At 45.7% G+C, this 71,906-nt stretch overlaps 1 protein-coding gene across 3 annotated transcripts; it reads left to right on the top strand.

Moving 5' to 3' along the window:
• The first annotated feature begins 8,177 nt into the window (after positions 1-8,177).
• On the top strand, positions 8,178-46,151 carry OLFM4 (olfactomedin 4). Of its 3 annotated transcripts, none has more exons than XM_035101288.2 (6): positions 8,178-8,208; positions 22,878-23,074; positions 31,051-31,203; positions 35,551-35,763; positions 36,905-37,058; positions 43,681-46,151. In XM_035101288.2, the coding sequence occupies exons 1-6, from the start codon at positions 8,193-8,195 to the stop codon at positions 44,481-44,483; spliced, it is 1,536 nt and encodes a 511-aa protein (XP_034957179.1). In that variant the 5' UTR covers positions 8,178-8,192; the 3' UTR covers positions 44,484-46,151. The 3 variants fall into 3 exon arrangements, with proteins under 3 accessions (XP_034957179.1, XP_034957181.1, XP_034957180.1); XM_035101290.2 differs by lacking the exon at positions 8,178-8,208 and adding an exon at positions 20,818-20,947; XM_035101289.2 differs by lacking the exon at positions 8,178-8,208 and adding an exon at positions 21,090-21,742.
• The last annotated feature ends 25,755 nt before the right edge of the window (positions 46,152-71,906 follow it).

Genomic DNA, 71,906 nt, shown 5'->3' on the forward strand with positions numbered 1-71,906 from the left:
TTTAGGGCTTTAAAGGTCAGCACCAACACTTTGAATTGTGCTCGGAAACATGTGACGGCAACATAAGAGACAGATTTCCCCACCCTGCTGCAGATGAGCAGAGTGACATCACATCTCAGCAGTGGAGACTTTTAAAATAGCCCCATATGAAAAAGCAGATTAAATGATGTCGAGATTTCAGATTTCATGTATGGGGTCCCTGTGTGTGATCCTGTTTATGCATCTCTTATGTCTGTCTCCTGGCAGAGGAGCAAGATGCAGTCAGGGGGGCTGAATGTTTTAAATCTGGTCATGGGAGAAGAAGAATGCAGAGCAAATCCCTCCTTTCTCATATTGTACAGTTTCAAGGCGCAACTTAAAAAGGAAACTTTCCCTTTCCTTGCTTCCATTCATTTTCTTCTGTGCCACCCCTGGGATTCCAGTAAAATTAACCTCATTCAAGGCATGTTTGCTCATAATTAGAATCTTGTTCAGCCTTATTAGCTGCTAAAATGAATCATAATTGTAAAATAGTGGGTAGATGACACAGTGATTCTTCAAAAGCAGCTCTTTATTTGGAAGCTGGAACAGAACTGAACTCCACTGCCGAGCCGGCCTGCTTTTATAGAGGCTGGCTCAAACAATGTATCAAACATAATTCAAAGTTCCCTCCTAAAATTCCCTCCTAAAACAACTGACGAGGACCTGACTGAAAACTATATACACCAATACAAAACAAGAATCCCAATTTTCAGCTCTGTTGCAGAGTGCACCAGAGAGGAAAACAGATTTGCAGTTGTGTCAAGCGCTGCTCAGAGTAGCAGAAAAAGCAAAAAAATGGCTAGTGTTCAACTTCCATTTTGCTTCCTGGTTGCTGTAGCAGCTGCAGCAATGACCTCCGAATAGCTGCAGCTAAATCTAATCAGTGATGAGATAATTCAGGATCTGCTGCAGCTCTGTGGCCTGCCTGGAGCATAATATGGGGACAAAGGGCAACAGCCTCAGGGAGACATTAATTTCTAGTGGGTAAGATGTTGAGGAAAGCACAATGTTTGCACAAACCCTGAGTGGAAAGTATTGTAGTGCTTCCAAATGAGAGTCTAAAGGAATAATACTCTAAGGTGCATCAACGTTTGGAGGCTCTCAGAGCTTGTGAGAAACATGAAGGGTTGTGTTAAGAGGAACTAGCATGAGGCTGCACAAGATCTGCACACTCAAATGCAGGGCTCCTTCCAGTGTAACATGATGCCATGCGCTGTGAATGGAGAGAGGTTCCAGAGACAGTGCTGTTGGGGTAGACCTGCATCTGGAGGAGGCCTCAATCCCAGGCAGGTGTGCCGGGTTCTGCCTGTGGGGGGCTGGTACACACATGTGATGTCACACGCGCTGTGAAAGGAGGCCAGACATGCCCTGTTGGGCCCCTCAAAAGGCCCTGTTGGGCCTTCTCTCAGGGTGTGGGCTATGGAATCTTAAGGGGGCATGGCTCCCTCATTTAAAATTTGGGGAGACCTCAGCCCCCACAACTCTGCATGGATGGTGCCCCTGATCCCAGGCACAACCCTACTTAAGTTTTAGCCCTCCATCTGGAAGCCTCCCTGCATCTGTAATCAATAGAAGTTGCGGCCCATTTTAATTCCCATAATTGTTGTCTTGTCCAGCTTGTGTACACCTATTGTTTCCTGTGCCCACTAGGTTGAGGGGTGCCAATGGCTTTTCTTTCCTAGAAGAAAAGCACCGAGGAGGAAGGAGTGCTCTGAGTGGTCTGCAACAATCTGCTCCAAAGACTACTAAGCCGTCCTGGGAAAGACTGGAGTGTGTCTTCCTGTTTCCAGGGCACTGCAACCTGCCATCAAGGATGATATGTCAAAAGAAAAGGCACCTTCACACAGTGGTGTAGCAACCTGCAGGGGCGGCTAGGGAAAGCCACCCCCACCCATGGGAGTGGGGTGAGGTGGGGCAGGGCAAGCTGCTGGAACCTTGTCCCTCTCAGCGCCCTCAGCTGAGTGGAACGTGGAGGGTGTGCAAAAGCAGCACAGGGCTGGGGCCCAAGTTGTTGTGTTCCTGCGGGGCACACTCCAGCTGGAGGGCGGCTGAGGGGGAGATGACGGGCGGACGCTGCTTTTTCAGACAGCATGGGGCGTGTCGCCATGGCTCAGGCATGCTGCAGGTCCCATGGGGATCGCAGGGCCAGCATGTGCCAGTTTCACCCTCCTTGGTCGCCCTCTAGCGGCTGGGGGTGACGTAACAGCTTGGTGCGCTGCAAGGCCAGCCCCAGGCTGCACTGCTTTGGGGAGTGGCGTACCGGACTCTGGGGCGCCTGCACTTACGCGTCACCTTGGGCTCTGGCGTGGCTCCTCCAAGGTAAGTGCAGTCCTTGGTTCAACAGCACTTTTGAACTACCTGCTGTATTATAAAAGGCATACTAACCAAAGCAAGGAGAGAAGGAAGGCAAGTCCCTCTGTGGGTTGTCTCCTATCCTAAGAACTTTTTAAAAAGAGGTATTTCCAGGTAGGGAACCATCAGTAACCATCCAGAGTTTCAAACATTAATATCACAGTGGAATTGTTGCTCCTCAAATGAAACACTTTTACCTCATATGTGATCATACCAGCATTGCACAAAAGTTTGCCATTTTTTCTCAAGTCCTGGAAGTTAGGACACCACAGAAACAACTTAGAATGGCATCCAACTCACAATTTATCTGGTATGCCTTCCCCAGTGAACTAAATTGTTCTGCAAATATCCTGGGATATTTCTTTTTATATTTCTAGACCTTCATAAACTGGCAGTTCTCAGAGATTCCTTGTCAGGAGTCCTGACAGTTAAACTGATTTGAGCATGGTTTGCATTTTGTAATGTAGACTTCTTCTTATTTTACCTGCACCTGTACAGACTACCTTATCAGTTAGCAGTTTACTGCTAAATTTGCAGACAGAGGCATGGCTTAGTGGCACAGCACATGTTTTTTATGCCAGGGCCTCTGGGTTCCATCGTTGGTATGGCCAGTCAGGTTAGAAGCAAGGTACTTTAGCCTGCAGTCCTGAAGAGCCACTGCCAACCAAAGCAGACAGCACTCAGCTAGATGTAAAGATGTCAGAATTTATATTTCCTGACTCAGAAACAGGAATCTCAGGAGCCTGTTACACTCATCTGAAAAACAAAGCTTGCATTATGACCCTGAATGCTTTTTCAGCTCAGAAACTCAGAGTCTGGCCTAGAATGTGGTCCAGAATCCTTTGCAACATAGATGGATCAATGTAGAAAGACTTCCCTATGTAGAGAATGCTTGAACTCCACTAGCCTAGAATATTTCCATGTGTATCAGCCATGATGAAGATATTGAACAATGGAATTGGCACTGAAGTCTGTGGAACCGTATGGGATCCTGGCAACATACACAGCCACTGCGCTTTAGAAATTTCACTGGTGAAATTCTTTCATGTTACATCTTTGGTTACAGGAGCTAATTTTAGGTTCTGATTCCCATTAACTGGCAATCTTATGCTTGGTACCAGAAAATTAGTGTTTATTTGCCAAAAAAGAAGAAAACAACATTTTCAGTAGCCCTTAACCCATAATTATTGTCAAGATGGTACAATGCTGCTTGCAAATTGTGCTCCTAAACTCTTTTTAAAATGATATATTCAAAGCTCTTTTTTAAAAAAAATGCTCCTTTGGGGGGGAAATGGTTGGACTGAACTCTAAATTCAACATATGAGAGCGAAAGAATTCCATGCACAGCTTCTCCTCCCTCTTCCTTCTGCTGCTCTTTATGCTTCACCCTCCAATGTCCCCTCATCCTTCTGCCAGAGCTGCCCAACATTCTCCATTCCCTCTGCAAGTGGCAGTTCTTAATTTTGTGCATAGCCCAGTTGCCTCAGTTACAAGAAGATAACTTAGACTGTGCTACTTAGATTTTACCACTGGACTTTGTTGATTGTGTCTGGTCAATTCAGGGGAACCTTGGTTGTGACTCTCCATTCTTCCCTGTGCAAGGGGGGACAGATCCACCAAGAAGCAGGTGTCCCTGGCAACCAGGGGGCTTGCTTTGTCTTCCTCCCCCAGGCTCAGAATCCCCATGGCTTGCCCCACCTTGGGTGAAAGATTCCTGCAGTGCAGGGAGTTGGACTAGATCAGGGCTGGAACTGACTGTGCACTCCTCCCTTGTTCTGTAATGGCAATGGTGCCCCCCTGAGAGGTGCTGGAACAGAGTTCTGGTTTTTAAAAAAGCCCTGGACTAGGGTCCGTTCCAACTTTACAGTTCTATGATTCTATAATTCTAAGACCTGGATAAAAGGCAGGAGATTTCAAGGTAGAGGCAGTGTGTGTCTCTTGTGTGTGTGCTTGTGTCTCTTGGGGTGTGTGTGCTTGTGTGTGTCTCTTGGCACAACCCCACAAACACCTCCTATACCAGGAACTCATGTGCCAGAAGAACCGAAGCAGCCAGACCTTGGAGACCATGAGAGAACCAAGGTCAGGACTCCCTTAAACCACAGGAAGCTTCAAGCAAGGAGAAAGCGCAGAGCTAAGAACCTTGAATAGGTAGCTCTCTAGAAGCCAGGTCTGCTAGTAACTTTGCCTGGTTTAACTCAGAGCTCTCTAAGATCACACTCCTTACCTGAATTCCTACTTTCTCACCTGACCCTGTCTATGAATTCCACCTGGGACAGAATACCCTAGGACTGACCCATAAGGGAGGAGATGTAGGGCCATGGGTAGAATGCAGACTGGCACATCTACGTGCCAGCTGAATGAACTCACAGGGAGGTCTTGGGCAAATACTTTTTTCTCTGCCTCGTTTCCTCATATGTCAAAGGCAATGATAGTAACCCATCTCAAGTGGCTTGGGGCAATGCCACTGTTAGAGCAATGCTAACCCCATAATAATAATAATAATAATAATAATAATAATAATAATAATAATATATTATTATTATTATTATTTGTATCCCGCCCATCCAGCTGCGTTTCCCCAGCCACTCTGGGCAGCTTCCAACAAAGATTAAAATACATTAAAATGTCACACATTTAAAAACTTCCCTAAACAGGGCTGCCTTCAGATGTTTTCTAAATGTCAGGTAGTTGTTTATCTCTTTGACATCTGATGGGAGGGCATTCCACAGGGCGGGCGCCACTACCGAGAAGGCCCTCTGCCTGGTTCCCTGTAACTTTGCTTCTCACAGTGAGGGAACTGCCAGAAGGCCCTCGGCATTGGACCTCAGTGTCCAGGAAGAACGATGGGGGTAGAGATGCTCCTTCAGGCATACTGGGCCGAGGCCATTTAGGGCTTTAAAGGTCAACACCAGCACTTTGAATTGTGCTCGGAAACGTACTCTTATATGGTCTCAGCAGCCGCTCCCAGTCACCAGTCTAGCTGCTGCATTCTGGATTAGTTGTAGTTTCTGAGTCACCTTCAAAGGTAGCCCCACGTAGAGCGCATTGCAGTAGTCCAAGCGGGAGATAACTAGAACATGCAACACTCTGGCTAGACAGTCCGCAGGCAGGTAGGATCTCAGCCTGCGTACCAGATGGAGCTGATAGACAGCTGCCCTGGACACAGAACTGACCTGCCCCTCCATAGACAGCTGTGAGTCCAAAATGACTCCCAGGCTGCACACCTGGTCCTTCAGGGGCACAGTTACCCCATTCAGGACCAGGGAGTCCCCCACACCTGCCCGTCCCCTGTCCCCCACAAACAGTACTTCGGTATTGTCAGGATTCAACCTCAATCCATTAGCCGCCATCCATCCTCCAACTGTCTCCAAGCACTCACACAGGGCCTTCACCGCCTTCACTGGTTCCGATTTAAAAGAGAGGTAGAGCTGGGTATCATCTGCATATTGTGAACACCCAGCCCAAACCCCCTGATGATCTCTCCCAGCAGCTTCATGTAGATGTTAAAAAGCATGGGGGCGAGGACAGAACTCTGAGGCACCCCACAAGTGAGGGCCCAGGGGTCTGAACACTCATCCCCCATCACCACTTTCTGGACATGGCCCACTATATAACAGTCCCCCCAGCTCCCAACCCCTCTAGACGGTCCAGAAGGATGTTATGATTGATTGTATCAAAAGCCGCTGAGAGATCCAGCAGAACTAGGAAAGCTCTCACCTTTGTCCCTAGCCTGCCGGAGATCATCAACCAGCATGACCAAGGCAGTTTCAGTCCCATGAATCAAGCCTGAATCCCGATTGGAAGGGATCCAAATGGTCCGCATCCTCCAGGCTTGCCTGGAGTTGTTCCGCAACCACCTGCTCAATCACCTTGCCCAAGAATGGAAGATTTGAGACTGGGTGATAGTTGGCCATATTGGCCGCATCTAAAGATGGTTTTTTAAGAAGCAGTTTAATGACCACCTCTTTCAGCGGGTCTGAGAATGCTCCCTCACAGAGGGAAGCATTCACCACCCCGCAGAGCCCATCGCCCAGCCCTTCCCGACTTGCTTTTATTAGCCAGGATGGGCAAGGGTCAAGGAGAGAGGTGCTTGGTTTCACGTGTCCAGCAGCCTGTCCACATCCTTGGGGGTAACGGATTGAAATTGATTCCATGTAACTCAACCAGACAGATATTGGGATGCCTGTAATAGTCCCGCAGGTCTGATTTACACATGCAGCATAAAAAAAAACCTTCCAACTGCAAATGAAGAAACACTTTAAACAATCCCTTGCTTCATTTCCCAATTTCTTGTGTGCTAGCTTTCCCCATGCTCCCTCCACTCCCTGTGGGAGCATTTAAAAAAAGTGATTCCTCTACTCGGTCGACCATCTTAGAACTCAGAGCACATCATTCTGTTTCATGTGTAGACCACATGTGAGAGACAATGCATGCCAAGTAGTTTGAGTGCTCTGCAGAGCTGTATAAAGGCTAAGAGGCATCATTGTTATTTTGTGTGGCTGAGTGCTCATGAATCGCAGTATGGGATACATAAATTTCCTTCCAAATGGAATTGCCTCCGTTTCTTTAGTCCTGCCCATTTGTTGGTATAATATCAGTATAATGCAGGCAGACAGCACTTTTTGCAGAACCTTATAGAAGGTTAATATTCCCAGCTACAATTTTCCCCAAGATGTTGCTAATATATTTATGTTCTATTTTCTTATTTATCATCTGCCCTCTTTAAAATTAGAAGGCACAGAACACTCGATATGTTCTCCAGGGTTTGTGGAAATGATGGCAATTAATTTGCTCTTGGAGGCTGAAGTTTCTGCAAGTGAGTAATATTGTGGACCCCCCCCCCAGTCCCTCCCTTTTGAAGCTAAAAATATATCTGGGCAAGCCATTAATTGTGAAACACACTGAAGAAAGCTGAGCTAATGGAGACAATTTGTTTTAGAAACAGTTCAGAGATTGCTAATTTCCAAATAATAAGGAATGGCTTGCCTGACAGGTTTTTGCTTTGGAGTATTTCTGCTGCATACCAAGTAGAAATGCACAATGAATGGATCGGAGCAAACAAAGCACAATAAAAAGTTCAGAGATCTTTAAAAGCAACGGCGTCCCCTGCTGTACAATGGCAGAAATAGGCTGCATTGCAAACAATGCACTATCACTTGCAAGCAAAATGCCCAGAATGACCCGGGGAGCTGGCTGTGGCGGAGAGGCGGCTTGCAGGGAGCCCTGAGGTTCTGACCTGCATCGCGACACAGGACAGCCACCCATGGATAGTGATGGTTTGTCTTCAGTGCAGCAGTATCCCAAATGCAATGTTTGCACTTCCCCCTGGATGTCAAGGCGCTTGTTCATGTATAGTGTGAAAGTCGTGGCAGCTGTTTAAACCTCAAGGCAAATAAGTGCAGAGTTTCTGGGAAAGCGAGTGGTGGATTTTGGGGGGAGGGGTGGGATGTTCAGCTGCTTTGTGCTGGCATCGGCAAGCACATGATGGCATCAGCTTGGCCAATGGTTGCTCAAGGCAAAGAGAATGTTACAAAATCTACTAGTGCTACTAATACCCCTTTGAAGTAATCTTAACCCTCTTTCCTCCACTTCTATTAAATTCTGCAGCATCTTCCCAAGGGATGAAGGGGGGAATGGAAAAAGAAGACAGGCAAACAACACAGGCAAGGCACTTAGATGGCAGCACAGATAAAAAGAAAGAACCCTTCTCCAGCAGAGAGAGATAGAATGTGTTCAATTGACCCCAGGCTAAACTGTTATAAGAATTGTAGATTGCAATCATTTCTCTTTTATTGAAGGGGAACTGCAGGCATCTTCCAATGGCACACGAAGTGGGTGAGTACCTGGGCAGCTTCTGCTATATGGGCATCCATTGCAGGCTGGAAAATGCATGTGCCCACCCTCTGAAATGGCACTGGGGCAAGTGGGAATGCCTATGGATATATAAGGATATTGTTGCTGGAATGCAACCCTGGCATTTATCAGGTAGCCTGGCTCTACTCCAAAATTCTGCAAAAATGTGCCCATTGTTTCTGTCCCATCTCTCCGTTTGTTTCCTTTCTTACCATGAATCCAGCAGCTGAATGTGTTTTTGTGTGTTAGGCTATAGTAAGAATGACTCAGAAGGTACAACGCTGTCATTGCCCGGCCAGCTGCCCTCACTAAGACCCTGAGCAAGCTGCTATCTGGTGCTTAACCTGTCATGTTAAAAACAGGCACTACAATGACTACATGATTTACCCTGTTTCTCATATTTTAAGACATACCCATAAAATAAGCCATAGCAGGATTTTTAAGCATTCAAGGAATATAAGACATACCCCGAAAATAAGACATAGTGATAGGTGCAGCAGCAATGCCGGCCGCGGCAGGAGGAGAAGGAAAAAAATAAGACATCCCTTGAAAATAAGCCATATTGTGTTTTTTTGAGGAAAAAATAAATATAAGACATGTCTTATAATATGAGAAACACGGTAACAGTATATTGTTAAGTGTCAACATGTTCCACTTGGTGCTTCTTATATTGTCTAGGCCATATTGAAAAAGAAGGAGAGAGAAAGTACTTCAAGATAGGGAAAGCCTGTGAGCACAGCATTATTTTATTTTAGTAGAAGGGATGTGAGGGCTATCACTGCGGTGTATAAGCAGTGCTATTTTTCTAGAAAAAGAGGTGCCTGAACTCACCATGAACGCCTCCCTTGTTCTCTTATAATGGTAATGGCACCCATCTGAGAGGTGCAGGAACTGAGTTCCAGTCAGGGCCTTTTTTCAGCTGGAACTCAGTTCTGGCACCTCTCAGGTGGGCACTACAAGGGAGGTGTTCATGGAGAGTTCCAGCACCTCTTTTTTTGGGGGGGGGGAGAAAGACACCATGTATGCGTCTCAAGCATAATCTCCACATTTTGGCACCAATGAATTGCTAGAACACTGGAAATACAACTGTCTCAATAGTGGCAAACTGAGTTGCTATTCCTGATAAATTTCCCTCTTTTAAAATTTCCCTCTTGCATGCATATCCTCCCCATGTAACAAAATTACCTCTGTGTGACAGAGCAGATTTAGCATTTGGATTAGGTGAGGACCATATCCCTTCCAGTGCTTTCTTGGACAGATAAAGTGATGACAACTGCAGCAACCAGGCCTTTGCTGATCGCCCTGTTTTCCTTCAGCTTCCTGAATCATATGCAAATATGCCCCACCTGCCCTGCTGATTGGGTGACTTTCAAAATTGCCCAGTATTACCTCAAGGTATTTCCTTGTAATTAACAGAAATGTCTATAACCTGCTTGCCCAGCTTGTGTGCCTGGGTGCTCATGTTGCAATTTAGGGTATAATGCAGCCAAATGTAAGGAATTTTAATTTTATTTATTTTAATGACATAGAAGAAAGGATGTGCTTGATTATCCATTAGAAGAAAGGGTGCTTAAAAGGTGCTAAATTTGGGCTGGATCAAGCCTTTAATTGGGTTAGCTCAAAAGATTAAGTCTTTTCTTACTGGAAGTAACAACAACAACAACTTATTATTGATTCTTTATACCCAACCCATCTGGCTGGGTTTCCCCAGCCACTCTTGCAACTTGCAGGTCAAGTTACATGTTGAAGTATGCAAGGGCCATTTGAATTCAGAATATAAAGACCTCTTTGTTTTCAAGCTTCTTCCTCACCAGCAAAATCACATATTATTGTCATGAATTTTAATTTTGTTTTCAAACTGATGAAAAGAAGCAGAGATGAATATAAAACAATGATTTGAAACAGCCAGTGTCTCAAACCTATAAATATGGAAACATTAAGGATTGCATTTCTCTCTGACGTTAGATGACAAGTGAAACAATATGGAATTAATGGTATAATACAGCTGTACTTTTCTATCAGTTTTTCATTTGTTGACATGAGAATGAGAATGGAAACTGGTAAAAAAAAATGGTTCCAAGCTTGCAAAACTGGGTGTATTTGGGGTTGGGATGGACAGGAGGATTTGATTAACTCATGCAAAGGGGTAGATAATTAAATAACTTAATCTGAACACAATAGACTTAGGTATTGCAATTAGTGCTTTTCTTTGACTTTAAAAGCCACTTAGGCCATCCCCTTTACCCACATCAAACTTTGGGCATGGGTGTAAGTTGGGTGTGTACCAAAACAATCACTTGTTGGTTTCAGCATGTGCTGAATTCTGCCAAAATTAACTGTAGTTACACTGTGGGTTAAACCACAGAGTCTAGGGCTTGCTGATTAGAAGGTCGGCGGTTTGAATCCCTGCAACGGGGTGAGCTCCCGTTGCTCGGTCCCAGCTCCTGCCCACCTAGCAGTTTGAAAGCACATCAAAGTGCAAGTAGATAAATAGTGACCGCTCCGGCGGGAAGGTAAATGGCGTTTCCGTGCACTGCTCTGGTTCGCCAGAAGCAGCTTTGTCATGCTGGCCACATGACCCGGAAGCTGTCTGCAGACAAATGCCGGCTCCCTCGGCCTATAGAGGGAGATGAGCGCCGCAACCCCAGAGTCGGACACAACTGGACCTGATGGTCAGGGGCCCTTTTACCTTTACCTTTACACTCACAACAGCATATGCCAACTTCACCATGTGAACTGACTGCTTGACATGCATTGCCACTACACTTTATGGCCTGGAGACTTAAGATCAGTGGAGAAAGAGGTTATGTCTAGCCCACCAATATCAGAGGACCTTATGGCAGGAACATGAGAGAGAGCCTTCTCGGTGGTGGCAATTATATGGAACACCATGCCTTGGAGATATCTGTTTGGCACTCTCTCTAATTACTTTTATTTGGGTTTTTAAAGACACATCTATTTTCCAGAAGACATTGGTATTTTTATTGGGCTGATTTATTGGGGTTATTCTGGAATTCTGTGTTATTTTAATGGACTACTAAAAAGTGTGTGTGTGTAGATGATAGATTAGATAGATAGATAGATAGATAGATAGATATTATTGTTTATTATTTATTGTTAGGAATTTGTTATCTCTGACACTTTTGCATAGAAAGGTGGGTATAAATCTGATAAAATAAGAAAAAAAATGTATGAAAGCATTCCATATGTTCGATTGACTTACTGATTGAAAAGAAACCAAGCTTTATTCAATGTCCTGTGAACAGTTAACAATTATTTTATTAGAGACTTTGATCACTCATTGAAATCCCAGTAAAACCTAACATCCACCAAAAGAAGATTATTCTTATCTGGAGAACTGGACTGCCAAGTAAATACTTTGCTTGAACTCTTTCTTTAAGGATCGCCCATGACACTATCTAGCTTCCCACATGGCAACTGTGGGTCAATAATAAGTAGCAGCCTGGGGTGTCACAGCCAAGAATGAGGCCAAGGGGAATTTTAGCCACTTAAGAACTTTGCACAAAACAAAAAACAAAACCCTCTTTATTCTTTCCATCAGTCAGTTTTTGAATTAAAAACTGTGCACAGTTTTTGTCCACTTTCGAATTGGTGGTGGCAGAGAGAAACAGAGGCTGAGCTTTCTTTCTGGATGTGTCCAGTTCTGGGCACCACAGTTCAAGAAAGATCCTGACAAGCTGGAACGTGTCCAGAGAAGGGCAACCAAAATGGTCAAAGGCCTGGAAACGATGCCTTATGAGGAACGGCTTAGGGAGCTGGGTATGTTTAGCCTGGAGAAGAGAAGGTTAAGCGCTGATGTGATAGCCATGTTCAAATATATAAAAGGATGTCATATAGAGGAGGGAGAAATGTTGTTTTCTGCTGCTCCAGAGAAGCGGACACGGAGCAATGGATTCAAGCTACAAGAAAGAAGATTCCACCTCAACATTAGGAAGAACTTCCTGACAGTAAGAGCTGTTCGACAGTGGAATTTGCTGTCAAGAATGCTTTGATGGTGTTTCCTGCTTGGCAGGGGGTTGGACTGGATGGCCCTTGTGGTCTCTTCCAACTCTATGATTCTATGATTCTATCCATTTATTCCCCCCAAACAAAGGTCTAACTTGTGGAGAGTGGAGCTGACACCGACTTTACAACTATGCCCCTGCCCTTGATGGCACTGTGTTGACTACGTGCCTACATGTGACTAGCAGCTTATGTGGACATGCCCCTGTGCAAACATCTGCACTCAACGTGTAACTGTCTGGGATGGAGCCAGAAGGTGGGGTCCTGCTCCACACATTAGCTCTATCTGGGTTACAGTCATGATAAATGTATTCCATTGGTTGGGAGGAGATGTGTGCTCCTTTATTGTGAGGGTATTCTGCAGCATGTTCTTGATAGTGCCTTATTAGTGGATTTAATCTGTTTAGTTTAGTTTAGTTTGTTCTGTGATGCTTCTGCAATGCTACCACATTATTGCTGTCTAGAGAGGTGACAACACAATAAAAGTGGGTTAAAAATAAATCAGAACATTTGGGTCCCTCCCAACATCCTTTCTATTGAACATACAATGATTTGTACTCCTGATACTGTTGTGGCTGTCCTATGTGATTCCGCTTTCAGTACTCTTTGCACCTGTCAAGGTTTGGGTCGGTTCCATGGTGTCCTTTCCAGTCAGTGCAGACAGTATTCTGTAACTTCCTGCTGCTGATATCCCACCAGATGTCTTAGTGAATGGCACCAGAGCATATATTGCAAAACAGGTCAATTCATTGCATACATACTGAAGTACAAAGGAAGAAAGTAAACAGCCTGTAAAAAGTAAAGAACAGTCCTGCAAGCTATGTGACATGTTGGGAAATAGTAAGTTCTGTAACTGTGGGAACTGTTTGAATCTCTCTTCTCAGAGAAGAGTTTAGGTGAATTATAGTTATAGTCTGCCTTAAGATTCACCTTTGCTGATTTTTTTATATTGCTCATTTAAGAGAAACCAAGTGAAACTCTGAGAAAGAGTGCAGAAATGGACTTCAGGATACTTCTCTTAGAAACATGAATGATTGTGGCAGTCTCTGTAGGTCGAGTTAGCATGTTTCCAACAATAAAATGTTAATTTAATACATTTTCCTGGTGTAGAGAGCAGCATTTGGCAAGTCAGACAGGAGGGTTTGAAATGGATGGATCTTGCTGTCTAAGATATGAACTCCAAAGCAGCGCTGGTCCCCAACGAACTCTCTGAGTGACAAAAACGCTTTCCCAAGGACTCCACCTGAGGCATGTCAGAGGCATTATGGACAAGGCCAACCCCAGGTGGCCAGTGGGCACAGGGCATCAGGGGGCCCTTGTTCTCCCCCTTTCCTCTAATTACACTCCTTCACCCTCTTTCGCCCACCTCTTTAAAGCAAGACAAATCTTGACGAATATGGCAATCCCGCATTGTCAAAGAAAAATAAATATTTTTTTGAATTTCCCAGGAAAAGATTTGCCTACTTTGTATTCCTCAAATCCAAAGGATTCATTAGCCATGCTAATGATGAATAGGGAGGGACGCGGGTGAACCAATCAGGGCTTGCCAATCAGAAGGTCAGCGGTTCAAATCCCCGCAACAGGGTGAGCTCCTGTTGCTCAGTCCCTGCTCCTGCCAACCTAGCAGTTTGAAAGCACGAAGTGCAAGTAGATAAATAGGTACCACTCTGGCGGGAAGGTAAACGGCGTTTCTGCGTGCTGCTCTGGTTCGCCAGAAGCAGCTTAGTCATGCTGACCACATGACCCGGAAAAACTGTCTGCGGACAAATGTTGGCCATAGCTGCCAAGTTATCCCTTTTTTTAAGGGAAATTCCCTTATGCTGAATAGGCTTCCTCGTGAGAAAAGGGAAAACTTGGCAGCTATGATGTTGGCTCCCTCGGCCAGTAAAGCGAGATGAGTCCTGCAACCCCAGAGTCGTTCACAACTGGACTTATCTGTCAGGGGTCATTTCGCTTTACTGGCCAAGGGAGAATTTGAGGAGTATTTGGTGTTGAGGAAGGTGGGGAGAGGTCTGTTTGGGCAAAGAAAAGGATTGGGGGTGATAATGCACCCTGGGACCCAGAGAACTACTTTTAAAATCCCAACCGGGGGGGGGGGGGTCAAATAGCGAAGCTCCACAGCCCCGTAGCAACAGAAGGCGCGTCCCAAAGTGCCCGAGCTGTTCGGTTCCATAAAAACCCAGGAAGTGGCGAGGGGAAGGTAGGGGATTGTAAATCGGGGGGGGGGGAATTGGCCACTGCAAATATCCGAGGACTTAAACTGGGGAGAGAAAGTGCATGGTTGTTGTTTTTTTAAGACGCAGAGGCTGGCAATCAGTCATAGTATAAATCCTAGATTAAAAGGGGCACGACTGCCCTTACTTAAAAGGGCCGCCGTAGCCTCACATGTGACACAACACCCACTAAATTAAAAAACAAAAACCCCTCGCCGTGCCCCCAAGTGCATGTCAGGGAAAATGATGAACGACTGCCTAATGCTGCCAGGCGTTTATTAATGCAGCCGCCGGGAGAGGCTTTGGGCTTTGGAGGTGGAATGGCCATTTTGGCAGTCAGCCTACTCAGTTTTCCCTGTCCCAACCCACCCCCCACTTCTTTGGCTGACTCAGGGTCCCCCCCCATGGCTATGTGTTTGTTGTGCCTCATCCCTGTGCCCCCCCCCGTTGTGAAAGGCCCTATTCTGTTTGTTTTTCCCTGCTTGGCAATGCTGCGGCCTATTGAAAAAGCTGGGCCTTGTTGCTGCAAAAGGACTGTTCTCAGTTGGTTGCTGTGGAATTTTGTGATGTCATCTGGCAGCGCAGCTGCTGGAGTCTTCAGAGCTTCTGGTGGTGACGTCTAATTTGGGCGCCACTTGTTTGTGTTTAATCATTATTTTAGGTGTGAAAGGTGTGGTTTTTTGATAATTTTTTTATGCCAGATCCCTCCCTGATGGGCAAGGTATGTTGTGACCAAATTTGTTACATTACAGTTCAGCAGTTATGGAGAAAGGCTGTGACCTCTGCGGACGCAATGCCTACATTTATATGTATATAGATAGATAGATCAGAAAATAACAGAGAGGACCCTTTCACATCATAGGGCTCATATCCATATTTAACATTACTTCGACATATTGTTACCAGAACCAAGTCCAAACGCTCCCAGAGCCAATAAAGAGACAGTGGATGGAAAAGTTAAAAAGAGTTTATTCACAGCCGCAGCAATAAGTCTTGGTAGGATACAGTATTTCCCAAAAGACCAAATGTAAATCAAAGGATGCACAGAGCATTTATACAATTGTAGCAAAGACATGATTTCCTGCATCACCATTGGCAAGGAACACACATGCACAAAGCATGCCTAAGTCAGGTATTCTTCTACTTGGCTGCAAAACAGTTGCTTCCTGACCTTCCTGTATCTGGAGCTCAGGCCAGGCCAGGCATAACTGGTCTTGTAGTTGCAACTGTGGAAATGTCTTGTGGTTGTGATTGTGGGAATGAGTTTATGCAATCTCAGCACTCAGCAGGCTGAGGTCAGCTGTGTACATGATGTGCAAACCTCAGAGATATGGCACCTCTGAGTTATGGCTCTGAGGCTGGATCTATACAGATAAAAAAACCTCTATTGAAAAACATGTTATAAAATCTCTTAATGGAAAAGCTTATTGGTGATGTATCACTGCTCTACAGCGTCATCTGGTGTTACATATTTATAACACAGTTATAATAATATATCATATTTGCCCAAATATAAGCTGCACTTTCCCCCAAAATTCTGATCATGAAAAGTTAAAGCGTGGCTTATATTCACAACCTTACGCCACTGGCAAAGCACCCCCCCCCCGAAAGCAGCCCAGGAGCGCAGGGCAACGACATCTGTCCTGTCCGTGGCTCCCAAGCCTCCCCCAAACTGCCGAATTTTAAAGGTGTGTCTTATTTGCAGGTGCAGCTTATATTTGGGCCAATACGGTAATTGCCCAGCTGTCCTTTGTCAACAACAAATTGTCACTGTTTTTGTGTTGAATATACAGTGGAACCTCGGGTTGTGTACTTGTGTCCTTAAGAACGCTTCGGGTAATGAGCTTCACTAACCCAGAAGTAGATGTGCCTAGTAGTGAACTTTGCGAGTAGAAGTCACACGGCATGGCAGCAGCAGGAGGCCCCATTAATGAAAGCGCGCCTCATGTTAAGAACAGTTTCAGGATAAGATCGGACCTACGGAATGAATTAAGTTCGTAACCGGAGGAACCACTGTATGCTATATGGCAGGGGTGGCCAACTCCCAAGAGACTGCGATCTACTCACAGAGTTAAAAACTGGCAGGGTTGCTGTATGCTGTATGTATTTGTTTTTTATCTTATATTTTGGAAATGTACATCCAGTTTTCCCCCTTTAATTTTCTTGGGGGGGGGGCAAGAGAGTGGGGTCCTAAGCTATAGCTTGTTTAGCTTATATGTGAATCCGGCCTGGCCTGTGGGTCCTGACATCTGTCCCTAGATCATGGCATCCAGCTGGGTCCCAAATCATGGCATCTAGCTATTAGCATGATGTGATCCATAAAACACAGACATGATACTCCAACCTACCTCAGTCCATCAGAAACTCTCATAAAAGTTAGGAAAAGGAGGAGCTACTTTTGATGTGTACTGAAAAAGATTTAATGTTGTTGGGTTTCCTCTGTGGTTTGAGGGGTAGACTGGGCAGGCTGGGCCTTCAGTATAAAAGAGCATTTTTGCAGTAAATGTTAAACTCCACTGGGATTTTGAGGAATGATCAAAGTTTTCAGCCTGAGAGCCAGAATCCTTCCTGGGCAACTTTCCAGAATGAGCCCTACAGCTGCTAACATTGGGCAGTGCAGGACACCTGTCTGCAACTTCCTTCCTTCAACATTGGCACTCATTATTATACCGGGATGTCATCCACAGAGTTGTTTGCCACATTGCTTTCCAATTCCAGTATTTTATCCCACACAACCAGTGCTATTTTTCAGGAAAAAGAGGTGCCAGAACTCAACACCTCCCTTATCAGGGCCGTCTTAAACCCACCCGGCGCCGTGGTGCAAAGGTCCCTCCGGTGCCGCCCCCCCCCCCCCGTTTCCCAGAGTTACTGACCTTTTTTAGGGGTGGGTGGGATCCGGACGAGGGAGTGAGCAGGCAGGCAGAGCTGCTACCCCGGAAGCCTCCCCTAGCAGCTCCCGTGAGCCCCTCCTGGGCCGGGAAACTGCACCAGCTGCATCTGCTATATAATTAGAGTGAGCAGCGCAGGCGTGATGGTGGCGGCCCCTCCTCCGAGGCCCCGGCAGGAGAGCAGCTCTGCCCCTCGGGCCTGCTGGAGCACTGAGCAGCACTTTGCCCAGTGTGGCATGGCAGAGGCTGACAGCGCCACCGCCGCCAGTAAGTAAGGCGGCGGCAGCAGTCTCAGGACCCCCTGAGCCGGGAGCGCTTCCCCACCCCACAGCACGGCCAGCAGGAGGAGGAGCAGCCACAGCCGCCGCATCGGCACCTGGAGCGACCCGGCGAGGGCGCACGGCCCTTGAGCTTCCTCTCCTCTCCTCCTCTTGAAGCAGAATCAGCGAGACTCGCACGTGGTGCCACTCTAGGCAGGAGTCTCGCTGATTCTGCTTCAAGAGGAGGCATAGCTGCCAAGTCTCCCGTATTCCCCGGGAAACCCCCGTTTTTCCAGCCGTTCCCAGTTGGAAAAACGGGGTTTTTTTGTTTCCCCCCGGTTTACTTACCGACCGGGGAGGCTCCTTCTGTGCATGTCTGGAGTCTCTGGACATGTGCAGAAGCGATTTCTGGCGGCCATTTTGGAACTGGGCGGAGCATGCTCAGAAGCGACTTCCGGTGCTGCTCTACCCAGTTCCAAAATGGCGGCAGCGCTACTTCCGGTCTGCCGATCCCTTATTTTTCCAGCATGAACTTGGCAGGTATGAGAGGAGGAGAGGAGAGGAAGCTCAAGGGCCGCACGCTACTGCTGTCGTGGGGCGGGGGGGGCGCCGGCAGCAGCTGCTCCCAGACACCAGCCGTTCGGCACCCCTTCCGTGCCCCTGGTGGTCAGGCGCCCTGGCACCTTGCGCCACCGGGCCCAGGCCTAGAGACGGCCCTGTCCCTTATTCTCTTATAATGGCAATGGTGCCCATCTGAGAGGGGCCAGAACTGAATTCTAGTGAGTTCTAGCTGGAAAAAAGTCCTGTGTGTGACATGCATTGATAGATAGAAGGTGATGATAGATAGATAGATAGATGATAGATAGATAGATAGATAGATAGATAGATAGATAGATAGATAGATAGATAGATAGATGATAGATAGAGATGATAGATAGAGAGAGAAAAATGATAGGTAAGTAATTAGAGCCTGCCATAAGCTTTGCCTATGTTGATTGATAATTTTTTGTTCTCCTGATCTTAGCAAAAGGGTGGAGCTGATTTGCTTGAGAAAAGAAACATTTTGCAACAGATTGGGCAAGGAGATACCCTTGTCAAATTCCTCGCGTCATGTTCTTTTGCTTCTATGAGAGAGAAGTTAATGTGTGCTCTGTCTTTTGGCCTTATTTCAAAATATTTCAGGGCTGGGTGAGGAGAACTTGCACAATTTTCCAGTGAGCATTGTTCAGTCCTCAATGTTGAATAAAAGACAACATTGCAATGAAATGCAAATATTGACTTAGTTTATTGACTTATGTTCCTGTTCACAGTGTTATGCCAGAAAAAAAAGATGTTGCTCACCATTCCAATTTCTGAGTGGTGTGAGAATCCAGGGGTTCCACGCACTTACCCAGGATTCAGTGTCCTTGCAGTGAGGGACAGCGGAGACTGTGTTGGGGGCTCACAGCATTAGCTCCCCAAAAGGTCTCACTCCTGCCATGGTCACAGACTTTGATACCAGCAGAAATTAAGCATGGCTTTCCCTCTCTGGCTTCTACTTTCAGCCTGCTTCCAGCTCTCACACACAACTTAGATGGCTCACTGGGTGACCTTGGGCCAGGCACCACCTCTTAGCCTAATTTACCATACAGGGATCCTGTGAGAATGAATGGGGAGGGGACCAAGGACACCACCTTGAGATCCTTGGAAGATGAAGGTGGTATATAAATGTAATAAATAAAATAAAAATGAATTAAATGGATAACTTGAGGATGTTCCCCATAAATAAAAATCTGGAAGGATCTATTTTGCAACCGTTATGGACAGTCAAAGTTTTCTTCCTTGTTAAAAAGCATTCTTACCATACAGTGGAACCTCGGTTTATGAATTTTCGGTTTACGAATGCAGCGGACCCATCTGGAACAGATTAATTCACTTTCCATTACTTTCAATGGGAAAGTTCACTTCAGTTTATGAACAGACTTCCGGAACCAATTACACCCATGCTTCGGGTTAAGTACGCTTCAGGTTGAGTACTCCACAGACCCGTCTGGAACGGATTAATCCACTTTCCATTACTTTCAATGGGAAAGTTCGCTTCAGTTTATGAACACTTCAGTTTATGAACAGACTTCTGGAACCAATTGTGTTCATAAACCGAGGTACCACTGTACTTTTCCATGTATAAGACTAGGTGGTTTTTTTTACTAAAAATAATGTTTAAAAGGGGGGAAGTCATACACGGGGGCAATCTCCCCCATTTTCTTAATTTTGAGTCCCCCAAAATAGGGAGTGTCTTATACACGGGGGCGTGTTATACACGAAAAAATACGGTAATATCCTCTACGTGTGTAGTGGAGGGCAACCAAGATGATAAAGGGACTGGAAACTAAGCCTTATGACGAACGGATGAGGGAGTTGGGTGTGTTTAGCCTGGAGAAGAGAAGACTTGAGAGGTGACATGAAAGCCATCTTTAAATAACTGAAGGTCTGTCACATGGAAGATGGAGCACACTTGTTTTCTGGTACTCCGGAGGGCAGGACCCAAACCAGTGGATTCAAATTACATGAAAATAAATTCTAATAAACATTAGAAGGTATTTTCTGATGGTGAGAGCTGTTTGACGGTGGAACAGACTCCCTTGGGAGGTTGTACACTTCATTGGAGGTTTTTAAGCAAATGTTGGGTGGCCATCAGTCAGGGATTCTTTAGCTGTGATTCCTGCTAGATGACCCTTGGAATCATTTCCAACTCTAGTAGTCTATGAATTGTAACAAATGAAGTAGGCTGGTTTTGTGGGGGGGGGGAGAATATTAAACAATATAATATTTATAATATTTTTTTAGAAGTAGTATTTAACTGATTGGGAATACAACATCTGCACAGGTTGAAGGAGGTCATATAGACACTGTGATCTGCTTGGGGCCTTGATGGCGAACCAGTGACACGTGTGTCACCAGTGACACGCCTAAGCATTTTTGCTGACACGCAAAGCCTCCGCCGGCCGCTTTAAGCATGAAGGAGCAAGGCGTGCAAAGGGAGACACACGCTTCCCCTTTAAGAGCAGAACCTCCAGTCTCACCCCTCACCTGGCAAAAAGTATCAAATATGGTGTGCGGGGACGGGCTGGCGCAGCACGGACCAATAGGAGCGCGTGGTTTCCGCAGCGGGAAAGCTTGGCGCTTAAAAAAAAAAGCGAGAGTAGGAACAGAAAGAGAAAGGGCTGGGCAGCCATCGGGTGTGCTCTTGCCCCAATCCAGATCCGTCCTTGCCCCTGGCAGCCCTGGCGGGTCCTCCACTCCCCCCTCCCCCCGATCCCGAGAGCGGCTGCCCACTTGCTGCTCCTGGACTGCTCAGGTAAGGACTGCACTCTGGGGCGGGGGGGGGGGGGTAATTTGCATTAAGCCCTTTTTTTGAGGGGGACGGGACACGCACAGCTCTTTATGTATTGCATTTCAGGGGCATTCAAAGGGGCAATAGGGGAGTTTCTTGTCTGAAGTGGAGCCGGATCCCTTTCTAAACATCTGTTTCCCAGACTTGTTGCTTATTTTGTATGCCGTCCGCTGCAGGGGCCGCTTCACTCCTTGGCTCATAGCTCAGGCAGAAAAACAAAACAAAGCTTGAAGGTGTTGGCAGGATTAATGGTGGGGAAAGTGACTCTGATGTCCCGTTCCCCTGCAGCTTCGTGTTGACTCTGGTTTGTGTTTTGTGTGTGAGAGACAGACAAATAGATACAGTAGCCTACAGTTTCTCAGCCGAGGAGGCAGCTTGTTGCTACCGTATTTTAACTTCTTTTTGCTTGCATTTAGAGCAGTGATGGCGAACCTATGACACCCGTGTCAGACGTGACACGCAGAGCCCTCACTGCTGGCACATGCCCCATCGGCCCATTCGCACTGTTGTCGTTTTCCCCCCATTTGTTCTCTTGCTCCTCCTACAGCTTGTCTCCACTACAGCTTGTCTCTGCTGTTAAAACCAGGATACTTTGTTGCTGTTGTTGCTGTTGCTGGTAGCCCTTTCTGTGCTGTTTCTTTCCTGGTGCTTTGGCAGACTATGATTGGGTGTAACAGCGTTCGTTTTTAACCCGTTCTGTGCTGGGTTTTTTGGCGCTTTGGCAGACTATGTCGGTGCTGCGTGTTAGTTCCAGCGAAGGTATTATTCATCATTTATTTCTGTTCTCTCTCCCCCCCAAAAAAGTGCAGCAGCTTTGGGGCATCCCCCCCTAAAAAAGCAAGGCAACTTTTGCACCCCCAAAAAAACCCTCCAAAACTTTGGTCATCAGCTCCCCCCCAAAAGCTCAACAACTTTGTGATAAAGAAGGGGTTTGGGGTTAGGTTAGGTTAAATAATTAGTTTTTGGTTTATTAAATACAGTTATATATTACAATTATACATTTTTGTTATTTAAACTCTAAATATTGCAAAATTATGGGTTTTTTCTCGAAGTGACACACCACCCGAGTTATGCTCGGTTTTTTGGCAAATTTTGACACACCAAGCTCAAAAGGTTGCCCATCACTGGCTTGGGGGCTCTTTGTGTATGAATCTACAGTTCATCAAACAAAGGTAGAGGCAGAAGGGAAATCTCTAAGCTGTGGAGAGAGGAATGTAGGGGAAATCCCCCAGGCATGCAAAATAGGCATTGCTAGTTGTGATGTCCTTCTCCTTCAAAGGATGCCTTTACCTAGCAGGACATTCAAGGTGAGCATAATTGTTTGCAGTTGCACAATCTGCCTTCCTGGGTGTGCTTCGTTGACTGGTTCATCACATTTTCTCCAGAAAGAGGGGTGGATGTTGTGATATATGAAATTATTTGCTTGACAGAATTTGCATTTCCACAATGGAGCAGGTGATTGATCCATATTGCCTATTTAGGGTTTAATTAGGGTTCAATGTGCTTGAAGGGGATACATGATTGATAAATGGCACATGCCTGTAGATCAACCCTGCCTGTCCACTGTATGTCCACCAAAATCTCCTGTGAAACTGAATTGCTGTGTAGCAAAATGATGCATGTCTAAAATGTGTGTCACCAACATGAAAAGTTTGGAAAGCTCTTGCTTAAGCCACAGGCATAGAATAAACTGTCCAGCCCGGCTTAGCCCAACTTCCCACCTTAAGAGGAAATGGTAAATGGTATTTCTGTCTTCTGTAATCACTCTGATAAGATCTTGAACATAACAAAAGGAGTTTTGCAAGAAGTATTGCGGACAAACATTGAAATAAATGTTCTTGTGCAGTTGCTGGTGGTATTGTGACTCACACTTCTGATTGTGTCATTCCTCCAGTTGCACAAATTCCTTCTTCCAAGCGCAAGCCCCCTGCAGGGAAATCCCCAGACCACACTATAAAGAGACTTCCTTCTCCATGCTTCATCCAATGTGTCCAAGCTGGGGAGATGAAGTCCATCAGTGGAGCTGGGCTGCTGTTTCTTCTGCAAAGTGCAGTTGCAGCAAATGTCACTGCAGCAAGGCTGACAGCTGGGGTAAGAGATGCCTCTTGATTATTTATCATTAACTCCACAAAATGTAGTTCTTTTCCTTCTGGCATAAGCATCGCAGTATTATGCAGGTTAAACTGGGTGAGAGTGTTCAAAAGCAACTGATTCCCAACTAAGGGCAGTGGTAGGTTTTTCAAAAAGGTCAGGAGGGAAGCCAAGGGTGGGGGGCTATTTTATATTTGTGTTGCTGTTGGTGTTTATATTATACCTTCACAGTATACAGGAGGACAAGACCCTGCCCCAAAGGCCTTACAATCTAGAACTTACCAACAGAGCAGACAACACAGTAAGGAGAGGGGAAAGGGAGGCAGAGATGAATTAGGCTTTATTTCAGTGACACCAAATTTATAGAAAGAGAAGTTGCTGAATTGCAACTTATCACCAAGCTCAAAACCATGGAGGGACCTGGTTTGAACAGAGATATCGGGTTCTTATCTCATTATACATGATAAGCGATCTTCAGCCATCTCCACCCTTGCTTTTTCATGCAAAACCATTTGCAGTCGTTTGCGGTCATCAACAGCTATCAGTCAGTCAATCACCCATTTCCACCACCCTTCTGAGTGATCCCCCCTCCCCATCCCCACCCCTCCCCACCCCTTCTCTACATAAGTGCCTGGAAACTTCCATTTCACTGTATCTGAAGAAGTGTGCATGCACACGAAAGCTCATACCAAAATAAAAACTTAGTTGGTCTTTAAGGTGCTACTGAAGGAATTTTTTTTATTTTACTTCGATCCAGACCAACACGGCTACCTACCTGTAACCAAATTTATAGCCAATAGAACAGCATGTTGTTGTTGTTTAGTCGTTTAGTCGTGTCCGACTCTTCGTGACCCCATGGACCATAGCACGCCAGGCACTCCTGTCTTCCACTGCCTCCCGCAGTTTGGTCAAACTCATGTTCGTAGCTTCGAGAACACTGTCCAACCACTTTGTCCTCTGACGTCCCCTTCTCCTAGTGCCCTCAATCTTTCCCAACATCAGGGTCTTTTCCAAGGATTCTTCTCTTCTCATGAGGTGGCCAAAGTATTGGAGCCTCAGCTTCACGATCTGTCCTTCCAGGGAGCACTCAGGGCTGATTTCCTTCAGAATGGATAGGTTTGATCTTCTTGCAGTCCATGGGACTCTCAAGAGTCTCCTCCAGCACCATAATTCAAAAGCATCAATTCTTCGGCGATCAGCCTTCTTTATGGTCCAGCTCTCACTTCCATACATCACTACTGGGAAAACCATAGCTTTAACTATACGGACCTTTGTCGGCAAGGTGATGTCTCTGCTTTTTAAGATGCTGTCTAGGTTTGTCATTGCTTTTCTCCCAAGAAGCAGGCGTCTTTTAATTTCGTGACTGCTGTCACCATCTGCAGTGATCAAGGAGCCCAAGAAGGTAAAATCTCTCACTGCCTCCATTTCTTCCCCTTCTATTTGCCAGGAGGTGATGGAACCAGTGGCCATGATCTTGGTTTTTTTGATGTTGAGCTTCAGACCATATTTTGCGCTCTCCTCTTTCACCCTCATTAAAAGGTTCTTTAATTCCTCCTCACTTTCTGCCATCAAGGTTGTGTCATCTGCATATCTGAGGTTGTTGATATTTCTTCCGGCAATCTTAATTCCGGCTTGGGATTCATCTAGTCCAGCCTTTCGCATGATGAATTCTGCATATAAGTTAAATAAGCAGGGAGACAATATACAACCTTGTCGTACTCCTTTCCCAATTTTGAACCACTCAGTTGTTCCATATCCAGTTCTAACTGTAGCTTCTTGTCCCACATAGAGATTTCTCAGGAGACAGATGAGGTGATCAGGCACTCCCATTTCTTTAAGAACTTGCCATAGTTTGCTGTGGTCGACACAGTCAAAGGCTTTTGCATAGTCAATGAAGCAGAAGTAGACGTTTTTCTGGAACTCTCTAGCTTTCTCCATAATCCAGCGCATGTTTGCTATTTGGTCTCTGGTTCCTCTGCCCTTTTGAAATCCAGCTTGCACTTCTGGGAGTTCTCGGTCCACATACTGCCTAAGCCTGCCTTGTAGAATTTTAAGCATAACCTTGCTAGCGTGTGAAATGAGCGCAATTGTGCGGTAGTTGGAGCATTCTTTGGCACTGCCCTTCTTTGGAATTGGGATGTAGACTGATCTTCTCCAATCCTCTGGCCATTGCTGAGTTTTCCAAACTTGCTGGCATATTGGGTGTAGCACCTTAACAGCATCATCTTTTAAAATTTTAAATAGTTCAGCTGGAATATCATCACTTCCACTGGCCTTGTTATTAGCAGTGCTTTCTAAGGCCCATTTGACTTCACTCTCCAAGATGTCTGGCTCAAGGTCAGCAACCACACTACCTGGGGTGTACGAAACCTCCATGTCTTTCTGGTATAATTCCTCTGTGTATTCTTGCCACCTCTTCTTGATGTCTTCTGCTTCTGTTAGGTCCTTACCACTATTGTCCTTGATTATGGTAATCTTTGTACGAAATGTTCCTTTCATATCTCCAATTTTCTTGAACAGATCTCTGGTTTTCCCCATTCTATTGTTTTCCTCTATTTCTTTGCATTGCTCATTTAAGAAGACCCTCTTGTCTCTCCTTGCTGTTTTTTGGAAATCTGCATTCAGTTTCCTGTATCTTTCCCTATCTCCCTTGCATTTTGCTTGCCTCCTCTCCTCCGCTATTTGTAAGGCCTCGTTGGACAGCCATTTTGCTTTCTTGCATTTCCTTTTCCTTGGGATGGTTTTCGTTGCTGCCTCCTGTATAATGTTACGAGCCTCCATCCATAGTTCTTCAGGCACTCTGTCCACCAAATCTAAATCCTTAAACCTGTTCCTCACTTCCACTGTGTATTCATAAGGGATTTGATTTAGATTGTATCTTACTGGCCCAGTGGTTTTTCCTACTTTCTTCAGTTTAAGCTGGAATTTTGCTATAAGAAGCTGATGATCTGAGTTACAGTCAGCTCCAGGTCTTGTTTTTGCTGATTGTATAGAGCTTCTCCATCTTTGGCTGCAGAGAATATAATCAATCTGATTTCGATGCTGCCCATTTGGTGATATCCATGTGTAGAGTCGTCTCTTGTGTTGTTGGAAGAGAGTGTTTGTGATGACCAGCTTGTTCTCTTGACAGAACTCTATTAGCCTTTGCCCTGCTTCATTTTGAACTCCAAGGCCAAACTTGCCAGTTGTTCCTTTAGCATTCCAATCCCTACTTTCCCTACTTTAGCATTCCAATCCCCTGTAATGAGAAGAACATCCTTCTTTGGTGTCATTTCTAGAAGGTGTTGTAGGTCTTCATAGAATTGGTCAATTTCACTTTCTTCAGCTCCGGTAGTTGGTGCATAAACTTGGATTACTGTGATGTTAAAAGGTCTGCCTTGGATTCGTATCGAGATCATTCTGTCATTTTTGAGATTGCACCCATTACAGCTTTTGCCACTCTTTTGTTGACTATGAGGGCCACTCCATTTCTACTACAGGATTCTTGCCCACAGTAGTAGATATGATAGTCACCCGAACTGAATTCGCCCATTCCCTTCCATTTTAGTTCACTGATGCCCAGGATGTCGATATTTATTCTTGTCATCTCATTTTTGACCACATCCAGCTTACCTCCATTCATGGTTCTTACATTCCAGGTTCCTATGCAATATTTTTCTTTACAGCATCGGACTTTCCTTTCGCTTCCAGGCATATCCGCAACTGAGCGTCCTTTCGGGCTTTGGCCCAGCCGCTTCATCAGCTCTGAATCTACTTGTACTTGTCCTCCGCTCTTCCTCAGTAGCATGTTGGACGCCTTCCGACCTGAGGGGCTCATCTTCCAGCGTCATAACTTTTATATGCCTGTTGTCTTTGTCCATGGAGTTTTCTTGGCAGGGATACTGGAGTGGCTTGCCAGTTCCTTCTCCAGGTGGATCACGTTTAGTCAAAACTCTCCACTATGACCTGTCCATCTTGGGTGGCCCTGCATGGCATAGCTCATAGCTTCTCTGAGTTATTCAAGCCCCTTCGCCACGACAAGGCATTGATCCATGAAGGGGAATAGAACAGCATATCCTCCAACATTTCCCCAATGAAAATAGGGACATCCCATTCCATAATCATCATTTTATTTACACATCTTACTGGGTTGCCCCAGCTACTCTGGGCAGCTTCCAACTTATATAAAAACAAGAAAAGATTAAACAGAGGATTGCCTTCAGATGGCCCAGGGGTCAGATACCTCCATACCCTCCAACATTTCTCCAATGAATATAGGGACATCCTAAGGAAGAGGAGGACATTCCAGGATCAAATCAGAAATGGGAATGGCTTCTCTAAATCAAGGATGTCCCTGGAAAATAGGGACACTTGGAGGGTCTGGAACAGGTTTTATGAATCTTCTTACTATATTGGTAAAAATATTAGTATTATTATTAATAATAAATATGCTAAATATAAATTATGTAAGAACTATCTCACTGGGTCACAAAAAACAGCAAGCAAGACCATAAAATTTGAATTGGTTAGAAATAAATCTGTTGCAAACTCTTACAGGAAGGTGGGGTGGATGGGAGAGAAATCCTAGGTTCTTTCATGCTATCTAATCCCACCCAGGGAAGGTTCCCAGCATTCCAAACAACTGTGACCAAGAAACAGAATGCAGGGTGAGCAGTTTAGAAACATAAGAGTTGCACCTGCAATTTTGGACAAGGTTGCAGAGGCATCTGCTCCCCCCCCCTGACCCTGGGTGACCCTTCCACCACAGGCTGAGCTTCAAGCTACATCTTAAAAGTCATGGAGTGAAAAGTAGCTGCAGGTGAGCCAGGCTTTCTCTGTTGAGACTTCTGTAGGCTTCACCAGGCAGAGGAAGCTGGAGAAGAATGCAGAGCTGCTGTTCACTTTCTCTGTCTGTTGTTGTTCTATACCCGCCTTGTCTCTTCTTTAGCAGAGCAGGAACAATTTGCCATTAGGGAACTTGTCTGCTCTCTCTGCAGGTGTTGCAGGAGCCTCCATGCGCCTCATCTCTCTGAGGGATGAGAAGATCCAAGGGCATGGTACTTCTTCATATTCAGTTTCCGTTCAAAGGAGGTATCACTGGAGCCTTGCAATATTCAATCAGATTTGAGCTTATGTAGAAATGTATTGGGTTAGCTAGCATAACTGGAGGTAGACAGCTTTAGCGCTTGGTTGTCTTAGGGGATTTTAACATCCATGCCGACACGACCTTACAAGGAGCTGCTCGGGACTTCGTGGAAAGCATGGCCTCCATGGGGCTGTCCCTGAATAAGTCTGGCCCAACTCATAGCTGCGGACATGCCTTGGACCTGGTGTTCACCTGGTGATCTGACACTAAGCAAAAGCAAAACTAAAGAAGTGCCATGGTCAGATCACTACCTGGTGCAACTGGACTTCTCCGCGACCCTTCCCCTCTACATTCTGAAGCTGACCAGACACGGGTTAGAGCTCAATGTCGAGCCTACCAAGTGGCGGTAGTGACAGCAAGGAAGACTTTCTTCATCGCCTCTATTGCATCTGCGGAAAACAGCAGCAGGAGAATCTTTCAGGTGGTTCACAATTTAGCGGAACCACCTGCTCCATCAGGGCCCAGTACCGGCCACATGATCTCCTGCAATGATTTTGCAAAGTTTTTTGCAGATAAAGTTGCTCAGATTCGGGAAGAGGTAGACTCCACCATGGGAGCAGGGCCAGGGCGGGGGAGTGCTAGAGTCCTGTCTAGTCCAGTTGTGTGGGATCAATTCCAATCTGTTACCTCCGAGGATGTGGACAGGCTGCTTGGATGAGTGAAACCAACCACCTGTTTCCTTGATCCTTGCCCATCCTGGCTTATAAAAGCTAGCAGGGAAGGGCTGGGCGATGGGCTTTGCAGGTTGGTGAATGCTTCTCTCTGTGAGGGAGCCTTCCCAGACCCGCTGAAAGAGGTGGTTATTAAACCGCTTCTTTAAAAACCGTCTTTCGATGTGTGTCACGGTCTGGTCGGTGGGAGGTAGCAGGCCCACCTGAGGACGTCAGGACTGGGGGCAAGATGGTGGTGTGGAAGCAGGAATGGTGTCCGGATGGTGCGGGGCTGAGGGTCCAGCAGGCAGTCGCAGGGTCAAGGAACCGAAGGTTGGGAAGCAGGGCATCACGGAGGATAGGACCCGAGGGTCAAGGAGCAAGGCGGAGGCGAAGGTCTGGAAGTCGAGGAGCAAGGCATCGGCAAGGCGAAGGTCCAAGGGTCGAGGAGCAAGGCGAAGGATCAAGGAACAGGAGGCCATATGCAACAAGGCAGGGATCGTGTTGCTGTGGCAAAGAGCTGAAGGGAAATGCTGAGCTTTTATCCCTCCCAGCTCTTGCCACCAGGTCCAGTGAGATATCAAGTGGTCTCACCTGAGTGGCCACTCCTTGCTTCTCCAGCACAAGCTGAGGCCGGCCCCAGTCCTGCAAAGCACTACAGGCCCCAGAGCCTGACTCCTGCCCATCCTCCTGACAATGCGGCTAATATGGCCAACTATCGCCCAGTCTCAAATCTTCCATTCCTGGGCAAGGTGATTGAGCGAGTGGTTGCTGAACAACTCCAGGCACGCCTGGAGGATGCGGACCATTTGGATCCCTTCCAGTCAGGATTCAGGCCTCATCATGGGACTGAAACTGCCTTGGTCGCACTGGTCGATGATCTCCGGCGGGCTAGGGACAAAGGTGAGAGCTGTTTTCTAGTCCTGCTGGATCTCTCATCGGCTTTTGACACCATCGACCATAACATCCTTCTGGACCGTCTAGAGGGCTTGGGAGCTGGGGGCACTGTCATGCAGTGGTTCTGCTCCTTCCTCTTGGGCCGTGTTCAGAAAGTGGGGGGGGAGGAGTGCTCAGACCCCTGGGCTCTCACTTGTGGGGTGCCTCAGGGTTCTGTCCTTTCCCCATGCTTTTTAACATCTACATGCAGCCGCTGGGAGAGATCATCAGGGGGTTTGGGCTGGGTGTTAATCAGTATGTGGATGATACCCAGCTCTACCTCTCTTTCAAATCAGAACCAGTAAAGGCAGTGAAGTGTCTGGAGGTGGTTGGAGGATGGATGGCAGCTAACAGATTGAGATTGAATCCTGACAAGACAGAAGTATTGTTTGTGGGGGATGGGAGGCGGGCAGGTGTAGAGGACTCCCTGGTCCTGAATGGGGTAACTGTGCCCCTGAAGGACCAGGTGCACAGTCTGGGAGTCATTTTGGACTCACAGCTGTCCATGGAGGCGCAGGTCAATTCTGTTTCCAGGGCAGCTGTTTATTAGCTCCATCTGGTATGCAGGCTGAGACCCTACCTGCCCACGGACTGTCTCGCCAGAGTGGTGCACGCTCTACCGGTAGTTATCTCTCGCTTGGACTACTGCAATGCGCTCTATGTGGGGCTACCTTTGAAGGTGACCCGGAAACTACAACTAATCCAGAATGTGGCAGCTAGACTGGTGACTGGGTGTAGCCGCTGAGACCACATAACACCGGTCCTGAAAGACCTACATTGGCTCCCAGTACGTTTCCAAGCACAATTCAAAGTGTTGGTGCTGACCTTTAAAGCCCTAAATGGCCTTGGTCCAGTATACCTGAAGGAGTGTCTCCACCCCCATCATTCAGCCCATACACTGAGGTCCAGCGCCGAGGGCCTTCTGGCGGTTCCCTCACTGCAAGAAGCAAAGCTACAGGGAACCAAGCAGAGGGCCTTCTCGGTAGTGGCGCCCTCCCATCAGATGTCAAGGAAATAAACAACTATCTGGCTTTTAGAAGACATCTCAAGGCAGCCCTGTTTAGGGAAGCTTTTAATGTTTGATGGATTTCTGTATTTTAATATTTTGTTGGAAGCCGCCCAGAGTGGCTGGGGGAACCCAGCCAGATGGGTGGGGCATAAATAATATATTATTATTATTATTATTATTATTATTATTATTATTATTATTATTATATTGTGTCAATAATTTCATGTTATTTCCCCCAACCCCAATTTTCTTGCAGCCATTTGCTAATGTGACTGGTTCTTTGGACGACCACAAAGTTTGCCAATGTTCCGTGTTCTTACCAGACACCACATTCCCTGTGCAGAGGATGGAGAGCCTTGAGATCTTAGCCCGACAGCTCTCAAATAAATTTGAGAGTGAGCTTTCAAAAGTAAGTTACTTTAAAAAATAAATAAAAGTATACACCTCTGTAGTCAGCACATATAGTTTCTGGTTTTTTAAAACTAAGTTGAGAGAGGGAGGGAGGGAGGGAGGGAGAGATCAGCTCCCATTTGTTTCACAGGGTCTGTGCAGAATAACTTCTCAGTAGATTGTGCCCAGTGACGTTACACAACCTTCTATATTTTTCTGGTCTAATTGGCAACTGCAGGCTTTAATCTGTTTGATTAAGCACCCAAGACTTTGGCTCCTGCAGTTTAATCAGATAATCTTAATCAGTTAGCCTGTGAATTAAGGGACCACTTGATCGTTGCTGGTGCTGTTTTAATTCTGGTGTAGTCCTGGCAGTGTTGCTCTTATCATTTTATTTCTTATGCCACACTCTGGGTGACTGACAGGCCACCCTGCTCCAAGGACAGGTGTAGCTAGCAAACCAGCCAAAGCTGGGCCTAGCCACTCAGAGCCACTCAGGCCACATGAGCACATACAGCTTGGAAGTGGCCCCCCATGTGGAACATGACATTCACCTATTTACCACCAGAGTCTCTGTCTGATCAGAATTCAGCCTCAGTTCAGGCATCAATTCAGCACTTGCACAGCCCCTTCTGATTTGGATAGTATGAAGAGAAAGAGTTGGCTTTCATCAGCATGCTTCAAATATCCAGATGAGGCCATCCAATGGATTAAAATCGATGTTGAATAGCATGGGAGACAAAACAGAACTTGCCATGAGGTTGAGCAGAAGTCAGAAACACAAATGAAAAGATTAAAAATGGCCTTTCCTTCAAAGAATGAGAGTTAGCTTTGTCACATTGCATTGTAACCTATACTTCCTTTAACTTTCAAAAAGGCACATGTCCTGAGGTTCTGTGCAGGCATAATTAATAAAATCAAAGGTTAAAAAGCAACCAATTAACCAAGTGAAATGTTTTCCTTGGTTGAGAGCCCCACATTAAGCATATTGCTTAACATACCTTGGGGGGTGTCGGGGGGGGGGGTGTCTGTGGATACAGAATCTACTGATTAGCCTCACTTTTACTGTAAGGGCAGGGGAAGCTCCTGTTATTATTGTGGCAGGTAGTTGTGGGGAAAATCCAATGAAAAGCCATCAAAAGGGTGGATCTTCTCACACAAAAGAAGTCTGATAATAGCCTGATGCTCCTCTTTACGGTCTGAAAATATTGCAAGACCTGAAGGTGGGGGATTCAAGAGCTCTCTCTCTCTGCCATATGAAGCTGCACAACAGTGGCTTGTTTCCATGTGTTCATGAGGCTGTCTAATTAAAGCAAAGCTCCTTAGCTTTTTGCTGTTTTGTGGTTTGCTATAGGAATTCTGCTGCCATTTCCCTTGCAATATTCATTAAAAATCCCCACAAATAAACCCCAACACCTGTAATCTCGAGGAAGTGGGGTGTGTGTGGGGGAAATACCTCATGCAGCCAAGAACCAGCATTTGACATTGGCTGCTTGATGAAAAATATGCAGGGTTTCAATTAGGTGTCCAGGAGAAATTATTTGACTGCTCCAGGAACCAGATGTCATAACAAATGAAGTGTCCTTGAATTAATCAGGAGGAAAGACAGAACACTAAATTATAAATTCTGGCCATAAATATTAATAAACTTTCTAACAGTATAATCAGGAAGAGATAAGAAGTTTAAGCATAAAAAAATCTACAACAGGGAGGTGGTGGAGACAGAGACAGTTCTCTGCAAACATTTGTTTTTTGCTTAAACAATTTTCTTTAAAGTAATAGGAACTATGACACACAAAGACTACAGGAAGAAAAAAGAGGCAGAGGGCTTTATTCCCCTCCCCATGCCCACACCTGCCCAGGGTGAGGCTTACATATGTTCACCTCTGTCCTCTTGTTGAGAAATGTCCCTGGCTACAGAGGGGAAGAGAGGATCCTGGCCCAAGAAGGAGTTGTGTTGGCTGAATGGGAACCATGAAGAGCCAGGGCAAGGGAACACCGACTGATAGTGGACGAACTGGCCCCAGATGCCAATAATCTCCATAAATTTGTCTAATCCATGTAGGTGCCACCACTGCCTCCCACAGTATATATATGCAGAATAGCACCAACTCCTAGGGGCAGAGGTGCCTTCAGCCCCTCAATATTTTTTGGTAGGGGATTCAGCCCCCCCCCCATATTGAGAGGGAGAAGGAGGCTGAGCACCAAGCCCCCTCCTGCTCCTCCTCCTGCCAACAGAGCATCACTGATTGACAGAAAAATGGGAAGTATAGGAATTAGAAAACAGAAAACAGAAAAATGGGAAGTATAGGAATTAGGCTGTGAAGGCTTTCTCACCTGACTTCACAAAGAATCAGACAACAGACTGAGAATCGCATAATCATAGAATTATAGAGGGTCATCTATTCCAACAGTGACAGATTTCTAGCAGAAGTTAAGAAGGGATGGTCAAGGACTAAAATGAGCCATTTGGTTCATTCTTAATGGGGTCCCACTTGTAGGGCTACAAAAAATAATTTAACAAAATGTCATTGCCTCCAACCTACATTAATAATTTTGATAGGAACTTGTCCACAGTGACCCAGTAACCACTCATCAGTATTCAAATGCTTTTTTTAATCATTTGTGCTTACTCGGGAATTATCTTCAGCTATTCAGCAAAATAAGTGATTACAGAAAAAGTCGTCTTCCCAGTTTAAAGCTGTTTAAGGATAGTTTTAAACAATGAAAGTTCTGAAACCAAACAATGTTGTTCTCCTGTGGAGCACTATGTGATTAAAGTTATGGTAGCTGGAAAAAGAAACCCCCCAGCCCTACCCCGAACCTTTGCAGCTCCGCAGCCCAGCTGGACAATTCAGCCTAGCAGGGCGACAAACCCTCAAGCTAGAGGCAGAGTGACACATCCTCTTGGCAGATAACAGATCGGGTCAGACATGAAAACAAAGCTTTCCTACAGGGGTGTTACAGATACTCACTTATTTATGACAATTGTTTATACAGGAAAAATAAAGAGCCTTTTGAGGCTTCTGTTTCATAGTTGAGGTCATTTGGTAAAGACATAAAATAAATGCAACCTCATTTGTAATTGTTCTATATAAAAACATTGTTCAAGTCATCACCTTTCTTATTCTTTCCAGCAGCAAATGATTGATGGATCTTGTAAATGCATAACTGTTCTTGGAAATGGCTAGGTGCCCCAGGCAAATCTGTTTGAGATGTGCTTCTATCGCACCGTCATGGGCCTCTTGTAATCTCACACTGGAATCACTATGCTGAGGATTTCTTCTACACAGTTAATCATCCTGACATGAAAACCTATTAATATACCACAGTCTGAAGGGTTAACTAGAGGGTGATGTCATCCGAAAAGAACCCATATAGCTTTGGATTGTTGACCACCTGGGAGTGGGCACACCAAGTTGTGGCACTTGGAACTCACTGTACAGTGGTACCTCTACTTACAAATAACTCTACCTACGAATATTTCTACTTACGAATGGAGCTCCGTCCGCCATCTTGGATGCAGTTTAGATAGGATTTTTTCTACTTACGAATTTTTAGATAGGGTTGCTTCGACTTACGATTTTTTTCTCCCAATGCATTCCTATGGGATTCGACTTACAATTTTTTTCGACTTACAAATGTGTGTTCGGAACGCATTAAATTCGTAAGTAGAGGTACCACTGTACTCAGCTAACAGAACTGTACAAATTATATGTTTGGTGATAAGCTAAATCTAATTATATGGTCATGATTGTGAAACATTGTTCATTTTTACTTTTTACTATGATGTTCCCATACACCCTGTTCCCCTAACCCTCCTAAAAATTCAACCAGCCCCACTTCCTAATTTCTGTTCTGTGAAGGCCTATTTAGTTCTACATGCTTTGCAGGAATCTCAGCAACTAACTTGAACTTGAACTGTAAGGTAGGTAATCTATGTAAATGTTTTTGTGCCTAAAAGCTCTTTTGATCAATTGCACTTTATTGATGAATCCACTAGATTTTTTTAAAAAAAGTATGCATAAGGATCATCTGTGTCATTCTGTCGCAGTCTGAGGCACTTTTCTGTTGAACTCAATAAAAATTAAAACCCACTGAGAAAAATGTAGCTGAACAGTGATTACACTTTCCCTATCTTGCAGACATTCTTCTTTATCTATGTCATTTATCTCTAATCTTTGTCTTTATTTTTAGACCAGAATCCATAGCAATGTTATATAAGCTTCTGTGCTCAGTGGTACCCAAGTAATCATATTTTGATCTTGGCGAGATTACAGAGGTGCAGTGGGGCAAAATTTATCTTTTTAAAAGGTAAATTAAATACATTTTCTAAAATGGAATACATCCCTGTGTATATGTATAGATTACCAAGTACACCAAAGAAATTGAAATGTATGAAAAAAGGATTGTAAACCTAACCATCAAGATTGAGCGCATGGAGAAGACGAGCATTTCTTACACTGAACTGGACTTCCAACTGATGAAACTGGAAATCAGTGAAATGGAGAGGCTAGTCACACAGCTGAAAAGTACGCTACCGGGAAGCAATGTGATTGTGGAGCAGCTGTACGGAGAGGTATGGTAAAAACTTTGTTAAGATCCACAGTTTCTCCTGATAAAATCTCCGGTAGCTTTAATTTGATTCTCCTGAAATTATGCACATAGAACCAAAGGTAGAAATTATTCCCTCCCTTCCTGGCCAGTTTACACAAGGGCTGGAAAATATGGCTGGTCCACGAATAAGAGAAAAGTGTCCAGGATGAAACAGTGGGGCTGGAATAAGGGTCAAGAGTAAGGGGGAGAAGGATCCAGGCCCAAAGGAGGAAATTGGAGCTATGTGGTCCAGAATAGTTACCATGGACCGGACCAATCAAAAGCTCCACAAGTAGCCTGCTGTGTAAAAAATTAGTAACTATTCCCACACTGAGCACTGAAAAGAATTCATAAATTTGCATCCAATCTCTCACTCAATTTGTTCAAGGCACTTCACAGTAAAAGAAGAAAACCACGCACACAAAACAAAAAACCAGGAAGTTAAAGCAAATTAGTAACTGCCAAGCTGCATAGCTGCCAAGTCTCTGTTTTTTTGCAGGAAACCCCCGTATTTTAAACCATTTCCCGCTGGCAGCCCAGATTGAGAAAAAACCCCATAAATCCCCCGGATTTCCTACCTGCCAGGGAGGCTCCATTTTGGGTGCTGGCGCTGCCCAATTTCCGGTGCCCAGACATGGGTAGTGCAGCACCGGAAGTCACTTCTACGCATGTCTGGATATGCATAGAAGCGACTTCTGGTGCCGCTCAGCCCATGCCTGGGCATCGAAAATCGGGCAGAGCGGCACCAGAAGTTGCTTCTACACATGTCCGGACATGTATAGAAGTGACATGCGGTGCCACGCTACCCATGTCTGGGCACCGGAAATCGGGTGGCGCCGGCGACTTCCGGTGCCACACCGCTGCTGATCCCGCATTTTTCAGTGGGAGACTTGGCAGCTATGGCTATTTGCAAAAGTCAACTACTGTATGTGACATTGAGCAGCTGTCAGACATCTATCTACAGTACATTAATGGTGATAGCGTAAAATTTATTATTAGAAATGCACAATTTCTAATTACCCACTGCACTCTTGGTAACATCCTTTATTAAAATATCAGCAAAAATGAGTTTGCAAACCAAACTTGAGATAACCAAAAGTCACTCCTACCATTTTATGTGCTAGATTAAGAATTTGAGTCTCATGGTGAATGAACTGGAATCGCTGGATAAGCATAACATCCTTGCAGTCCGCCGAGAAATTCTGGCTTTAAAGAATAAATTGCAAGAATGTGAAGCGAATACAAACCAGAGCACCACCAGCCACTACATCCCTCCTGGTAAGCATTGGTTTTGTTAGAAGTATATTTTCATATTTTCCATTCTTGGAAGGCAGGGTAAATAATTAGATCTGAGGCTTCTTTCCTGAAACTTTCCATTTTGTTACATATATTGTGAATAGTATTCATTTGCCCAGCCCTCAGCATGTCACACTGTGGCCATTTTCATCCTTTCTTGCAGTGAATGAGATAAAGAGCAGAGAGGAGGACCAGGCAATTAATGGAGAAATCCTTCATTTTGCAATGAAGCATGGATTAAAATGCTTCTGAAAGTAAATAAGTAAATAATATCCTAACCAACCAGAAGTAAGCCCTATTGAAGGGGTCTCAATTTTAGCAGCACCTTGGAAGGTTTGGGACTTCAAAACACCTGGCACTGGATGGCATGGTGACATCATGTGATTGATAGTGGGTGTCCTTTCCTACCTGTCAAATTTGGCCTGCAACACCAATCCTGATAATGATTAGGTTGTGGGGTCATAAAGGCTCCCGCCCCCTTTGATTGTTCCAGGTTGTGTGTGACTGCAACTCTAAAAAAACACTAAGACATGACTTAGGAACTAAATGAAGCCACATGGTAAAATGTGCAGAAAAATGCTGGAATAAAACACTTCCTCACTGGTCAAAAGTGCAAAGAACTGGCAAAATTTTGACTTCAGTTTATTAAGCAAATGTCTTCCAAGGTTCCTGAATGAGTCTCCCACCCAACTAAAGCTCAATGACTCCTGCCACATTGCAGAATGTCTCCTAATTTTGGAGGGGGAGGGACCTTTGTCATGGGTAGCAAGATTCAGCAATCTCTAATGACTCACTGGTGCCAGAATTTAATACATTCAAGTTATCCACATAACATAATGGAGGATCTCGCTGATCTTTCTGCAATGACAAAGAATTAAAACTCTTCTGAAACTGCCTTTGTGATCTCTTGCTCATCACAACCTTGGGAAATACATTTCCTGCACTATCAATATGCTTGCAGTATGCTGATGAAATGGGCCATCGGGGAAATCAGTCTCAGATAATCACCATGGCCAAGTGTAGAAGACACTTCAATGACCACAGATTAACAGGGACCCCTGACCCACCAGGTAGTGTAGTGGCTTATGTTATGCTCTTGGGTGGCTCCCTTCATCTCATTTGGGCTTATTCAGAAAATCCTCTGGTCAACAGCAAACCATGCTGCTGAACTATCTGTGCTGCCCTTTTCACAGGACCCAAGATTTGCCCTCTGAGCAGGCTGCTCTTGCCCATTCCCTGATGATGGGGCAGTCTCTGGTGCTTTGCATGTTGGTGGGGACATGTGTCCCTCCAGTGTTGTTGGGCTGCAGCCACCATTGTACTAACCTGCATGTTCAGTGGCTAGAGAGGATGGGATTTGTAGTCTAATAATATCTAGAGGCCCACAGGAAACAGTCCCTGGATTATAAGGTACAAAGTGGGTCAGGAAAAAAGTTACGTGCTTTGTCTGAAGGGCAATTCATCTCCGAAAGATCTTATTATTTTCGACAATGTCTGTTCACCGCATGCTTCTGTTTCCTTGCTAGAAAGATAAATGAAGTGGTGGAAGACAAAGTTTCATTGTTCAAAACACCTTTCAGGCACCAGCTGCATTTTCTCTCTTCTGAAGGATGAGGAACCCTTTTGTCTGTCAGGTCCAGTGTTGGCTGGGGAGAGAGAGAGATTTAAAACATACACACATACACAAAAAATCTGAAACAAGACATCTGAAGCCCAGAAAGGGCATTACTCTCCTTCAGGAAATAGCTAAAAGAAACTTGTAATTTTGAGTCACAGAGTTGTGTGTGCAGGGGGAGAGGCTCCATGCTTTTTGCACCAGTCATTTCCCCACACACAAAAATCTCTCCCACTAGCTGTATTTTCATCCTTTTTTCAGGGGTTGCTGGATGAGCTTTGCTTTCACAATAAATATACACCTGTTTGGGGGAAAGCAGTCAGAGTAAGTCTGAACCAAAAAAACCAGTCTGCCACTAATTTGTTTAAAATTACTGCCCTCCACAGCAAGGCTGCTTTTCCATATTATTTGAAAACAAGGCTGTTTGAGGTTTATTGTTATCTACATTTGCATGTAATCTCTAATTTGCCCCTGACTTGACTGCAACACCAAGTCAGCTGGGGATCAGGAGGACCCTGTAATTTCCCTTACTTTCTAAGTGGGTGGGGGCTTTGTGGGTTACAGCTTCCTTGCACTCATTGAAGCAGGTGAGAGCAGAGAGTTAAGTACATTCCCCCAGCCAACTTAGCTGCATGTGTATATCTGCCAGCCCATTTGGCTTCCATTTGCTTTGGGCTCATCTTATATTTATAATGTTTGTATTAAACTGGGTGTTTTGTTTTTGTCCTGTTTCCAGTGCTTTCCGTTTTCTCCTCTCTCTTTCCTTGATATTTTGTGGCGGGTGTGAAGAGTGCCTAGGAAATCCCAGAGCTGTCTAAGCTTATGAATCTAATGAGACTATATAAAGTTTAACGGCTATGGCAGAGCTTTAGAAAGTCACCTCGTGAGATGCTCTGTTGTAAAGCTTCTCTTGCGGCTGTGCTCAATAGAGTGGATTAGCCTAGTTTGAGCAATGTTAAAACAAAATATGTCCTCCATTTTGCTTGCAAATTTCTAACTCAATGCTCATTCCAAGGTAGAAAAAAGCATTTGGCAAACTGAATTACATCCTCATTTTCTGAAGAACATTTTGGCAAATCATTGACATTTTCATCTGTTTACCATTCTCCCCTCCAAAAATAGTCTTTTGTCTTATCTACACAATTACTTCACAGTGCTAAATAAAAGCATATTTGATATGCCTCTGACTTCTACTGTGTCCACTGACTACGGTAAACATGCTTATAATGCCATGAACAAGTGCACCCGTTTCAAAAAAGGGAGCTGCTGCCATGGAGGTGCATCTGCCCTCTTTGAACATGCACACTTAATAGATAAGATGGCAGGGTATTATTTTTTCCTGTAATGTTTTCTAATGTGAAAAGTGTTTTACAAGTCTAATGTCATTCATACTTGCCTGTGAGACTGAGAAGTAACCAATTGTTGCTGGTGTAACTCAGTTGGTAGAGCATGAGTCTCGTAATCTCAGGATCATGGGTTCGAGCCCCATGTTAGGCAAAAGATTCCTGCATTGCAGGGGGTTGGGCTAGATGACCCTTGTGGTTGCTCCAACTCTACAATTCTATGATTCTGTGCCCAAGAACAGTCAATGAGCTGCAGGGCTGAGTAGGAATCTTAATGGGGCTGTACTATGTCCATGGACATAGCCAGGATTTTTGTTAGGGGGCAGGCTTTTGTTAGGGGAGGCAGAACCTCAAATGTGTAATGATTTGTATTGATTTTGATTGATTTAGGGGGGCAGATGGCCCCCTGCCCCCCTGGCACCTGCCTGCCTGTCTCCACCTCTTCTCCCTTGTCCCTTCCCCTTCTTCATGTAAAGTTATGATGAAAGCATCTTAGACTTAGACTACCGTATTCAGGAAAGAGCAAGAAAGAATGTTCTTAGCATGAATCTCATTAAGCTTATTTCAGTTTTATCCTGCTTTAGCTTTAGCTCCTGAGAATAGTGAAAGTGCCGAAAATTTCTTTGGTGATGGCGGACAGAAATTCTAAATGTGCAAACATTTCAGAGCCCTGTTTTGCTTAATGGTTTAGCAAGTATGTGAGAAGGGTCCAGAGAGGAGTGTGTTCCCTCTGCCCCCCTGTCGCAGGGCCCGTTTCCTTCCAATTTGCAGAAGGTGGTCAGAAGTAGGGAGCCTGCTGTGCTTTGGGAAAACCTTTGCACACTTGAGAGTCGTGTTTGTCCAGGGATCTGAAATGCATGTACAGAAGTCTCCCTGCTTCAGAAGATTGCGTTCCCTGTGCTAAAAGGTTATGGGAAAGGTGACAGAGGGATGCAGCTCTTGGGCATGTCCCTGCTGCTGCCTGTCCCACTCTTGCGTTTCCTGTGCTCAAAATGTAGTGCTTGAAGATGACTTAAGGCATTTGTCTTTCAAGGCCAAGGCTTGCACTCAAATCATTTCCACCACAATGTCTTTCAGTCTTTGCCCTTTAAGAAAGGGAGAAAGATCCCTGGTTCCTCTCCCAGAGCTGCAGTCCAGTCCTCAGTATCTTGAAAAGCAGTTTAAGTACATGTGGTAGATATAGTGCCCCTTAGTGCCCCTTCCTACATTGCAAGGACTGTGGGTACATGTGTGTGACTATGCTGTGTGCTTCTGAGATTCCCTGAAATTTGTAAGTGCCTTGCTAAGCTTTTCCTGATGACTGTGTACATGTCATGGGAAAGTGTGAGAGGTCCCCGTTATCTGTGAGTTATACTTGAGGTGAAAGAAAGACTAGTATGGCTCCAGCATATTTTGGGGGACCACCAGGAGTTCACTAAGTGTTGTTGTTGTTTAGTCATTTAGTCGTGTCCGACTCTTTGTGACCCCATGGACCAGAGCACGCCAGGCACTCCTGTCTTCATTTACTAAGTATATGAACATATATCTGCTAATTCGCCTGGTTGTGTGTGAAATATTTATTAACTACCCTGCATTGACATGCATGCTGTCCCATGGTCAAGCTTTGAAAACAAGTGACAGCTTGAATAATGGATGTACATTTATTTCTTATGCCTTCCAATATTTACAAAGTGAGAGGGTGCTTTGTTTTCTTCCCCTCCCCTCCACCTCATGCTGTTCTGCTCAGCATGCCTACATTCAAGAAACTCAACAGCAACACAGTATTCAGATCTAGATGTGGATAGATCTGGATAGATCCAAGAAATGGATAACCTCTCCTGACTATTTGTTGTGTGCATGTTGAAAAGGCTGTTTTGTTTTTAAAAAGAAAAGCCTAGACTGGATATTGAACCTCAAACAATGTTTGATGTTAATAAACCAAACCCACTTCTAACTTTAATAATTCATGTATTATTTCATAAGTAAAGAACAAACAAATGTTCAGGAAAGAGATCTCTTTAAGGGGAAAAATAAGATCTTCTTATTTCTTTTGTATCATAAAAAGCCTTTTGGCTGAATACATGATTGTTTTTTATTTATGAAACAATGCATGAATTATTAAGACGAAGCTAGATCCGTGTTTGGTTTAATGAGATGAAAAACTATTTTAGGCTGAATCTCTGCGACTTGTTGTGGACATTTTTATATGTTCACCTTTTTGCAGCTTTTTAAAAAGTAAGTTGCAGATTTATGCATGCCGTTAATAAGCATTTAATTTGAAAATAACATTACTGATTTAGGCACACTAATTCAGTCAATGTGTTGACAGTTAAGGGCAAACTATAAATTATAGTGGCTTCTCTGCTGTGTAAAGAGCTCTCATTGATTTAGAGAGCTGGTAAGTGGCACAACATTTAGCAGTAAACCAGGATCATAAAACTACGTATTCTTTTCAGTATTGGCTTTCCTGTATTGTGCTGATGGAGGTATATATAACTCTAAGTACAGAAGTGTAGGTATGCCAAGAGCTGAGATCATGTTGATTGCATAAGGTCTGGAGCATGACATCTGTGAGTTGGGAAGTCCCCAGTTCAACTCTTGCCTTACCATGAATTCTCTCAGGGTTGGTTTTGGCAACCCTCCCATCAGTAGTCTGGGGATAGCAATACTGGCCTGACCTGTTGTAAGGGTGACTAAAGGCTTGTTCACTTTCCCGATGTCTAGAAAGCATGGGTCCAAGGGTTTCCCCAGGGACAAATGGAAGTGTGGATGAGCCCTGAGTAACATTTATCTTATAGACCATCAGATCAGGAGGTTGAACTCCACAACTTCATATTGCCGGTAGAGGATTGATATTAAAGGACAGGATTTAGCTTTCTACCTGACATGCTAGTTTTCTATGTGGAGGTGTTTTTTCTTGTTGTTTTTGGAGGTGGAGGAGCATTCTATCATGCACTTCTACTGTGCACTCTGAAACAGTACAGCCTAGAAGCAGTTTTGCCAAATGGTAGAGCAATGATGGGAAGCTATGGCCCTTCAGGAGTTTGTTTGACTTCAGTTCCTATCAGCCCTAGCTGGAATGGGCAATGGTCAGGGATGATGGGTTTTGTAGTTCAGTAATATCTGGAGGGCCACCGGTTGCGCCCCCCCCCCCGTCTAGAAACTCTCTAAAGTGTTATATAAATGCTTGCTTCTGTTACGTTAACAACCATGCTTGGGAGTCAGAATGGTGGATAAAGTCAATTCAATTCACATTTAAAGCCAAACCTGCTTAATCCACACTTTGCAAAATGATATGAGAACTGAAACACAGCCATCCTTCTGGACATGACAATCTTAGTCAATTTTGCATGGAATGATTCATTTAATCTCTGGGGGGAAACACCCGTGATTGCAACAGGTTTTCTCTAGATATGTTCCAAACTGATGCATTTCCAAGACACCTGGTCTGGAGTGAGGGTCCTGTGACATATAGCATGAGAGGTAATAACTAGCCAAGAGCTGGGTGGGAGGTAGAAATGAGGGTGAGGAAGTGATGGTGAGTGACTGAGGGCACAAAGCAAGTGAGAGGTGAAGATTTTAGAGACACGAGGTATTTCACTGCCAAATATATTCAGAATCTTTGAACTGCATATGTGCAACACACTCTGTTTTTGGTTGGTTTCAGGAAGCTGCAGTCATGGTGGAATTGCAAATGCCAGCCAGCCCTTTGTGATTCAACTAAACTGGAGAGGATTTGACTACAAATATGGTGCCTGGGGAAGGTATACCTCTCCCCTGAACCCTGAAAAGGAGCTCTATTGGGTTGCACCACTGAACACTGATGGAAGATACCTGGAATATTATAGACTTCATGATTCCTTTGATAATTTATTGCTGTTCAGATACTCTAATCAATTCAGAATTCTATATGGCCAGGGCAGTGGCATGGTTGTTTACAACAACTATATGTATTTTAACCAACATGGCTCAAGAGATATGAGCAAACTAGATTTAAGCACCAATACTGTGGTGCTGAAGAAAACTCTTCCAGATGCTGCTTTTAACAATCGGTTCTCATATGCAGGGGTGTCATGGCAAGATCTGGATTTTGCTGTGGATGAGAACGGATTGTGGGTAATTTACTCAAAAGAAGCTGGCACAGGTAATATGGTGATTAGCAGACTGAATGAAACAACTCTTGAGGTCATCCGTACATGGGAAACGAGGCAGTACAAGCCAGCCGTGTCCAATGCTTTTGTTGTATGTGGTGTGCTCTATGCCACAAGGCCCATCAATACTAGGAAAGAGGAAATATTTTACACATATGACACAAACACAGGAAGAGAAGGCAGAACAAGCATCACTCTAGATAAAATGCTAGAAACAATTCAGAGTATCAACTACAGCCCTGTAGATGGTAAACTTTATGTGTTCAATGATGGCTACCTTGTTCAGCATCAGTTAACCTTTCAACCTCTTCCACACTAAAATTGAAGCAGAGGAATAGGGAAAGCAGAAGTCTGGCCTGTTTGTACCTCATTTGTACCCAATATTGCTGCTACATTTCTGAGGGGCGAGGGGCAGAAATGTAATACTGTATTAACTCATGGCAACATACAGGCTCTATCCATGCCACCTACTTTTGGAAAAGTTGGGGCAAGGTCCAGCCAATGTTGAACACTTAAATTTCAATTATTTCACCAGCAGCTAATTAAGCTTTTGCTTATCTTTCCCATTGAAATGAGCAGGACTTTGAACTGCTTGAGCTTGGCTTGATTGTGCCCATAACGATACGCCTTGCAGCTCCTGGTTCAGACCAATTGTCCCTTTAGGTCAGTGTTCTTCCTGTGTGTGATGCGCAGATCTGTTACTAGAAAAACAACAACAACCTGGTCTTTTTGGATTGGGGCAGGGGAATAGAGTCATTTCTACTCCATATCATTTGCTATGCAGACTTAAAACATTTCCTCTTAAAGCACCACCACTGTTATTACATTTCCCCAGCGCTCAAATTGCAGTAGTTCATTGCAGTGAGAACTTGGTTCTGCTCCCGGGCTGCAGTTTGTGTGTGTCATAAGCACCACTTGGTTAGCTTTTGTGATATCAGAATGACAAATGACAACTCCTTGTCTGTACTCCCTCCCCTTCTCCTGTGCCTTATAGTGACATGTTTTAGACATGATTTTATAGTTTTAAAATATTGTTTGAATGTCATCAACACTCATCTAGCCTTGCTAACAAAATGATGAAATGTTTTAAAGGGGAAAGTGATATAAATTGTAGACTGAGGACTCTTTCATCTTTCTGGTGCTTTGCCAATTTCACTTTGGATAGTAAGAATAGTAAGAAACTGATAACGCTTTTGGGGACAGGCCCTTTATGGTTACTACCCCTCTCCACTGACTCCCACAAGTATATATTGTGAAATCTGGATGGGGCCTTAAAGTTATTGCTCAGGGATATGTGGAAGGATCACAAAGGAAAAAATACAGTTAGTGGATAAGCACATGAGACACACTCCTTTTGTGAAAGCCCAGATAAAGAAATTAACGAGAGTTACACAGCAAAGGATTGTTATGTTCATTTCAATGAGGTTTGCTCAAGAGAACAATCCACAAGGTAGATTGTGACCTTTATGTCCACACAACATACAGTAATGCAAACCAGGGTGTATGCAAAACAATTTGCCACTAATGTAAAAGTACTGCCAATTTTAGCCAAATATTCATCTGAATCTTTGGATAGATTCCAGTCCTCAAGCTTCTTGATGTAAAAGAGTCCAGCAAAGGTAATAAAGATTTAGGCCAAATGAATCCTTCCTTTTTTGGACTGGAATATATAAAAAATGGTGCATTGCTGTTGTCCCTACTTTTAGAGGAAATGGGAGAGAAATACTGATTGGTTTATGAAAGGGGGGGGGTCTTATTTGTGACATTTTGGACAATAAATTCCAAGATGCTGTGCAAACATTTGTAAACCCCTCTTTTGTTGTAATCAATGAGTGAATTGGTTTTGTAGCAAGAAATTCTAATATGCTATGCCATCTTTTGCATTTTTATTAATTATGAATAATTGTGATTAGAATTTTGAATGAACTACATACAGTAAATTTTCTGTGACTTCTGTATTTTGTAAATAAATGAAAACTCTAGACCACCATCTAATACAGAATTTAGTGTGCTTCATCTTACAACTGCCTCTCTTCTACTTGTTCAATAGTTTCTTCCTGCCCACTTCTGTTTACCATATAAATTTCAAATAATGAATGTTAAAAAAAACCTAAAAATTAAAAGTAGATTGATAATAAAACATGGAAGTAGTGTTAGCTTGGAAACTATAAGTGCAATTGCATAAATGTGATGCTTTGCATTATTCATGTTGAATGTGGGCTTATATTTATTTGGCACTGAATGTTGCAGAAAATGCATAGCTTTACCACTGGTCTCATTTTTATTTTATTTTTCAATAAACTATATTTAGGCAAAGAAAAATGAAATGGAATTCTTTAGTGGGTGATGTTATTTCTGACAGATAGTCTAGGAAACAGCTTGGGCAAATTCCATTTCAAACCATGAGGCTCACACGCCTCTAGACATGGTGGCTTCTGTGACTCCTAAGGAAACCCAAATGGATGTGTACAAGTAAACTGTGCAATCTGTCAGCAAATTTTGTGCGTATTACACACTTGGATTAGAATCTTGGAAAGGCCAGCTCAACTGACCTCATGAGCGTATTTCTTACCAATGTGGCCAATCGATATCGGACAATTTTATTCAGACTGAAGATCTGAATGTTCCTCCATCTGAAAATGTCCTTCCGTACCACCCATGAGGCCAGGTGAAGTGACCACCTCAGGCAGCAGGATCCAAAGAGGCAGCAGATCCTGAATCATAGAATCATAGAGTTGGAAGAGACCACAAGGGCCATCCAGTCCAACCCCCCGCCAAGCAGGAAACACCATCAAAGCATTCTTGACATATGCCTGTCAAGCCTCTGCTTAAAGACCTCCAAAGAAGGATACTGCACCACACTCCTTGGCAGCAAATTCCACTGCCAAACAGCTCTTACTGTCAGGAAGTTCTTCCTAATGTGTAGGTGGAATTTTCTTTCTTGTAGTTTGAATCCATTGCTCCATGTCCACTTCTCTGGAGCAGCAGAAAACAACCTTTCTCCCTCCTCTATATGACATCCTTTTATATATTTGAACATGGCTATCATGTTCAACCTTCTCTTCTCCTGATGTAGATCTTTCTCTCCCCTGGAGGGGGCACCATTTTCTGGTTTGACTTAGGTGCCAAAATGTATTGAGCTGGCCCGGTTCCATATAGAAAATTGGAAGCCAGGGAGAAAAGTTCCAACCCTGTCCTCTCGCTGTCATCAGGTTTTCTAGGCTGAGGAACTTCTGCATGGCATAGCTTTTTATCTAAAAGTGTGTGGAATTACCGTAACTTAAAAGCTACTGTCACATTTGCCCGACCACCTAGTTTGATAGGAAGCAGCATGTACTGTGCAGCAACTAGGGATTCAGAAATACCGATTGCATATGTACACTTAGCAGAGAGCTGTGCTTGGCCAAAAGCCCCAGTTGATTAGCACACACTTTATCAAACCTGTAAAATGGGCCTAAAAGTCTGTGCTTATGCAAAGAAGGAGGAGGAGGAGGAGGAGGAGGAGGAGGAGGAGGAGGAGGAGGAGGAGGAGGAGGAGGAGGAAGAAGAAGAGGAAGTGTTTACACTGCCATCTTAGTGGGAGATGGAATCCCCATTTTTGTGTTATTGAGAGCTGGTGCAACTTAATCACCAGGAGCACATGTGTGAGCCTGGAAGTACCTGATTCAAATGGCACTTCAGATGATAGAAATGATAATAAATTAATATAATCACCATTAAGTTTTATCAAGGATGCATCCATTGTGCCCCCCCCAATTCTCTTTATCTTGACCATGTCTCTCTCAGAGAGGTTTGGCTGAGAAATAGTGACTGGCCCAAATTAGGGTTGCCAGTGAAAATCTGGACAGAAAAGTTGAGCTTTTTGGCAGAATCACAAAAATGGATGCCATACATTTGAGCTATTTTTATGAAAAATTGGCAAAAATGACACTGCCGACATGGGTTGCCGTACATTTGGATTTTCCCAGACATTTTGCCGATTTCTGCCCGGACACTGCTGCCAACTGCAATATTCTGGATAAGTCCAGAAAATTCCAGATGTATGGCAACCTTAGCATCATGCAGAAAATGTAATGGTTGAGGAGGGATTTGGACCAAGGTGTTCCTGCTTCTACTTTGACAGTTTATTCAGTCAACACTGCTTTTCATGACCACAAATCTATTAAAGTAGCCTTAAGCAAGCCTCGAAGCTATGAACATGAGTCTGACCAAACTGCGGGAGGCAGTGGAAGACAGGAGTGCCTGGCGTGCTCTGGTCCAGGGGGTCAAACGACTAAACAACAACAACAAAGCAAGCCATTGTTTTCTCAGTCTCAATTCAGCTTCTGCAAATCGTGTGGCGGGCATGTGTTGCAGCGAGACCTGGCAACCAAACCCCTGTGTTTTGGGTGGGTACGATTGGATAGCCACAACACCCTATTGGTAGTAAAATAAAAAAAATTCCTTCAGTAGCACCTTAAAGACCAACTAAGTTTTTATTTTGGTATGAGCTTTCGTGTGCATGCACACTTCTTCAGATACAGTGAAATGGAAGTTTCCAGGCACTTATGTAGAGAAGGGGTGGGGAGGGGTGGCCATCTCAACCCTTGCTTTTTCATGCAAAACCATTTGCAGTCGTTTGCGGTCATCTACAGCTATCAGTCAGTCAATCACCCATTTCCACCACCCTTCTGAGTGATCCCCCCTCCCCATCCCCACCCCTCCCCCCTCCCCATCCCCACCCCTCCCCACCCCTTCTCTACATAAGTGCCTGGAAACTTCCATTTCACTGTATCTGAAGAAGTGTGCATGCACACGAAAGCTCATACCAAAATAAAAACTTAGTTGGTCTTTAAGGTGCTACTGAAGGAATTTTTTTTATTTTACTTCGACCCAGACCAACACGGCTACCTACCTGTAACCCTATTGGTAGATCCCTTGATGCTGGGTTTAATCTGACCAATGGGATGTTGCTAAAATGGATCAAGGGACCTATATATGCCCATGCACCTGACTCCTCTTTTGGTCAGTGCATCAGAACGTGACCACTGCGAGCCAAAAGAGAGAGCGATATAACTTCGACGATTACGGTGATCTGTTTCCATTTATTCCCTTATTTCCCTGTCTTTTCCTTCATTTAGCATTTCCCCATAATTCCCCACCTCCCCTTCCTGTTTTTTCCCCTTCCCCCACAAGGGGCTTTGCCCCCTGGGGCTTCGGCTCCTTGAGCCAGAGTCCGCCACCGCTTTGGTGGCGGATGGCTGCCTTTAGCGGCTTGCTCCTTTCTCCCAACCTGCGGCTGTAGTGTCGGGGCTCGAATTTCCTTGCGGACTGAGACATCAGGAGAGTCCCCTCTCCTAACTGCTGTTTAAACTGTTGTCGGGCGGGGGGATTTTGCCAGGCTCAGGAACCCCCCCTCCCCCTTTTCACGCCAGTGCGTCCACCATTTCTGTACCTTCTTGGAGGGGATGTCACTATCGGCATTTTTGGTGGGAGCGCCATCTTAATTCCGGCGCGGCAGCCATCTTGTTTTGGCGGGAGCGCCATTTTAGCTGTGCAGTGCAATTGTAGTCTTGCCAATTAAACTATTTTAAGTAGTGATGCCTGTTAAACGCAACCCGAGTCCGGTGCTTCTTTCCAAAAGGGTAATTAGAGGCCCATCTCAGGCCTTGCACTCAGTGCAATCCCCACCATTGCCCCAGCAAACACTGGATTGATTGTCTACAATCGTGGCTGTAAGAACAAAAATTAGAACCCATGATTGGAATGTAGAAATAGAGGGATACAATCTAGTTCAGAGAAATAGACCAAACAGGAAAGGAGGAGGGGGAGTGTGAAGAGATCCAGGATTTAAAACTTCAAAGCCAAATTGAGAGTATCTGGGTCAAAATTAAGGGAGAAAAAAATAACGGTCATCTCATTGTGGGAGTTTACTTTAGATCCCCAAGTCAAACTGAGGACACAGATGATGACTTCCTGGAACAGATGACCAAGCATTCAAAAGGAAGTGAGATAGTAGTAATGGGGGATTTCAACTATCCTGATATTTGTTGGATGTCAAACTCAGCCAAGAGCATAAGGTCGAACAGATTCCTCACTGGCCTTGCAGACAATTTCATTGTCCAGAAAGTGGGAGAAGCAACAAGAGGATCAACCATTTTAGATCTGGTCCTAACCAATAGTGATGACCTGGTTAGTGGGGCAGAAATGGCAGGATCATTAGATGGGAGTGACCATGCTCTTCTGGAGTTTATTATTCGGTGGAAAGGAGCAATCAAGCCATAGCTGCCAAGTTATCCCCTTTTTAAAGGGATTTTTCCTTATGCTGAATAGGCTTCCTCGCGAGAAAAGGGAAAACTTGGCAGCTATGACAAGCATACTAAGACTCAAATCCTAGACTTTAAGAAAGCCGACTTCAGAAAACTTAGGGAAACGCTGGGTGAAATCCCATGGACAGTAATACTAAAAGGGAAGGGAGTTCATGATGGTTGGGAGTTTGTTAAAAGGGAGATATTAAAAGCACAACTTTTAAAGGCAATACCAATGAGACGGAAACATGGAAGGTGCCTAAAGAATGAGGGAATGAGAGAGGACTATAAACACTTTTTCTATTTGACCCTGTAAGATCCAGGCTTCTCTTTTCAATCCCGACGACCATCTTACGGGACATCGATCACATGAAGTTTTTACTGGTGGATGCAAACCCCTTGGTTTCATCTATATTTTACAGGCCCTTAAACTCAGGGCCGCTTTCCTGGCCAACCAGCCAGGCCCTAGTCCTATGTAAATTCCTGTTATATTTTTAGCCAACATGCATTGCTTTCGCCTTTACCTAACCAGTTGCATTTACCTGGATTTTATATTTAATGTTCTAATTGTATTTGTTGTAGTTTTATTGCTGTGCGACAGTTGCCTGTCTGTTTGTACTTGTGCTATGGCCATGTGGCTAATGCAATAAATGTTGTTGTATTTCTGAATTCCTCTAGCCACAGATAGCCAGCAACCAAGGTAGGGGAAAACACTGCTGAAGGAAGGGGTGTGTGGTGGATGCGGCCCGCCACGGGTATCATCCCTGGGGGAGGGTAACATCACCGCACCCCCCCCCCGGGATGCTAGCCCTGCCCGTGGGTGCACAGCATGTGTGCTGCTCTGGGTGCCAGAACAGCTAGCTCCAGCTCTGGGGAGGAAGGCCAGGAAGGCCAGGCCAGGTCCTTGGTAATGCCCCTGGAAGTATCTCTGCACAAAGCCGCGCTGCGCCCGCCCACCGCGCTGGGAAACGGGGCAGGGGGGCGCCGGAAGGATCCATCGCACCACGGTGCCAGGGGCGCTTAAGACGGCCCTGTCTGCACACCAACAGTCCTTGAACAGCTCCAGTGACCCAGCACACCAAATACACAGTAAGATGATAGGAATGCCAGCCCTACCCTGGCTCTGAAGCTGGTGCCCAAGACTGATGTCATTGTGCTTCCTGCTGGCTAAACACAGACTAACCAAATTTCATTCTCTCAAATAGACTGGTTCGACCTTCAAGCCACTGTCTACAGCACGGGTGTCAAACTCAAGGCCCGGGGGCCAAATCCGGCCCGCCAGACCTTGTCATGTGGCCCGCCAAGCGCCCCAGCCAGCGGGACCCAGCAGCGGGACCTTGCTGCTGAAGCACCGCGCCGACAAAGCGCCGACAAACAGCTGGGGCCTGGGGGGGGGGGTAGAAAGGCGGCCGGAGCAGTGCTGCGTGGAGCGCCCCGAGCCACAGCAGGAGAAGGAAGAGGCAGCTTGCCAGGTCAGCGCCCAGCAGCGCCGTACGGAGAGTCCCAAGCCTCTGCGACGCAGCATTGCTCTGTAGCACTTTGAATCCTCCTCCTCCTGCCACGGCTCGGCGCCTGGAAATGGCTGCTGCTGCTGCTGCTGAAGCACAGACAAAGCACCCAGCAGCGCCGCGTGGAGGAGGAGGAGGATTCAAAGTGCTTCAGAGCACTGCTGCGTCCCAGAGGCTCGGCACTCTCCGTACGGTGCTGCCGGGCACCGACCCGACAAGCCGCCTCCTCCTCCTCTTGCCTCACCTCCTCCTCCTCCTGCCGCGGCTCAGCCTCATGAACGTGAGCTCAGCAGCGGCTCAGCCTCATGGACGTGCAACTCTGAGGCTTTACGCACGTCTGCTAAAACAGACATCCGCTGCCTCACGCTGCACGGGAAATACTTTTTGCCCCTGGGTCCCTTCGCGCTCTTTTCTGGCGCTGAATCAAGGCGGCGACCCCCCCTTCCCTTTCTTTCTTCCTCTCTCTCGTTCTTATTCTTTCTTTCCCTCTCCTTCCTTCCTTCTTTATCTCTGTCTTCTCTCCGTCTTTCTTTTTCTTTCCTTCTTTTTTTCTTTCCTTCTTTGTTCCCTTCCTTCTTTCCTACTCTTCTTTCTCTCCCCTCTTTCCTTCCTTCCTCTCTCCCTCCCACTCCCTCTTTTCTTCCTTCCTTCCTCCCTCCCTCCCCTCCTCTCCCCTCCCCTCCCTCTCCTCAGAAACATAGGATGCTGCTTTATACTTCTGGCCCTTAAACCCTGGAACCAGGAGAGCATCTCCAGTGAGTCAACCTCAGCCAGTCCCTTTGGTGAAGGGTGGTGGCTCACTGGCAGAACATCTGTCCTGCATGCAGAAGGACCCCAGCATCTCCAGGTACCAGTAGCTCTGCAAAGCTCCTGCATGAAACCCTAGCAAGCCTCCACCACCCAGTGCAGTTACCAAAAATCATTTTTCAATAAATAGTACAATAATTGTACATTTGAATATCTACTTGCCATTATTCTGACTATGTTTCTGCTTTCAGAGCTAGTTATTACTTACATTATTACAAAAAAACAGTAATAATTGAATGCAGTGACAATAATTTATGATAATAAAGAGTAGACACATAGTCCTACAGATACAACCGGCCCTTTGAGGGTGACCAAACTGCTGATGCGGCCCCCGATGAATTTGAGTTTGACACCCCTGGTCTACAGTGCCACAGTAACTGTAGTGCTGTGGATGGGATTACTCGGGAAAACATTGTCTGAGCCTCTGCTCTCTATCTTTCCCAAATAACATAACATGCAAATGTTATAACATTATTTTCTCCTGATTTTTTGTCTGTTCTAGGTCGATAAATTCTGGTCATTTATTCAGTAAAGAAGCCTATTGTCTAAGGCAATGTTACACCAGCCAGAGAGCCCCACTGTTAGGAGTCAGCACAAAGGAGTGAGCTATTGAAATGATGCAGCATTCAGCTCTGTTTTCTAAAAATGTCCCCCTGCACAAAGCAGAGCAATACATTCCCCTAGAATGGAACACATTTTCAAAGTGCTTTGCTCAGCATTTTATTCTCCTGACTTCTATTAAAATTAATAGGAGTCATGCACCTGGAACGCACATGGATTGATAGCACAATATGGTCACAAATGAATGTTGGGTTGCGAAAATATCAGGTACAAAATGGTAAATTTTTGCTGCAATGTGCTTGAGTCCATTTTGCAGTCCTCAGAGCTTAACTGCTTTGCTGCTGACTTAATCACAGCATGCCTGTAGCGGACCGGGAGTCCGGGAGGAGTGCCTGAAACCCCAGCACTCCATAGCTGACAATGGGAAAGGACAAATCAAGTGCTGTCTGTGTTTATGCAGAAGTGACTCACCGTCGTTGAGTATGTGATGAGCAGTGGAGAGAAATATGATGAAGATTGTTCCAAGATTGGGAGTCGGTTGGTGTGACCTCTCATGGCACCCTCTAATTCAGTAGTTTTTTATTCTAAGAGAAAGGGTTAATGGTTGAAACCTGCCAGGCAGGTTTGGGAACAGGTACAAGAGCTGGGGTCTCTTAAGAACCCCAGAAGAGCCTGCTGAATCAGGCCAAAGGACCATCTCATCCAGCAGCCAGTTATCACAACGGCCATGGGAAGCCCGTTAGACAATATACTCTCTCCCTACCTGGTATTTAACAATTGGTATTCAGAGACGTACTGCTTCTGACAGCAATCATCATCAGCACCATCAATTTCTTATACCCTGCCCATCTGACTGCTTTGCCCCAGCCACACCGGGGGGGGGGGGTTCCCAACACAAATATAGCATCAAACATTAAAAGTTTCCTGAAAAGCCACTTCCGCGCCTGCGACGGAAGTGGCGTTGTGGGCCGACCGACTGCACCACCGCGTAGGGGCTGCGAGTTCAGCCCCTGCGCGATGGTGGCTTCCCGCCTGCGTCACCCCCCCGACCGGCCAATGAGAACGGTCGGGGCGGAGCCACCAGGTTTAAAGCTCCCCGCAGGCGGGAAGCAGCCCTCTTTCCTTCCTCGTTTGCCGGAGCAAACAGTTCATCCTTCGTTTAGGTGTCCTCTTTTCGTTGTTCCTTTGGAGCGGTAGCAGTCTCAGCCTTTGCAGGTTCTACGGAGCGGCGCGGGTAGCGTGTATCGGCCCGGGGCAGCGCTACCGCTCATCAGCTGTTCCAGCGCCAGCCGGCGTAGCCAGCCAGCAGGGTCCACGGCTCAGGCAGCGTCTGGTAGCGCTTCGCCGAGTTCTGCTGCTTCCTTGTGCCCAGTCAGCCTCAAGGGACCCCTCAGCTGCCGCAGAGCCGAGCATCAACCCAGGAAGGGAGAAGCGCCAGTCAGCTGTTCTTGGATCCGAGGCTCCGGCAGCCGCTAGAGGTCAGGGGCGCCCAGAGAAAAACAACTGGAAGCTTGGGATCTGGGTGCAGGGTTGAGGCGCTGCCTCCTCTCCCCCCCATCATCGCGAGGACCTTCCTGGCGGTACTGTGAAGCCTCTTCTCTGCGCTCGTGCCGGGACCTTTAGGGACATCGCCGTGAGACCGGGTGAGCGTATTCCAATTTCCCCCCCTCATTCAGTTCTATTCGTGCCCTCAGTCAGCTTCCCTTCGGGACAACCCTATAGGCACTCTTGCTAGCGAGTAAAAGCTGTGTTTGTTTGACCCGCGCGGTGTTATTGTTTCCCTGTGCTCCCCTCCTTTGCTTGTTTACGTTGTAATCTGTGAAGGTAGCTAGGTGCGATCCGCGCCATCTTGCTTAAGGGCAAGGACGCCGCCATTTTGGGAAGGGGTTCCTTGGAATCACGTGGTCGACGCCATTTTGAGAGTGGCTTGCTAGGAAGCATCACGTGCTTGGCGCCATTTTAAGAGGGGGGCCCCCATTGCGAAGCAGCAAGTCACCGACGCCATTTTGAGAAGGGCTTTTAGTCAGGGCAGCAGCCATTTTGAGAAGGGCTTTTAGTCAGGACAGCAGCCATTTTGAGAAGGGCCTTTAGTCAGGGCAACAGCCACATTGCTGTGATATTTGCCCTTTAAACTGAGTTTACTGCTTGATCATAATAAGAGGTGATCTGCTGCAGCCTGCAGTCAGTTTACTTATCTGTGCATAAGGTTATTGGTGATCTGATTTTACGTTGGGAATTTTACTTTGGAAATTAAGTGGCATATTATAGTAAGCTCAATTGTCCCCCCCTGGGGAGGTGAGCCCTGAGCACACACAATTGTAGTTAAGTAATTGTAGTCATTTCATAGGCAGACCAATTGGAGCAGTAGCAGCTATATTTTGCACACCACAGTGGTATACAATTAATCATAGTACACAAGATTAATTATCATTCTTCTAACACTAGGTAGCCGAGCAGACAAATTGATACAATAATAAGTTGATTATTCTAATAATAGCTTGCGATAGCAATAATAATAAAGCAGTAATTTATAACAATAATTCCATAAATATAGGATTAAAAATAGACAAATAAATAAATAAATAATAATAATAATAAAAAGTAAAATAAAATAAATAAAATAAAATAAAAATAAATAATTAATAAATAAAAATACTACTAAATACAAGTAATAATAGTAAAATAATAATTAATAATAGCAATAATAATAATTAATATAAATAAATAGATAAATAAATTAAAAAATTCATAGGCAGTTGAAAAGTTTGGTGAACTTGCGCTAAGCTTAGCAGCGTTCCGATAATGGCACCTAAGCGGGCGCAAGGTAAGGCCCCCTCTAAGAGCCCTGCAGCACGGGACAAGACTGAGGCCTTAGTCCGGGTGGTCTCCACCCTTCAGAAAACACAGCTGGATGTTTGCAAACAGCTAGCGGCCATGGCAAAATCGCTTGCTCCCACGGCAGACGCCACACGGGAGGATCCCTGTGAGTCACAGGAGGAGCTTGCCGGGTCGCCGGATGTCATCCTGGACACTTGCTTAACACAGAGCGAGTTGGCCAGTACCTCCGCTTCCCTGTTTTCCAGCTCTAGCTCTGAACGGGGAAGCAATGCGAGTCAGGGCCCGCGGACACGGGCGCAGGAGGCGCGCTCTAAGGCCCCCAACCCCCAAAGTCAGGGGGCAGGGGCTCAATCGGCGGGCTCTTCCAATCTGCCCGCACAGTTTCTTGCAGGTCAGCAGGGGGCCCAGCCCGCGCATGCGATGGTGCAACGGGAAGCTGGGGGTTCCGATACATCGTGGGATGATGACACCTCCAGGCCGGCGAGAGGTGGTGAAGAGGCGTCGCGGGACGAAGAAGAGCGTCGCAAGGGGGGCAAGGCGAAGAAGAAAACCGACAAGCGTAAGAGAAATAGGGATGACGACTCACATGACTCAGGTACATCTTCTGATTCGGATTGCGAGATCCCGATGGAGGATTATTGGGGGATTGCGGAAGATCAGATGGGTCTTCCTTTGTGGGTGCATAGGAGGAGAGCCAGTGCCCATCGTAAGGGATTTAAGGGGACATTAGAATGGAGGGACGGTGCCTTGATAACAGACTCAAAGTATTCCACCAATTCGGACACAGATATCATTCTGGGATCCCATTTGTCAAATAAAAAACGGGAAAAAATCCTTAATGGCGATTTTATAGATATCTTCACCCTTTTACCAGTGTCCCAAACGCTGGGAAAGGGCGAAAAGAGAAGGGATTATGGCAGGCGCAGGCATAGGACCCCACGTGCGGACCGCACATTCGAGAATTGGCTGGACGGAATGCATATCTGGATAGCGGTGATAACAGCGGCATATCCAAAGAGGGCAATGCACCTTATGGCTTACATAGCAGACGTTAGGATGGCCTATAGGATGGCGGGGGAGGCGGCCGCCCTTAACTACGATGAGGACTTCCGCAGGAATGCTTCACAGAATCCAAAAACCAGGTGGGACCAGCGCCACCAGCATTTCTGGAGCAATCATGTGGTCCCATATGTGGAGAGGAAACAGACGGACCCACCGAGGTCTGCCAGGCTCGAACCTAGGAGGGACCCGCGACGCAGGGTTTGCTGGGAATATAATAAGGGCCTGTGTCAGCGCCCTAATTGTAAATACACACATGAATGTGAAAAGTGTTTGGGTCAGCACCCTGGAGTTTCGTGCTTTAAAGGGAAGCAGTCCTTTCGGGGCGGTCGGGGCAACTTGCACCAGGGCCCCAGAAACACCTCAGGTGCCACTCAGGGAGCAACCTCAGGGACTAATAGATATTAACAGATCTCTTGCCCTGGCATACTCTCCCATAAAGCTTCACCCGTTAAAATCACTGCTTGACTGTTACCCCAATAAAGATGCCGCTAAATACCTTTGGGAGGGGTTTTCAACCGGTTTCCGGATACCCGTGCACACCCCACCTAGCACAGGTGAACCCCCCAATCAAAAATCTATTAGGGAAAGACCAGACATAGCCATTAAGAAAATTAACAAGGAAATCTCAGCAGGACGTGTGGCTGGCCCGTTCGCAACGCCACCGATACCTGATCTCCACATCTCTCCTTTGGGAATAGTCCCTAAGAAGGCACCCGGGGAATTTAGGCTCATTCATAACCTCTCCCACCCGATAGGCAGGTCAGTCAATGATGGAATACCCCAGGAGCTGTGCACGGTAAAATATGCCTCCTTCGATCAGGCGGTGAAGTTAGTGAGGCAATTTGGCAAGGGCGCATTAATGGCTAAATGCGACATCGAATCAGCATTTCGCCTACTCCCAGTTCACCCGCGGGACTATAAATGGCTAGGTTTCAGATTCAATGAGGCATATTTCATCGACAAGGCCATGCCGATGGGTTGCTCCGTGGCATGCGCCGCGTTTGAAACTTTTAGCACATTCCTGGACTGGGCCCTTCGCTTTAAAACAGGTCTGCCAGGGGTCACGCATTACCTGGATGACTTTCTCTTCGTGGCTAGGGCTCACAGTCCCGAGTGTGCAGGCCTTATGCGGGCCTTCTCAGCTCTTGCAAATGAATTAGGGGTACCATTGGCAGCGGAAAAAACCGAGGGACCCGTCTCACGCCTTACATACTTAGGCATAGAATTGGACACGGTCGCGCAAACTTCACGCCTTCCTTCTGAAAAACTAACTGCCCTCAAAGAAACCATTAGGCAACTCATCCCCCTTAAAAAACTTACCCTTAGGCAAATGCAATCACTTCTAGGACACCTCAACTTTGCCTGCAGGGTTATTTCACCTGGACGCCCATTCTGCCGGCGCTTAGCCAGGCTCACGGTAGGCCTAACCCGACCTTTTCATAGGAAGCGGCTCCCACGCGGGGTCAAGGCCGACCTTGAAGCCTGGCTAGTGTTTCTTGAGAACTACAACGGGGTGTCATTATGGCAGGACACCATGTTGCTGCGGACTGATTTCCAGGTGCAATCCGACGCGGCAGGCGCCTTAGGTTTCGGGGTTTACTTCAAAGGTAAATGGTGCTCGCAGCGTTGGCCAGCCCGGTGGCAAGGTACAGACATCACGCGTGACTTAACATTCTTAGAATTTTTTCCTATAGTAGTAGCCGTGCATTTATGGGCCGAAGATTTCAGGAATCGGCGGGTCTGCTTCAGAACCGACAACCAAGCGGTGGTCAGCGTCCTAACTCGGCAATCCACGCGGTCGATGAGGGTGTCCTCCCTCCTACGCCACTTCGTGTTACTCAGTTTGCAGTTGAATATGCATTTTTCTGCCAAATTTGTGCCAGGGGTCAATAATAACATCGCAGATGCTTTGTCTCGCTTCCAGATGGATCGCTTCCGATCGTTGGCACCGGAGGCAAGCCAGTCGCCGGAGCCGTTCCCGGAACACCTATGGAACCTTGGGAGCGGGAAATACTAAAGGGAGTATTAGCGTCGGTTGCCCCTTCTACACTGAGCTCGTATAAACGGGCTTGGTCAGACTTCACTAAGTTCAGGCAGAGAGGGACCACTGTCTCCCTTCTGGGCCCACCTACCCAGGAGGAAGTCATGCAGTACGTAGTGCACTTGAGGGACCTGGGGCGCGCGCCTAATACTCTCAACATTCATACTGCGGCCATCACGTTCTTTTCCAAATCACTCTATTTTACAGACCCGTGTGACAATTTCCACTTGCGTAGAGCTATGGAGGGTTGGCGCAGGCTCCAGCCGCCTGCCAGCGACCCTAGGCGACCCATTACCTTTGACATGTTGGCTCAGGTACACAAGCAGTTGAGATCCCTCTGCTGGTCCAAATTTGAGGCGCGCCTATTCTCTGCAGCTTTCTCTATTGCGTACTTTGGGGCGCTCAGAGTGGGCGAGGTAGTATGCGAAGACTCCCCTCAGGGCATCACACGCGGCATACTGATACAGGACGTGTCATTGGCTGACTCCCAAATGCAGGTGTTCATACGATGTTCCAAAACCGACCAGAGGGGTAGGGGCGCGACTATTAAGCTCCCCGCAACTGGTACATCAGGTCCATGGCCGGTAAAAGATACCAGACGGTTTCTTTATCTCCGGCCCCCTGGCACAGGCCCATTGCTTATCCACCAGGACGGTGCCAGGCTCACCCGCCACCAATTTACCAGAGTTCTGCGCAAGGCCATTGCCTCCTGCGGCTATAATCCCAATGAATTCTCTGCCCACTCTTTCAGGATTGGCGCAGCTACGTCAACCATGCATTTAGGCCTTTCTTCCGAGAGAATTCAGGACTTGGGGAGGTGGAAATCGAACGCGTACAAAAGGTATATTCGTACGTAGCGTCGACGAGGTGGCCTGGCTGATCCCCGGTTGTCATTCTTTATTTTCAGGTTCTCGGATCGTGCGGATCTGGATTGCTGGGCATAGCATAGTCCATTGGGCCCGGGAAAGGGCCATCGAGGTGGGCCTGGGGAACGGGCTGGGCCTCCCAGAATTCGTTCAAGTGTCGTGGATCGCGAGGAGAGGCATGCTGTGGGGTGAGTTGCTGCCGGCCATCCAAAATCGGGCTGCTTCACTCGGCTACCCTGACCTACTGGTGGTCCAGCTCGGAGAGAATGACCTTGCCTATCGCAATGCAGTGGACTTAAAATTGCAAATATTCAGAGATTTTGATACCCTGTTGGACACCTGCCCGAGGATGATGCTGCTTTGGTCCTCCTTGCTAGAGAGGCGCAGTTGGCGAGATGGACGTTGCCCTATCGCTCTGAACAGAGCCAGACGACTTCTGAATTCTTTTGTGATCCGTAGAGTCCTATCTTTGAATGGACGAGCCATTTCGCATCCAAGTTTGAAACAGAGCGAAGCAGCCCTTTATCGCTATGATGGCGTTCATCTGTCGCCCAGAGGGAATGATGTTTGGCTTGAGAACGTAATAATGGGAATCAGAGATTGGTTACGTGCTAGAGAATTTAATTAGGCGAATAAGAGATGAGGATCACGGCCCCTTAGCAGTATAAGAAGTCCCTAAATAATCTAATAATTAATTTTCAATTATTTGACGAGGCATGCGAGCGGATTGGCGGCGAGCCTGGGGGGGCTCGAGTGGCGGTTAGGCGTTGGAAATTTGCATAACAATAGGTGGATGAGGGGCAGATTACGTCACCAGCTGCCCAAAATTGGAGAAGTAATTCCGTTAAAGGATTCCGGGGGCGACGCTTGGTCCTGAGCCTGGAGTTGCCTGGGCCGTAGGGCACGCCCCTTCGGTGGCCACAGGAGGAGCTCTAGTAGATCTACATCGCGGGGCTCCTTCCTGGTGGTTAACTTCTCAAGGACTCCAACACACGGGTTGGAGTCGGTTATAGTCTGTTAGGTTCCAACGCCTAAGCCAATTCCGCTCAACATGCTTAATCAATAAAGTTGTGGCCTTAACCACCCCAATTAAAATCTCAATCACTGTGTCCTGAGTCTTGATTTCGTGGGAAGGAGGGACATTGCCACACAAAGCCACTTCCGCGCCTGCGACGGAAGTGGCGTTGTGGGCCGACCGACTGCACCACCGCGTAGGGGCTGCGAGTTCAGCCCCTGCGCGATGGTGGCTTCCCGCCTGCGTCACCCCCCCGACCGGCCAATGAGAACGGTCGGGGCGGAGCCACCAGGTTTAAAGCTCCCCGCAGGCGGGAAGCAGCCCTCTTTCCTTCCTCGTTTGCCGGAGCAAACAGTTCACCCGCCCACCCACCCCTTAAAAAGAGGTAAGGGGACGCTGCTATGGACGTGAGTCGGTTGCCTGGTTAGTCAGTGGGCCGGGTAGGACTTTTCCCATACTGGGCTAGCCATGATGGGTTTTTCGCCTACCTCGTAGCATGTCGTCACAACTTAGGTTAGGCGGTTAGGCGTTGGAAATTTGCATAACAATAGGTGGATGAGGGGCAGATTACGTCACCAGCTGCCCAAAATTGGAGAAGTAATTCCGTTAAAGGATTCCGGGGGCGACGCTTGGTCCTGAGCCTGGAGTTGCCTGGGCCATAGGGCACGCCCCTTCGGTGGCCACAGGAGGAGCTCTAGTAGATCTACATCGCGGGGCTCCTTCCTGGTGGTTAACTTCTCAAGGACTCCAACACACGGGTTGGAGTCGGTTATAGTCTGTTAGGTTCCAACGCCTAAGCCAATTCCGCTCAACATGCTTAATCAATAAAGTTGTGGCCTTAACCACCCCAATTAAAATCTCAATCACTGTGTCCTGAGTCTTGATTTCGTGGGAAGGAGGGACATTGCCACACAACAGGGATGCATTCATATGTCTATGAAAAATTATATAGTAGGCTAACTCTTTGATATCTGCTGGGAGGGCATTCCACAGGGCAGGTGTGACTACTAAAAAGCTGTTCTGCCTGTTTCCCTGTAATTTCACTTCTTGCAGAGAGGAAACCACCAGAAGAGTCTCGGAATTGGACCTTAGTGTACGAACCAAATTATGGGAGTCGAGATGCTCCTTTAGGTACACAGAGCCGATGCTGTTTAGGACTTTAAAGGTCAACATCAACACTTTGAATTGTGCTCAGAAAGATACTGGAAGCCAATGTGGACAGGTGCCTCAAAGACTAAACACATCTTAAAGGAAAACACAGCTTCAAAATGGACATATGTGGCCCAGATATTGATGGGCTAGTCTAGACTAATTTGTGTACAACTAAACTACCAAGACGTCTAAAACTTGCCCCTACCCTTCTCCAAAGCAGGTCACAAGATGATCTTATGAAACCTGAGATCAGTAACCTTTTAATCTATATGAATACGTAAAAATGTAAATATAACCATGTGCAAAATCTTAAATCTCCGAAAGTGCTTGACCAATTGCTTTGAAATGTTGACACAACGTTGGCACACCGTACATGAGTGTTTTCATATACCTAGATTATATAGATTATAGATGTCTCACCTGTGACCTTCTTTTTTTTTAAAAAAAACCCCTTCTTCCAAAGTTAGTTGTACGGTATTGCCATCTGCTGGATGTCTCAGCTGCTGCCATTGGCTACAGAGTATCTGTGACATCACAATAACATGGCATTGCCCAGCCAGGGGGACAGGCCCTTCCCAAGATGCACATGAGGGGTGCAGATGGAAGAGAGAGAGGGGTCGGGGTGATGGGTGCCATCACACGGGAGGACGATGACGTCACGCAGCGGGGGCACCAGAGAGAGAGATGTTGTGACATCTAGCATGAGGAATGGGGCTGGGGAGAGGAATGGGGGCACTGCGTGGAGGAGGGCGATGCCTTTGGAGAGGATGAATGGGTCGGGTCAGGGTGGGGGGATTTAACAGAACACATGTTAAATCAGGGTCAGGGTGGGGGGATTTAACAGAACACATGTTGGGGGGAGATGATTGCCACAGCAACCCATGGCCGGGAACAGCTAGTGATTCAAATAAATCCAAATCCAAATAAATGCAAGTCAAAACGCAATCTGAGAAAGACAATGTCTGCACATGAAAACTCCACCTTTTGACAAACAATTTACAGTGGTACCTCTGGTTAAGTTCTTAATTGGTTCCAGAAGTCTGTACTTAACCTGAAGTGAACTTTCCCATTGAAAGTAATGGAAAGTGGATTAATCCGTTCCAGACAATGATAAACACCCCCTAAAACAGCACTTTAACACACATTTTACTGTCTAACAAGACCATTGATCCATAAAATGAAGGCAATAATGCACTGTACTATAAAATAAATAAGACAGTATTGTTTAAAAATTTAAGGGGGAAAGAAGGAGAGGAATTAAGGATGAAAGTGGGATGGAAAATAGTAAAGAAAAGAAAATACTTAGGAATAGAGATCACGGCAATAATTTAAACCTATTTGAAAATAATTATGGGGGGGGATGGAGGGAGATTAAAAAAGATTTAGAGAGATGGGGCAATTTAAATTTACCCTTTTCTGCCAAAATAGCTACAATTAAAATGTCAGTGCTGCCTAAAGTATTATTTCTATTTCAGATGCTCCCAATTATAGGGAAGAGGGAGGTATTTGAGACCTGGAGAAAATATTTGAGTAAATTCATTTGGGGAGGGGGGAAAGCCAGGATACAATTTAGATTGCCGGTGGATGCAAAAGAAAGAGGAGGGTGGGGAGTGCCAGATTTAAGATTATACCACGCTGCGGCAGGTTTATGTTGGATAAGAGAGTGGCTAATGCTAGAAAATGAAGAATTATTAAATCTAGAGGGGTTCAGGAATATTCAAGGATGGCATGCTTATCTTTTAGAGGGGAAAGAAGGAAGAGATAAAGAATTATCAAATCATGCCATTGTTGTTGTTGTTTACTCGTTTAGTCGTGTCCGACTCCTCGCGACCCCATGGACCACAGCACGCCAGGCACTCCTGTCCTGCACCGCCTCCCACAGCCTGGCCAAACTCATGCTCGCATCCTCGAGAACACCGTCCAACCATCTCGTCCTCCGTTGTCCCCTTATCCTAGTGCCCTCAATCTTTCCCAACATCAGGGTCTTTTCCAAGGATTCCTCTCTTCTCATGAGGTGGCCAAAGTATTGGAGCTTCACGAGTGCTCCTTCCAGTGAGCACTCAGGGCTGATTTCCTTAAGAATTGATAGGTTTGATCGTCTTGCAGTCCATGGGACGCTCAAGAGTCTCCTCCAGCACCATAATTCAAAAGCATCAATTCTTCGGCGATCAGCCTTCTTTATGGTCCAGCTCTCACTTCCATACATCACTACTGGGAAAACCATAGCTTTAACTATACGGACCTTTGTCGGCAAGGTGATGTCTCTGCTTTTTAAGATGCTGTCTAGGTTTGTCATTGCTTTTCTCCCAAGAAGCAGGCGTCTTTTAATTTCGTGACTGCTGTCACCATCTGCAATGATCAAGGAGCCCAAGAAAGTAAAATCTCTCACTGCCTCCATTTCTTCCCCTTCTATTTGCCAGGAGGTGATGGGACCAGTGGCCATGATCTTGGTTTTTTTGATGTTGAGCTTCAGACCATATTTTGCACTCTCCTCTTTCACCCTCATTAAAAGGTTCTTTAATTCCTCCTCACTTTCTGCCATTAAGGTTGTGTCATCTGCATATCTGAGGTTGTTGATATTTCTTCCGGCAATCTTAATTCCGGCTTGGGATTCATCTAGTCCAGCCTTTCGCATGATGAATTCTGCATATAAGTTAAATAAGCAGGGAGACAATATACAACCTTGTCGTGCTCCTTTCCCAATTTTGAACCAATCAGTTGTTCCATATCCAGTTCAAACTGTAGCTTCTTGTCCCACATAGAGATTTCTCAGGAGACAGATGAGATGATCAGGCACTCCCATTTCTTTAAGAACTTGCCATAGTTTGCTGTGGTCGACACAGTCAAAGGCTTTTGCATAGTCAATGAAGCAGAAGTAGACGTTTTTCTGGAACTCTCTAGCTTTCTCCATAATCCAGCGCATGTTTGCTATTTGGTCTCTGGTTCCTCTGCCCTTTCGAAATCCAGCTTGCACTTCTGGGAGTTCTCGGTCCACATACTGCCTAAGCCTGCCTTGTAGAATTTTAAGCATAACCTTGCTAGCGTGTGAAATGAGCGCAATTCTGCGGTAGTTGGAGCATTCTTTGGCACTGCCATTCTTTGGGATTGGGATGTAGACTGATCTTCTCCAATCCTCTGGCCATTGCTGAGTTTTCCAAACTTGCTGGCATATTGGGTGTAGCACCTTAACAGCATCATCTTTTAAAATTTTAAATAGTTCTGCTGGAATATCATCACTTCCACTGGCCTTGTTATTAGCAGTGCTTTCTAAGGCCCATTTGACTTCACTCTCCAAGATGTCTGGCTCAAGGTCAGCAACCACACTACCTGGGGTGTACAAGACCTCCATGTCTTTCTGGTATAATTCCTGTGTGTATTCTTGCCACCTCTTCTTGATGTCTTCTGCTTCTGTTAGGTCCTTACCACTTTTGTCCTTTATTATGGTAATCTTTGTACAAAATGTTCCTTTCATATCTCCAATTTTCTTGAACAGATCTCTGGTTTTCCCCATTCTATTGTTTCCCTCTATTTCTTTGCATTGCTCATTTAAGAAGACCCTCTTGTCTCTCCTTGCTGTTTTTTGGAAATCTGCATTTAGTTTCCTGTATCTTTCCCTATCTCCCTTGCATTTTGCTTGCCTCCTCTCCTCCGCTATTTGTAAGGCCTCGTTGGACAGCCATTTTGCTTTCTTGCATTTCCTTTTCCTTGGGATGGTTTTCGTTGCTGCCTCCTGTATAATGTTATGAGCCTCCATCCATAGTTCTTCAGGCACTCTGTCCACCAAATCTAAATCCTTAAACCTTTTCCTCACTTCCACTGTGTATTCATAAGGGATTTGATTTAGATTGTATCTTACTGGCCCATTGGTTTTTCCTACTTTCTTCAGTTTAAGCTGGAATTTTCCTATAAGAAGCTGATGATCTGAGTTACAGTCAGCTCCAGGTCTTGTTTTTGCTGACTGTATAGAGCTTCTCCATCTTTGGCTGCAGAGAATATAATCAATCTGATTTCGATGCTGCCCATTTGGTGATATCCATGTGTAGAGTCGTCTCTTGTGTTGTTGGAAGAGAGTGTTTGTGATGACCAGCTTGTTCTCTTGACAGAACTCTATTAGCCTTTGCCCTGCTTCATTTTGAACTCCAAGGCCAAACTTGCCAGTTGTTCCTTTTATCTCTTGATTCCCTACTTTAGCATTCCAATCCCCTGTAATGAGAAGAACATCCTTCTTTGGTGTCATTTCTAGAAGGTGTTGTAGGTCTTCATAGAATTGGTCAATTTCACTTTCTTCAGCACCGGTAGTTGGTGCATAAATTTGGATTACTGTGATGTTAAAAGGCCTGCCTTGGATTCGTATCGAGATCATTCTGTCATTTTTGAGATTGCATCCCATTACAGCTTTTGCCACTCTTTTGTTGACTATGAGGGCCACTCCATTTCTTCTACGGGATTCTTGCCCACAGTAGTAGATATGATAGTCATCTGAACTGAATTCGCCCATTCCCTTCCATTTTAGTTCACTGATGCCCAGGATGTCAATATTTATTCTTGTCATCTCATTTTTGACCACATCCAGCTTACCTCCATCCATGGTTCTTACATTCCAGGTTCCTATGCAATATTTTTCTTTACAGCATCGGACTTTCCTTTCGCTTCCAGGCATATCCGCAACTGAGCGACCTTTCGGCTTTGGCCCAGCCGCTTCATCAGCTCTGAATCTACTTGTACTTGTCCTCCGCTCTTCCTCAGTAACATGTTGGACGCCTTCCGACCTGAGGGGCTCATCTTCCAGCGTCATAACTTTTATATGCCTGTTGTCTTTGTCCATGGAGTTTTCTTGGCAGGGATACTGGAGTGGCTTGCCAGTTCCTTCTCCAGGTGGATCACGTTTAGTCAAACCTCTCCACTATGACCTGTCCATCTTGGGTGGCCCTGCATGGCATAGCTCATAGCTTCTCTGAGTTATTCAAGCCCCTTCGTCACGACAAGGCATTGATCCATGAAGGGGAATCATGCCATTAAAAAACCTCTATTAAAAATATGGAATGTGCATAAAATATATCATAGAACCAAAAATTCCCTGGTGGAATTCCTCTTGAGATGACGACATTATTTAGCAAGTTTAACGAAGAAAAATGGCTGACCTACCAAGAATTACTCATAAAAGAGAAAGAACAGTAGAAATTAAAATTGTACCAGCAGATAAAACACCAATGCACGAGTTGGCTACAATACTGCCAAATCCAAAAACATTTTAAAAACGGGTTTTTAGAAAACAAATCCAAATTACAAGAATTCTTAATTGAAAATACGAATAAACCCCTAGCAAAATTATATAAATATCTCTTAGAGTGGGAGTTAAAAGATGAAGTAGTGAAGGCCACTATGATAAAATGGGCTCAGGACATTGGGAGGCCTATATTTAGCAATTTGTGGGACAAATTATGGAGGGAGGGGATGAGATTTACAGCGTGTGCAGGGATAAAGGAGAATATGCTAAAATTAGTTTACAGGTGGCATCTGACTCCAGAAAAAATTGCCAAAATAAATAAAAATAATTCAAATAAATGTTGGAAATGCCAGGGGACAATTGGCAGCTATTATCATTGCTGGTGGCAATGTGTGGAAATTCATAAATTTTGGAATACAATTTATGAAAAATTTAAAAAGATGTTAAAAATAACGTATGAAAAGAAACCAGAATTATTTTTGTTAAGTATGGTGCCGGAAAATATCCCAGAAGATAGAAAGAATATACTCTTATACGCCTGTGCGGCAGCTAGGCTCCTCATTGCTTTACATTTCTCCTTGTTAAAATTCATCTTGTTTGCTTTGGCCCAGTTGTCTAATCTGTTAAGGTCATTCTGAAGTGTGATTCTGTCCTCTGGGGTGTTAGCCACCCCTCCCAATTTGGTGTCGCCTGCAAACTTGCTCAGGATGCCCTCAAGCCCATCATCCAAGTCATTGATGAAGATGTTGAATAAGACTGGGTCCAAGACAGAACCCTGCGGCACCCCACTAGTCACTTCTCTCCAGGATGAGGAGGAGCCATTGATGAGCAAATCCACTGAATGGTAGCATTGTCTAGCCCACATTTTACCAGCTTCTTTACAAGAATATCATGGGGCACCTTGTCAAAGGCCTTGCTGAAATCAAGATAGGCTATATCCACAGCATTCCCTTCATCTACCAGGCTTGTAATTCTGTCAAAAAATGAGATCAGATTAGTCTGACATGACTTATTTTTCAGAAACTCAAGCAGCAACACCAGGATTCCTAGGAGGGGGGTGGCTTCTGAAGAGAGGTGCAAACTTATACGTGCTTGGGTTGCAGGCCAACCCCTCCACCCTCCGCATTAGATAGGGAGAGAAAAGGACCAGCACTGGGTTCTTTCGGTGCCCAGACATGTGCAGAGCCGGCACAGGGAAGTCGCTTCTGCGCATGTCCAGACATGCGTAGAAACGACTTCCGGTGCCACACCGCTGGGTGAGTCTGTGATCCCTTATTTTTCAATGCTGAACTTGGCAGCTATGCGCCCTAGGCCAGGTGGTAAGAGGCAGGGACAGGACCTGCAGGCACTCACACAGGGGAGTCCTCCTGGGCAGCAGCAGTCCTTTTGAGGCCCGCCAGGCCCCGCCCTAGGCCAGGTAGTGAGAGGCATCTCACCACCTGCATTTCACTAAATGCATACCACGCTGAACGTTTAACAGTCGGCAAAACAGCATTTACTACAGCCTTGTTTTGCAGTCTAAGCTGCTGCAATTGAAACAACAAATGACGTGGGCCTTCTATCCACAAATGTTTTACTTTGATATTGAACCAGCACGGATAGTACACACCAACGATGTATTCCACAATCAGCCTTAAATTCTTGAGGTTTTTGCCTTTTAGGTCATGTTTGGAAACCCACAAGTGACAAAGTCTGTACACTGTTGTAAGCCACCTTGAATGGCTCACTGGTCCAATTTCAAGAAGTGCCAGATTATTGGGAAGTTTACCTGCTCTTATGGCCTGTGTAATTCTATATCCATACTCTTGATCGGTTGACATATCCTTCACAATACCGTCACTGAGTTCAATAACAGGTACTCCAATTGAAATTTTTGGAAATTTAGGATTAATATCAAGCTCTGTAGCTGCATCTAACATTTTACCAATGTCACCTGTCCACTTGTTGTTTGACAAAGTCTTCCCCCCATCAAGGGCTGTGATTAAATGGCGAAGAGGTAACTCGTTGGTGTGAAGAGCACAAACTAGCCAGTTAAGTTTGCAGCCTAGTTTGACTTCTACCAAGTGCATGGTGCCACCTTCCCAGCCGGTATTAATATTTGTTGAATCGCCTCCAATTGCTTGTATTGTTTTATCAATACCTTTCTCTTTCATGAAATCCAGTAAATTGTCAGCAATTATTTCAGCTGGTTTTTCATTCTTTGAGCTTTTCTCTGGTGTAAAGTGATAAAGGTATCTCCCACCTGGCTCACTACAAACTGAATAAGGTTGTTCTTTCATAGTACTGGGAAACTGCTGCTCTGAATTTTCAGCCTTCAGTGTAACTTTAGTTGAACCTTCACAACCATCGAAAAATACGCAATCAATTTGACCCTTTTTACAAATTTCTTCAAATTCATTGTCTAATGATGAAATCAATTTCTCCTGTGCTCTCTTTACTTTATTGTGGTCAACAACAAGTTTCATATTTTCTTCAGTGTTCAAGCCGATATCAATAAATGCAGCGGTGGTAATTGCAGCTGTGGCACAAAGACCAACACCATATCTGATGCTCTGCATAGCAACCTTAGGTATATCTAATGTATTGTACTGTTTCTCTCCATTAGAAGTTGAAGGAGCTGTTAAATCATAATTTGATTCACTTCCATCTTCTGTATCCTCATTTCCTCATTTCCATCCCCGGAGGAACTTTCTTCATGTGATGGAAGTGAAGAAGTCTGCAAGCATTCCTTTTTATATTCAGCATCAGCAAGTCTTGTTCTCTCAACTTCTCCTCACTTTTGCTTCTTTATCAGTCTGTTATGTTCTGGAAAATCTGGCAAACCAATTTGGTGTGGTCCAATAGAACCAATCTTGTTTCTCTGGCCTTTAATGAAAGCAAGTTCTTTCACTGGGATCAGGGGCGTTGCTGGCTCCATCACCCGGGGCAGCAAACACGGAGGCACCCCCGGGGGCGGGGCGGGGTGCCGCTCCGCAGCATCGTGACATCACGATGTGGGCGTGACGCTGCCTCACTGGCCCGCCCCTCGACTCCGATGCACGCTTTCCCTTCCTGCTGTGGCGCACGCTCTCCCTGGGTGGAGTTGAGGGGCGGGCCAGTGAGGTGGCGCTTGTGACACCCCTCGCTGGCCCACCCCTCAACTCCACCCAGGGAGAGTGGCACTGCAGCAGGGAGAGGGCATGTCGGCCAAGGGAGCAAGCCGCTCTCCCTGGATGGAGCTGAGGGGCAGGCCAGCAATGGACGTCACAAGCATCGCCTCACTGGCCCGCCCTTCGCTGGCCCGCCCCTTGACTCCATCCAGGGAGAGAGTGCGTCGGTCGAGGGAGGGAGCAAGCTGAGCCTGGCCCACCGCCCGGCGAAAACCTTGCTCGGCGTGTGGCGGCGGCTGGTTTGTGCTTGCTCTGCCGCTCTGCCGCTGCTGGCTCGCGCTTTACTTTTTTTTGTTTTTTTGGCTGGGGTGGGCCCTGGGCGGAGCCGTGTTCAGAGGTGAGGGGCGTGCCAGCGAGGCATCACGCTTGAGGCTGGTATGATGCCCCTCCTCGCTGGCCTGCCCCTCGCCTCCGTGTACGGCTCCATCCCCAGGGCCCACCCCAGCTGGGGGGGGGGGGGAAGGAAACCACGAGCCGGCAGCGTCAGAGCAAGAGAGCAAGCACAAGCCAGCTGCCGCCTCACGCCAAACAAGGTTTTGGGATCAGCTTAGTTGCCGATCGCGGGGGCAGGGCCCCGGTGGGTGTCTGTCACCCCCCCCCCCTGTAGCGAAACCCCTGACTGGGATCTTCTTGTCTTTAGAGCATGTAGAATTGATGTTCCGCCTGGCCTTTGGGTTGGACTTTTGTCTGACCCCTGTGTTTTCCTCCCTCATGGCTTGGATTTATGGACTACTTAAAATGAGGCTGCATTTTAAATTTTAATATTGTATTTTAATCTGTATTTTAATTAATTGCTATTTATGTTTTATTGTAATTTTCTTGGTGTTAGCCGCCCTGAGCCCGGTTTTGACTGGGGAGGGCAGGGTATAAATAAAAATTTATTATTTATTATTATTATTATTAATGTGAGCTTCTTTTGTGCAATCTGTAGCACAGCCAAATTCAGAGCACATAATGATTTCACATTTGCAATTGAGAATGTCAAAGAGTTTGTCAAGTTTTGAAGCAAAGGCTTCTTTAATTTGCCCCTTTCCAAGAGATATGTTTTTTGCTTGCTCCCAACTTTCTTGAATCTTTGCTAATACTGTAACTCTTGAATTCACAAAGGGAAAACAAAAGAACAGTTTGCTTGTTCCTATTTTTCAAGTGCTTTAGGATATATGTCTTTTGCAACACTGGCAGCTGGATAGTTTCTCATATCCTCACTACTTTGTTCTCTCAGCAACAGT

The sequence above is a fragment of the Zootoca vivipara genome, chromosome 8, assembly GCF_963506605.1.
Source record: "Zootoca vivipara chromosome 8, rZooViv1.1, whole genome shotgun sequence".
NCBI lineage: Eukaryota > Metazoa > Chordata > Lepidosauria > Squamata > Lacertidae > Zootoca > Zootoca vivipara.

Bases quoted from the DNA above. Each gene is read 5' to 3' on its own strand.
- OLFM4 (XM_035101289.2), top strand. From the start codon at position 21,712: ATGTCGGTGCTGCGTGTTAGTTCCAGCGAAG. The intron at 21,743-22,877 runs GTATTATTCATC...TCATTCCTCCAG, and splicing joins GCGTGTTAGTTCCAGCGAAG to TTGCACAAATTCCTTCTTCC. The intron at 35,764-36,904 runs GTATGGTAAAAA...TTTATGTGCTAG, and splicing joins TGGAGCAGCTGTACGGAGAG to ATTAAGAATTTGAGTCTCAT.